Raw genomic sequence first — 72089 nt, 5'->3', positions numbered from 1 at the left:
ATATCTCTCTAAAAGTCCTTCAGTAGATGTTTTATAATTGATATCGTTTGTTTTGTTATATTTGTTACATTACAAAACATGTAATTATAATCTATATGTCAAGCTCTAACGTTTCTCATATCTACAAAGTTCAAAGCAACCATTGAATGTATACATTTGTGTACCACCAGTAATATACTTGGCCCAGTAAGGAGCATTTGAGACCCTACCCCCTCGATGTTGTATGTGATTTGTGTTGCTCAGTATTCTATGTTGTGTTTTGTCTTCTGAATTTGTTCATAATTCGGTTTTGCCATGGCATGGTCATGGCCATTTGCCATCGGCTTTATGAGTTTGAATATGCTTTCGGTATCTCCCGCCTCTATTGTACTATGAAGAATAAATAAAATGTTATAACACACTGATATGAACATAAATACAGCATTTGTAATAATATGCCATTCCTGAACAATCGTATAATCGAGGTATCATTACAAGTATATGAGACTTTTGGAATATTAATGAAACAAATAAATAATGGAAAGATTTTCTTTCTTGAAAATACAAAAAACATCTGCATTGCATAGATTTGTATATTCATGCTGCCTTGAAGTATGCATAGGATTCAAAATCGACTTATACCTAATAACAAATTTTAATATTTACATCACTAAAACTATAATACAAAGTTTGACAGTAATCTGGCTGTTTTATACCTGTAGAACACTCATTTTCAAAATAAACGTATTCAATTTTTTTTAATTACAATTATAATATACATGTATCACAAAAAAAACTCTCGGTTGTATCGTCTTTGCCATTTTACCACGTACACACACTTAAAATATATATAAAATGAATCCATGTTCGCAAACTTTAAGTAGACAAGATTTAATGTAAGCAAGCAAAATTCCATACTTTAACGTGCTTATCTCTTTCATTGTGTACTTATTATCTATGATATTTTTCACACATACTCAAACTATGTATCAAAACATACATTGAGTTGTTAAATTTCACATTAAATCCATATAAACAGGTAAATATTATTATCATTTACTTGTGCGGAGTTAATAATAACATGGCTATTTCTAGTAACATTACCAGTCAAATTTGTTAAGAAAGTCGACAATTTGTTTATTTAAAAGTAACTATAATTTAAAACTTTACTAAATTCTGACTTAATCCTTCATAAATATTTTTTATGTTTTTCTCAACAAATTCCTGAAAATTTCTCAAAATTTAAAATTTTTAAAACTTGTTGCTTTAAAACAATGTGACTCATCAGTTGGATGTCCATATTTGATGAGTAAAAATTTGAAAAAAAATAAATCCACACCATACGTATCTAATTCGTGACATTTTAGATAAAACGCTACAAATAGTATCTGTTTGAGTTGACTCAATTCTCTCTAAAACTTATTTTTTTACAAATTCGTTATGAAAAGAATACCCTCGCCGTATCCGATTTATAAACAATTAAGGAATGACTGTAATATTTTTTTCTGTCTATGAAGAAATAACATAAAAAATTTGGTGCACACTGAATAATTTTATGTTATTTCGAATAGACTAAAATTATGTTATTTCGAATAGACTAAATTATGTTATTTCACATGACTAAATTATGTCTATGGGCTCATAACAAAATAACGTCAGCCAATCAGAAGACGCTTTACATCCAAAATTAAATTATTGGATAATATCTTTATCAATCTCCCAAGCAACTCTACATGGGAGATTGTATCTTCATTGGTATTGTGTCTTTCTAATCAATACCTGGGTCTGTGTGTGTTAATATCGCAAGCAACACATGTCAGAGACACAGCTTTGCAAACTATATATACAGATATAGTCATATTTGGTGGAAGACTATGTGGTTGTCTTACACTACAACATGACAATAACAAGTTTGTTGTGGCTTCCTTTATTATTTAGCACTTTCGGTTTATCGATTTTTGCGTATATCTTTGTGCCGTTCTGTAATTGTCGATATTTGATTATTTGGAAGGGAATGTTCATTATTGGAGTGTGCGTAATTGGTCTACATTCTTCAGTTATCTCTCCTTCATTTGTCTCAAACACCAGACAAACAAAACCCCGGATGTATTTTTCATTCTTATTTGCAGAAAATGTATCCGTCGTCAAAGAAACTGTTATGACGTACGTACCATCATGCGTCAGTGTTAAGTGTCCGTTATCCGATTCATGCAAAATGAATGAATTATTTATACTGCAGGATGGATTCCAGCTAATAAACGCTGCAAAAAGTAAAACTATGAATTGTTTTATTATATCAGAACTTGGTTGGTTATTCAAAAGTCTTAAGGATTGATATATTACTTATTTTCATATGAAAAGGGACAATGAAACATGTAATAAAAATAAACGTTAACTGTGAAAAAAAAATTAAAAAAAAGAAGAAATTAAATGATTTTATATTATGTTTAATATTTCCTTGTCACTTTTTCCCAGACCTCAGACATATTTGCATCATCTTTCAAACATAGTATTTGTATACATTTTTGTTTTCATTTGAATACTTATTTTTGCTATTATGACAATGGGTGCACTGATACATAAATAAAGTTAAAAAAACAAAATTGCCACCACAATTCAGCTTATACATGGCAGTGTGAAAGACTACGCTTGGAGATATATGGAGGAAGTTGAAAACATTTATCATGTCACCCTTTAGTTAAATATGTCGTTTGCAATTATTACTTCATTTTTTATTTAGAGACTTACTGTTTACTTGGTTTATCCAAGTTCTTGACTGAAAATCTGCTTCAAATTCTAAAATTCTTGAACCATTATATGACTGTTTACCTATAAAACACATTATTTATTATAAGAATATTACTAGTTTTAGAAGTCATTGCAATGAAATATCAACATTCTAATACATTTTATCATTTTCATTGTAAACAATAAAAAAATCTCATTTCTTTGTGTAAAACAATTTAAATTTTTTGAAATTTTGAAATAAAATGGCTGTTCTACCTCAGGAATAGATTACCGTAGCTGTATTTGGCAAAACTTTTAGAAATTTAGTCCTCAATGCTATTCAACTTCGCACTTTTTTTAGCCTTTTAATTTTTTTTTATTCGAGCGTCACTGATGAGTCTTTTTGTAGATGAAACGCGCGTCTAGCGAAAATACAAAATTTAATCCTGGTATTTATGATGAGTTTATTTAAATGAATGGTTATTACCTATGATATCATGTTAACTTAATAGCAAAATGGTAAATAAAATAATAAATATGTATCACAAGCATTCGGCTTAGTGACAATATTAGTGTTACGAAATCTAGTCCACCGATTTGTATACTACTTCTTATGTTTGCATTTGCGTTTTTCCCCCTTTTTATCATCTTTTTCTAGAACACTAGTGCTCCCTATTTGTCTCTTATTGTTTTGGGTTGATACATGTAACCCGAGATCACTGTCTGTACTAGTTCAAATAATGATGAAGTCTTGGTATGCTTTGTTTACCCTGACGTCTACGGACTTTTAAAAATCAAAACCAGAACAAATGTCATGATTATCTAAAATCTGCTGGTGCAAGTTGTTGTATTGTATATCTGTACACAAGTGTTCAATGTTAGTGTATGCCTGTCTTTCTCTGTACATAATTGTTTTATTGGTGTGTTAATATTCCGGCTTGTATCTATATTTGTACCAACTGTTTCCTTTCTGTGTACTAGTATCTTGTCTGAATTCTTGTGTGCACATACTGTGGATTCATTTATTTTCGTGGTTACCAATTTTCGTGGATCAAGGAAAACTTACATGTCCGTGGAAATTTTTGCTCAAATCGTCATACAAGCATATGTAAAATATGTTATTCGTTGACCATTTAATTTCATGGTTCACCTGTATCCACGAAATCCACGAAAATTAGTACCAAACGAATAATTATGAATTCACAGTATATGTGTTCACTTTTAGTATAAGACATTTCTGTATATCTGTACGGGTGTCTTCACTGTGACTGATAGTCTTTCTGTGACTTCTGTATGTCTTCACTGTGACTGATAGTCTTTCTGTGACTTCTGTATGTCTTCACTGTGACTGATAGTCTTTCTGTGACTTCTGTATGTCTTCACTGTGACTGATAGTCTTTCTGTGACTTCTGTATGTCTTCACTGTGACTGATAGTCTTTCTGTGACTTCTGTATGTCTTCACTGTGACTGATAGTCTTTCTGTGACTTCTGTATGTCTTCACTGTGACTGATAGTCTTTCTGTGACTTCTGTATTTCTCCACACACGAGTGTTCACTGTTAAGGAGCAACCATTTAGCTTCAAGAGATTATGGTTGGTTTTTTTAGTCAGAATATTTGTTTTTGCCTTCAAATTGGGGACCAGAATATGTTTTAGGAACAAACCCATACCCCTTGAAGTTAAATGGTCGTTCTCTTGGTGTATGTTCTCTATTGCTTGTATGTACATTAAATTTATCTGCTATAACTCATCGCCTATGATCGTCATGTTCGTGTACAGTGAACAGTCTTTCTTTTGATAGAAGTCATTGGCACCTTTTCGACCTGTTATTTTTTTAATGTCTGTATATGAAAAACAGTCATTCTCTTATAGAAGTTTTGCAGCAATACATATATTTAAATACTTTACCTTGTGAACCTAATCCATCCCCAACAGAGGTCTGATACTGAAATAAGTATATTGGAATGATTAAAGAATAGATTGTTAAATTTATATATTTTCAAATATTCAAAATGTTTAAAAAAATGGCCACAGTACACAAAACGAGTTCCAAGATGTCTACATGTTATGAAAATAACTCGAAAATAATATCACCAAAACATTAAAATGAATCCATAAACTATGCATCTGATGCGCTTCTTTGGATTTACGTTAATCAGAAACATATCCTGCACATAAGGCTAGATTTTGAATTTGAAAGCCATGATGTGTGGGTATCAAAACCTAATACATTCCATTTTAACAAAATAGTCTCGATCATGTAAAACATGACGGATAAAGATTCGAGAATGATTGATGTACAATATATTGTGTCGTCATCATCATAATTTACAACTGTTCATATCCTATATCGTAATATACTCGTAATGTAATTGATAATTGCATAATATTAGTCAGTCACAAGAAAATATATATTTTACTATCTACATGTACACGATCATACGACACGTGTTGTCTATATTAATATCAGTACACTCTCTCTCTCTCTCTCTTTCTCTCCGTCTCTCTCTCTGTCATTAAAACTCATTCCACATCTGCCAATATATAATTATTCTATACCTTATTGACATAACAAACGTTAGTGTTTTTATTATGAATGGTTATGTCAGATTAACTATCGCTATATAATTAGAATTAGTTGGCGATATATTTTCGGAGCATTGCCGTGAAAAGCAAATTCATCGTAAAAGTAATATCTTAATACAGCATAATGTATTTCAGATTTAAACTAATCTAATATGTAAAATGACAATTATAATTTGACCGATTTAACAGCTATCACTTTTACACATAGGAAGTATTCAATATTTTTTTTTTATCAAATTGACATGCACAGCCAACAAATACTTAACCACGACCCCACTGTGAGTTAAGATCTATTTTTTTTTTCATCTTGATTCATTCATGTAAATTATTTCATATTGAAACACATTTCGATTGGTGTATTCAACCTCATGCAAGTCCTAAAATGATCTTAAGATGCATCACCGAGAACTATTAAAAAAAGAATCAATCATATTTTTTTTTCTAGAAAAATTTACACCATTTTTATCGGTGAAATAATGCTGTCATATATTGGTTTGGTTATTGCACTTTATTATCTTTGATTCATTTCACACTACTCCTTTTTGTAAACACATATTATTATAACTATATACTTTTTACTTCCTCGTCAAACAGTACCATTCCACGTGAACAAAAGCAACATGTATACGTTTTTAAGTGATTTTAAAAGTCAGGGTCAAGTATATCTTAGGTGAAATCCAGGGGAAAATCCAGGGGGAAAACCAATCGACATACGTACATTGTGGTTTAACTTAGTAAAATTTAAAGTGAAACTCTCGCCGCACGCCTACACTTTAACTTTCATTTATGTTGATACATCTACATGTTTTTAAATCTATTTAAAGATGAACATAATTTTAAAAAATAACTGTACATATTTCACAAAACTCCTCGATTAGAAAAAGCATTATGTAAAAATTATTTAATGTGTGGCAATAGACCGCGATAATAGAATTCAGCAGTAGTCTGCTAAGTGGGACAATTATAAAAGCCAAACTAATTTGTGCTGAATTTTTACTGTGTCAACACTTCGGCCAATATGAGATTGTGTTTGTGTTTTAATATAACCTCATCAGTTGTGTCCAAAGACAAAAACTACCATGGGTGTTAATGAAGTCTAGAAATTTGTATGAGAAGGGACAATAAATAGAAATCTTATGAAGTGCATATTGATTTCGTATAAAAAATAATTTCGGTCTCACCTTGAAATTTTTTATTGGTTCTTTAATGCAGCACATATTATCCTTCTTGTATTTCTCCTTTATATTGGTTGTTGATCTGCATGAATAACAGTACAAGTATTTGTTACCTGTGTCATCATTGTCAATATTGTTCTTAACAAAGCTCCATACTCCTACTAAAAGTGCGACGGCACAGGCTAATGCTAAGGCAATGTTTACATATGTCTGGGGCTTGAAACATGAACATTTAGATGCAGATTTCTTCTTAGGAAATTGTGGACCGTCAACATGGTCAAACGATACCGGTGTTACCAAACCTCTCTCATTTTGGTATTTCATATTTTCTGTACATGGTTCGTCTTTTGGAGGCATATAAATGACCAAGTTTCCATTAACTTTTAACTCTCTTGTTTTATTCAACTCGTTGTCCTTTTCATTTTCTTTTAACTCTGTTGAATTTCGACATTGTTTCGGTGATGTTGCCTTTAGGAAAGGTTCGTGTTCTTCGTCTGGATGAATCGCTCGAACTCTGCTCTCTTGACGAATAAAAATTATTTCATGTTTAGAATCATTGCAATTAGGGATGCTGGCATTAGACGTCATTTTAAAAAAAAATATTTGTCCTTATAATAGAAACTAATACTTGTCACGTCTGTTTATAAATAATGCAACCCAGTGTTGAAGACGTTGCTTTTATCGATGTAAAATGTGTGGTTATACGGACGTATTTTGAAAAGGGAAATACCTAATATATTTCCGTAGTGTATTGCTTGCACTTGACCTGAGATTGAGAAAGTTAATTAAAACCACACGAATAATTGCCAAGTAGGTCAGACTAAATGAAGGATTGTCATATATTTGTACATTTTGATAAATTAAAAGTATAGATAGATATATATTTATGTTATATGGCGAAGGAGTGGACGAAATCTGTTAACATCCTATTGTGCCACCACAACTCAACCGCACGAATAATAGTATCAATACATTTGCACCACTATAGTTTACAAAATACCTAGTTCCATTTGAGCAAAGGTCAAAAATCCGATTGCGCCAATTTTTATATTCCATTTCAATAAAACACACAATAGAGTAATGACATTAAGTGACTCAAATTCATATTTTGCATGAAGCGCTGATGCTCCTTTTAAAGTTTATAAAAATTAAAATAAAGTATATCAAGATAAAAATTTCATTCAAGTACTCTATATTCTACTAAGTGGACCATTAGCAAATTATTAGATAAAACGATTAATTTTGAATATTGTTATAATGTATGAGTTTTCCTCTTATAAAATGTATCTAGTTTAATTTAAACATATGTATCTGCATAAACACAAATTATAATAGATTCAAGTCAAACAGACTTTTGGAGATAATTTAGTTGGTTGCTGCTCACAAGGAAGCTATTAAACCAAGAGTTCCAAATGGTGAAGTTGAAATGATCCCTTCGTAAATTTTACGGACGCCATCACGAGTTGGTTGACCGTTATGGAATAACCGTTTCACAAATGATATCGGATATGTTCCTTACGTCGTAACTACAATCCCCTTCCCTTTCATGAATGTGAACTACCGAATTAGGCTATTTACCGGATTTGTTATCACATAAGCAACACGACGGGTGCCACATGTGGAGCAGGATCTGCTTACCCTTCCGGAGCACCTGAGATCGGCCCTAGATTTTTGGTGGGGTTCGTGTTGTTTATTCTTTAGTTTTCTATGTTGTGTCGTGTGTGCTGTTGTTTGTTTGTCTTTTTTCATTTTTAGCCATGGCGTTGTCAGTTTGTTTGAGATTTATAAGTTTGACTGTCCCTTTGGTATCTTTCGTCCCTCTTTTAATATACTTAGCACTATAATATATATGATCATGCTTACATTACATTTGTACAACATTTGTATAACAGCACAGATCATTTAAATGGCACAAAAGAAGAAGGAACGGTTAAAAAACAATGAACTTAATATTGTCCAAGACATGCAGAGGACCAAATTCCATATGTCCCGACACAAATCTAATTCTTCAGTGTTATTTTTATCTAAACATAATCGTTATTTTTAAATAGTATGTCAATACAACGAAATTGCAAAACCAAAACACAATTTGGAATGCATCAATCAGTGTACATATAGAGATAACAATTATTTCATGTTTAAACCATTGCAAGTAGGCATGCTGGCATACACGGTTGTATTGTTAAAAGGATGTGTATAAAAAATTAAAAAGATGGACCTGTCCTAATTATTCGTGATTATGCAAAATAAAAGAGATGTTTTGTGCAAGAAAACATTATATTAAAAACAGTTTTACTTTAAGGCTAATGGTTGGAAACAAACACATAGTTATCAAAAGTATCAGGATTATAATTTAGTACGCCACATGTGCGTTTCGTCTCATCAGACTCATCAGTGACGCTATTATAAAAATATTTATAAAGCCAAACAAGTACAATGTTGAAGAGTATTGAGGATGCAAATTCCAAAAAGTTGTGCCAAATACGGTTAAGGTAATCTATGCCTGGGATAAGTTTTGTAAACAGCAAATTTATAAAAATGACCACTGTTCACTTAAAATACACGGTGTTCTTAAAGTATAGATTTTAGGCACTGACGTGTGTATCATCTTAAGTACGTGTTATAGTGTTCTTGGATTTGTCTTTGTAAACTATTACTTTTACTGTTTGTTTTATTTTTGTTCTATTCATTTGACTGTTTCGATACTTATACATCCTTTCATTGTTTTATTGTACTATAATAATTTTTAGTATTATCGCCTTCCGTTTGTGCGTTTGTGCTTTGTCGTTATGCCCTTTTGTTTTTCTTTGTTTACATATTGGTTTCTTTTTATACTGGTTAAGATTATAACACAATGTTGACTTTTGTATCCCTATTTTGACATTTTTACCTTTTATGTCTGTTTGTTTTGTTCACACTATGTTGTAAATATAATGGAATTGTATGCAACTGTCAAACAAGTTAGTGGTTTAGCTAACTATATAACCAGGTTTAATCCACCATTTTTTGTATACGAATATAGCTGTATCAAGTTGGGAATTTGACAGTTGTTATCCATTCGTTTGGTGTGTTTTAGCTTTTGGTTTTATCATTTGATTAGGAATTTACCGTTTTGAATTTTCCTCTGAGTTCGGTATTTTTATTATTATACATTTTGATGACCTTTAAGGAACATAAATACAAGATTTTTCAAAGATGCCAGGCTAGTAATGCTGTACGCAATACTATTGTGAGTTTCGTCTACAGGTCTCTCGGTCATAAAACTTTACTCAGTACTCGGAGTACAAAATTTGTGCTCGAAACACCAAATCCAGGTTTTTGTTTGGTTAATTTCTGAGTCAGAGTACAAAAATCATGCTCGAAATGTTTATGACCACAAGGCTAGAACTCTTTATAGTGAAGCCCGAATAGGAACAAGTAAGAACTTGATGAGCATTGAGGACCATAAATTCCAAATGTTTTTGCATAATACAGCTAAATTATGTAATATATTTCTGAGGTAGAAAATACTCAGTATTGCAAACAATTTAAAGTTTTGAATTCAGTTAAAATAAAACATCATAAAACCAATGATAGTTCACGGCAACACAGAAATTCACATGCTTTTTTTTCCATTGATAGACTTTACAAACTACCATTTATTATATATGTAAAACTTGAATATGCATACTAATTCTTATATACACGATAACCACATGAATAGAAAAAAATAACTTACCATGAGAGGGAGCATTCACACTACAAATATTCAAATCCTTCACCCATATAACATCAAATACCTTCTAAAGTTTATTCATAATTCTTTCAAAACAAAACATGATGCCTTTGTAATCATTTTCTTAACTGAGATAGTGTTATACATTGTTAAGCATTACCTTTACAATCTAAAGATTGCCATTAAATGGAACCTGGTTTGAGGTAACCGCAAAATGTTGATATCAACGGATACTCAAAATTTGGTGATGACTAAGTCAATGAATCACGTTATTTTAAATTTCGAAAAAGAAATCTTTTAATTTTTCTTTTCAAATTAACCACAAATTAGCTGTTTTAAATACGAGGCTTTTAATTCTTATTTTGTTATTATGCTGTCTGAAATCATCAGAAGAAGTCAGATTGACTGAATAAAAACATACATAAAGGACACATTCACAGACGCAACAATTGTTTTGCTGGATTTTTTTTTTTTGTTGGTTTTTTTTTTTAATAAATACTATTAATATGTGACAGTGTATAATGTGTTGTTCACATAACTTTGGAATTATTTGACGGATGGTGTCTGTGTATGGTTCAACTAAGTCCCTCTCCATCTGATATTCATGCAATCTAAACTGTTTCCACATATTTTTGCGACGTGACGTAGTATCATTTTGTTGATTTAGAATATTGAAATTTTATAGATGACGGCAGATATAATTCCACGCTTGATGATCAAACACTTCTGAACGCCTTTTATTTACCTCTAGATTTATATTTCATCAGTTGTCATACCTTTTGAAATTGAGTTTAAAATTACAGATTTTAGTTTTCACTGCATGAATGTCGAGAAACTGGGTTTCTTTTCTGAAACCCTCATTATAATAACCTCATTGCTTGATTCATAAACAAAACTAACGTGTTCAATTACTATAATAAGATAAAACTTTACTAACTCTTGTAATAAAGGGTATGTAAATAATTGATTTAATTACTATTATTTTTGTAGCATAAAAAAACGTGTTGATGTTCTAGATGAATTGCGGTGTCTGTTGATCCTTTCAATATTTTCTTCAGTTGGAACTGTGATGAAGAAAAACGTAAAATAGCATAAATACCAAACTATATTCGTAAAGTCCTTTATGAAATGGCAAAATCAAAAGCTAACAAATGGAAAACAACTATCATATTTCTGACTTAGTACAGGCATTTCCTCATGTACAAAATGGTGGATCAAACCAGGTTTTATAGCTAGCTAAACCTCCCACCTGAATCACATACTAGTACGCATGGAATTCCATTATGTTGACAACAATATGTGAGCAAAACAAAGAAACAAAGTAGGTAAAAACGGCAACTTTTGGGATACAGCAGTCAACATTGTAATATAATCTTAATCCTTATAAAAACAACAAAGAAACACAATGTGGCAAATAAACATAAGTACATAAGCAAAACGAAAGAAGAAATCAGTTGATAAAACCTATATTTTTTTCCTTAACAATACCAATTTTCGTCTAGACAGTACCGTTATTCGAAGGGTATTAAGTATTTCTATGGACACCAATTGTGCTCCTTTATTAGCAGACTTGTTCCTGTATTGTTATGAATTCCTGCTTTTGACCAAACTTAATATATATCCTTCTAAATTACACTTAGTTTATAAATCTTAGATCGGTACATTGTGTCTTTGTGTTAGTTTTTTGTGCTTCGTGTCAATCTAATAAATCGTGATATTTTCAACTGATTTTTTATAGTTTATTCATCTGTTGCGCTTTTAAACCATTGCCATGTTAATGGGTATGTTTGAGCGTTCAGGAACATGTTTAACTTCGAATTCGTGCCATTTAGGTATGTGACTTTTCTTGCACGGTGTCTGTTCATGATATATTTTCTTTTGATTGATCTGTACACATATAAAGGCTGTTTGGTTTTTCGTTTGAGCTGTTTCACATTTTGACATGTCGGGCCTTCAATAGCTGACTATACAGTTGGCGTTTTGCTCGTTGTTGAAGTGACCTGTGATTGCTTAAATCCGCTTCCTATGGACTTAATTGTGTGGTTGTCATTTTGGCAATCAAATCATATATCAATATTTCATATTAAACAGCAATATTATATGTTTGACCTTGTCCACAGTCCAGGGCCTGTCACTGGTCGATGTCTGTGATTTTTTTTCCATTTGTGATTTATCAAAACATTAGGTCTTTGATTTTTTTGTTTGAAATAATTCTCATTTATCATTTCGGGGATCTCTATACGTGACTATAGAGTATGGATATTGCCCTTTGTAAAGTTCGATTCCCTATACATGCTTACATCGATATATTTCGGTGATCAATGGTGGTCATACTAAATATTTTTTATTTTTATTTACAGGAGATATGGTACCCAGTATTTCTGATTCTATCTGCTAGATGCGATCAACATTGTAACCACATACTTAAAAATATTCAATAACCTCCGAGGACTCATTGACATAATACATGTACTTATAGTTCTACATCCGTCTCTTGATATAATTTCATTTCTATATTGTCATCATAAGTAATAGGTTAAGATATTGCGTAAGTAATGGAAAATTGTAGATTAGACATTTTGGAAAACCTTGCTCTTTTCATGAAATGACTTAAATTTATATTGTTTTCATTTCAATATATATTTGGAATTTTGGGTCATCGAGGCTTTTCAACTTTGTACTTGTTTGGCATTATAACTATTTAGATCTGAGCGTCACTGGTGGGTCTTATGTACACGAAACGCGCATCTAGCGTATTAAATTATAATCCTGGTACCTTTGATAACTGGTTAAACTGTGTTTTTTCTATATTTGAATTTAGATTTTCGGTATAATTTCTTTTTACTCCTTCTAAGATTTTGTTGAAAATGTATCGCTTGTATGATTGGTTTTTTTTTCCAGTACTTGAATAAACGATCAAACACGTGAACACTGTGTTGGCATAATATGCAAATCAGCACATTGTTCCAAATTAAAAGAAACAAAAGATAAGTTAATGTCACCAAACTTGTGTTTAACAGTTCTCTACATTACCAATCAATAAAACTTACTCGATTTCATAAACATATTCTGTGGAGAGGGGGGTCAAAGAACCTCCATCTTAGAATAAATGACAATTTATTCGATTTATAAGAATCCCCTTTTCACAGAATGATCACAACTTCACCTGCGTATGGGGAATGCCTCTCTTAACGATATCTTCTAGTCTCGATACTCAGAGGACGAAGGTAGATTCAAGAAGGGGTAGTATTAACCTTGTAATTCCAAATAGATAATATATATGAAAATAAACTAAGAAGATGTGGTATAATTGCAAATGGGACAACTCTCCAACAGAGACCCAATGGCATAGTAGGTAATAGCTATAGGTCACGACAGATGACCAATAGGAGGAAAATATATAGTCGAACAAATAAAGAATAGAAAATTGTGAGATGTTAAAATATAAAGAATAAAATATATATAGGCAAAAAAACAAGGAATACAGAATAGAGACCCATTTACATGATATCTATAAAAAGATAAAATTAGTATTTATCAAACGAAACAAGATCCATATAAGGCTTTTAATCACTTTTGGCACAATTTCAAAATATTAGATAATATGTCACATAATCTGCTGGGATGACTGAAGACAAGTCAGAACAGAGAAAGTATTTCTCATAAAAATTTGCAATCTGATTAAAATATTGATGTCTGATTTCGTTATAGTCATATCTATAATACTAAAATTACGAGGTCCAATTTGTCAGCCGTCATCACGTAAAAACGACGAATCACAGAATTCAACTTTATATATAACTAATATAGTACAAAGGTGTAGATTAAAAATTACACCACTCCAGGCCCTTTTGTTTTCCACGTAATTAATATTGCCAATAATTAAGAAGTTCCGGGTCGAGTCCGCTACCGATACCAATAGTATATTCACCTGTTACCTATTACCTTATCTGTACGTTCCGCATCTGACAGGCGCACCACCAAACGTTGTATTCAGGACTAATATGCTATATACACGGGTCATAACCACAGGGTTAATTTGACACTACTAAATTGTAAAATTGTTACCTATTGTAGTATTTTAATCAGTAAGACTTTCTAAGATAACAATACGAATACTAAAAATCTGGACTAAAAATAAGGCGTATAGGTTCAGTTTTCAATTTGTTAGTGGGCATGACGTAAAACAGCAAAGCAAAGAATTCAACTTTATTTATAACTTATATAGGACAATGCTCACGGTTGATTAAAAAATACTCCATTCCAGGACCTTTTGTTTTCCAAATAATTAATATTACCAATAACTGATAAGTTCCAGTTCAACGGGTTCAAACAGAAAGACTTGAAAGCAGAGAAAAAATGTGTATCTTATAATCGACATATGACTTTATCCGATGACAATACTAATACTAAAATAAGGCTTGCGCATAGTTATTTACTTTAATTCAGTCACGGACATGTGATATCACGGGTGTGTTCTAGTGTAGTATAACGAAATCAGAGATCAATATTTTGATTAGATTGAAAGATTTGAAACCCAAAGCCAAAGCCATAATAATAACCAGAATCCGAGGGACTATGGGTAATCTAATTGATCGTACACCAAAATGTAAAATTAATAACGCTATGTCATTAGTTGTAAAAAAAAATACACCAATCACAACGAATTGGTGTACGATTCTGTACAATTTGCCAAGAATGTATTACATTCTGAAACGGCGAATTACGCCAGCAGTCTATTGTAAATCAACAGATTATTATAATTTATATTTTATCACAAATATTACATGATATTTGCAAGGAAACATTTTTTTTTGTTTGTTATGGTAATAATATATAAACTGATTAACTGACTCATTGTTGTTGCTTAAGTCCAGTGGCGAATATTAGGTCAAATAAGACACCATACCAAGCAAGTTCAATAGAGGTACTAGAAGAGTGATCTTTATTTATGGTACCTGCATCATGATACATCAATGTAACTTGCAATATCATACTAGTTTGGACATCCGAATTATTTTTTAAAAGTAAAATAAAAGAATTCGGTTACATTTTTGAACTCGGTCAACTTTATAAATTTCTAGGTTGCCAAGGACATAGTGATGATAGGAACAACGCAGTACGGATAGTAAAATTGTATCGTATCAAATGATTCACACGTAAAATCCCAAGTTATAAATGTATCTTTACTTATATCAATGTCATATAGTTTATGTTAAATGTAGTTTAACACTATATATAGTAAGCCTATAAAGTGTATACGTAAAACTGGTATACCGGGCAGTTTGTGTTATATTACATTACATAAGATAACACGCAATCGTTATGCTTGATTGATTGAATAATGGATGCTTATGTTCAGTGGCAAATATGTCCTGCATATTCAAGCAAAAGAAGGAAAAGAAGAAAAAAGAATAATCAAAACAATATGTATATGGTCTTTAAGGTAGATCGATCGAGATGGGGAGATAAGGTGTGCTTTTTGAAAAAGAGAGTGACTTTGATAGTCAGAGATGTTGCGTTGCAACAGTCTACCTAGGAGTTGTTCTAAAGGGTTTTTTTTCCCATTTCGATTGGACTTGGCTGCGTATCTATACCTCTCCGCATCGCTAATAAAACACCCATGTTCACTTTAAAGAGGTTTACAGACGGGTGGGAGGCGTCCAGTGGGTCCATATTTCTATACACGAGTCAACCCTTTGAATATCTAAGGTGATTCATTTAAAACGTTTGTTCATCCCTTTGTATTGCAATTACTCCACAATTTTTGGTCCAATAACACATTAACAAATTTATTTTATGGTACCCAAAAATCTATGATCTTATACTATTTTTATATACATTTTTGCAATTTCTCCGCATTTTTTTATGTCTTCGTCTTATTATATTTTTTGTCAAATAACACGTTTAAAAAACCGAATCGGTCTCAAAAGATATTAATCTCAATTGTTTTTGTTTTTTTCTCAGTACAAATTTTACACAGTGATGATATTTTGGTCCAATAATGTAAACAAATTCATTTTCTGGTCCAGAAGAATATAAATGTGATATATCTAGTTGTGGTTAAAATCAAGGACAAAGTACAAAAACGTGTAAATGTAATACTGAATGATCTTGATAACAATCTGTCAACAAAACAGTGAATCATCTACAAACCGGAAGTAATTTCCGTTATCTTTTGTGAACAGTTCCTACCCCTGGGGTTACAATGTATGTGTTTTCGATTAATATATGACAAGGTGTTTCCCCATTAACCTAATAGGCGTAATACAACAAAAGGACTTAACAGTGATACAAACTGGACTACTTCCAATTGGTATCTCTATTTATGTTAAGTCCTTTTTCGGTAATTATTTTCATTCAAATTTCTAAGCGGAAATATTTCAACGAGTATCCTAAGTTAATAATAATGATTTCCTTACATTATTGTTTATACAAAAGAATCTGTCTAGAACTTTTACACAATGAAAAGTTGTGACTAACTTAAGTATAACAATGCTGGGACTGGATAGAAGCATTAGTTTCGTATGAATCATGCGTTGTTTGACTTAATAAATTACCCAGAACACTTAGCTGCAGTCAGTACAGGGAAAGTACCGCAAATTTAAAGAAAAAATATCGTGCTTCCACTGAGGAACAATATACAAATATATCTTGATCAGAATCCAAATATACTACTTTAGAAAAAGTAATAATATACCAATTATTAAAATGGGCGATAAAAGAAATCTGGACCGCAATTACAAGATCATGAGAAAAACATCCGTTTACAAAATTACAATGTATAAAGGAATTGTATAAAAAAAGAACAAGCGCACAAACCTTACTTTTTTAAGTAAGAAAATTCCAAGGTACTAGAAAAGAAATCTGGACCGCAACAAGATCATGAGAAAGTTATTAGTCTACAAAAACAACAACGTAAAAATGGAAATATATATATAGAACTAGCACAGAAACCCTACTATTTAACTACATTATAACCTTAAAAGTCAAAAGATTACAAGGGACGATAAAAGGAATCTGGACTGCAACATAATCATGAGAAAAACATAAGTCTGAAAAAAAAACCGACTATCTAAAATTGCTATTTCCAGAGAGCTACAGCGGTTACTTCTAACTTTATAGAAAAAAGTAGTAATAAGATTCCAAGTGACGATAAAAGAAATCTGGACAGCAACATGATCGTGAGAAAAAACCCAAGTCTACAAAAACAGCAATCAAAAAAAAACAAATTACAAAATACTACAGACTGAGCAATACGAAGCCAATTTGGGATGAACTTAAAATGATCCGGAAGTAAGAAGATCCTGTTCTACTAGAGGTATCCGTCGATTACCTCACTATAAATGATTAAAAATACGGCAAAGGAAGATTGCTGTTACGATAACTATCCGTAGTCATCTTTCCCACAGGTATATTGTAACGAGTCCCTCGAGTTCTCATAGTTTCCATAAAACTTATGAAGAGACGACTTAAACTTACCAAGACTAAAATCCACGGTTTAGAAACTTCCTTCATTGGTAAAACTTTCAATCAAATCTCACGTTGCTGTACTTATAAAATTAAACTTTAAAAATAAACTTTTTTCTTTTATTGTTCGTGCAAAAATCAGACTGTTAGTTTTCTCATTCTGATATATGTTTTACAGTTGTTATATCAGGACCTTTTATATATTTTACTATACGGTATGGGTTTTTCTCATTGTTGAAAGTCGTACTGTGACTTATATAGTTGTCAACTTCTACGTTATTTTGTACTACAATAGTTCTTACTGGACTGGTATTAAAATTGATTTCGTTATCAGTAAATTAAAATCAAACTTAATATCATTGTTACATATAAATGCACATGTACGGATGGATCTACAATCTGTCGATGACTCTGCCTTGACTTTCCTCCATTGATGTTTGATGTGTACTGATTGAAAAATTCACTCTTATAGATGTATGTTTTTTTTATTAGTTTTTATTGGCTTTGAACTAGCTGTCAGTAACCACGAGTACTATTCTCAGATCTGTACTTAGTGTATTTTTGTTGTTGGGATGTATAAGTACCCGGCCACGTTTACTCTGTAGTTTTGCTGGATGTATTTCTATTTGTATTCATCTAATAGTAATAAGTTAAGCCTTTCCCAACTGAGGTTAATATAGTATGTTCTTATGTTGTACTTTTACACCACTGTACCATGTTTTGGGAACGTTAGTGCCTTCAAACTAGTTTAGCCCCACCCATTCTGTATGTGCCTGTACCAAATAAGGAACCTGTTATTGAGTGGTTGTTCTGTTTTGACGCTTCTAAAATTTGTTTATTGTTTATATTTTTGCACAGTTTGTTCGTGTGTTGTTTCGTTGCACCATTGTCCCAGGTCAAAAAGGGGGGGTAGCGCTAACTAACCTGTTATTTAGTGGATGCCGTTTGTTGTAGCATTTCATTTATGTTTTTTCGTTATTTTGAACATAAAGTAGGACGTTAGTTTTCTCGTTTGAATTGTTTTACATTTGTCATTTCGAAGTCTTTCGTGTCTGATTATGTGGTATTGACTTCACTCATTGTTGAAGGCCGTACGGTGACCTATAGTTGTTAATGTCTAAGTTATTTTGGTCTCTTGTGGACAGTTGTCTCATTGGCAATCATACCACGGTCAGGAGCCTGTAATTCAGTGGTTGTAGTTTGTTTATGTGTTATACATTTGTTTTTTGTTCATTTTGTTTATATAAATAAAGCCGATAGTTTTCTCGTTTGAATTGTTTTACATTGTCATATCGGAGCTTTTTATAGCTGACTATGCGGTATGGGCTTTGTTCATTGTTGAAGGCCGTACGGTGACCTATAGTTGTTAATGTCTGTTATGTTGGTCTCTTGTGGACAGTTGTCTCATTGGTAATCATACCACATCTTCTTTTTTATATTTGCTCATTGTTGAAGTCTTGATCGGTTACCTATATAGCTGTTAATTGTTCTGTCATTTGGTCTTTTGGTCCTTTGTGGAGAGTTGTCTCATTGGCAATCATACCACATCTTTTACTTTTGTACATCTGCATTTAAGGTATGAATATACACCTGGTGTTCAGTGGTTTTAGTTTGTTGATGTGGTCCATAAGTGATTCTCGTTTTTTTTAATATAGATTAGATCGTTGGTTTTCCCGTTTGAATGGTTTTACACTAGTCATTTGTGGTGCCATTTAAAGCTAGCTGTTCGGTGTGAACCAAGGATCCGTGCCAAAGACCAGACTTTGACCTATAATGCTTTACTTTTACAATTTTGACTCGGATGGAGGGTTGTCTCATTGCCACTCATACCACATCTTCTTATATTTATGGACATTCACAACAATAAATCAATAGACTTGCTTAAAATTATGTTTTTTTTTATTTCATATATCAATAAAATATAAAACAAATTCAATAAACGATTTTCAAAAACTATGACATTTATCCTTTATATTATGTCAACTGGCTTTGTATGATATAATTCAAAAGCTCACATCTGAATGTTTAACGAACGTATGCACTTGTGAATTAAAGCTCTATTCTTTGAAATAATAAAAAGGCTCTTTTTATGGTTACAAAATTATGATGTATCTCTGGGCTACATATCATTATCATACAACCCTTTTAATGTAATGAGTATGATAAACTAATAAAATTAACCTTGTAATATTATACATGATATTAAGGTTGGTTTATTAATTGTTTGTTTAACGTCCAGTGACAAATATTTCATGCATATTCTGGACGAGATAGTATTAAGTTGATGTAATATATACGATTGCATGTTTTAACATCATAATCAATATTTAACTTTGTCAAATAAACCAACAATTGTAAACGCTTTAAAATGTTTTCTTTATATTTTTTTTTTTTGTTACAATTTGCATAGATAAAAAGTGATCTCAATCTTGAAACACATGACGATAACTCATTTAACATTGTATCTTTAAGGGGTTTTAAGAATAAAACGATATAGCATTTTCTGATGTTTACGTAACTTATAAAACAATGCAGTCCAAATATAGCAATGAACTCATATTATAGCTTAAGCAAAATTCAATGAAATAGAATACATGTAAAGAAATTTATTTTTATTTTTTTAAGAAAAGAAAAGGCAGGAAATTATTGAAACAATTTTGATAGTTGTCATTAAGATAAACAGAAAAAAAAAGGAAATAACCGAGGACGTTTACTCTTCACAAAACGAATTACGTAAAATTTCAGGATAATATATCGTAAAAACTTTTCTAAGATAATTTCCTTATTATGTCAATAAATAAATGAAAATCAGGGGCGGATCCAGGCATTTTAAAAAGGGGGTTCCTAACCTAGGACAAAGGGGGGGTCCAACTATATGTCCCCATTCAAATGCATTGATCGGTCAAAATAAAAGGGGGTTCCAACACCCGGAACCCCCCCCCCCCCCCCCTGGATCCGCCAATGGAAAATGCATAGCATTTTTAACTCTGATAGAAAATTTCAATAAAAATCCATCAACTATTTGAGATCCAAGATGGCAACTACATGTGTACACCCCAGTTCATAATTATTTATAAATTAACAAGCAAATATAACAAAAATGAAACAAACTATTTACACATATATAAAAAAAAAACTTGGAGATAAAAATAATTCAAACAGACAATTTAATGAAGCAATAGTATGGTATTTTCAATGCTGGTTCATTTTTGGCGAGTATTAATGGAATCGTTGTCTATAAAAACACAATAATTATATCACAGATAATATCATGGAATTTACATGCTTAAAGAACATTTACACATTACACATATAAATACAAATATGAACTTATTTCAAAATGTTTCTTTGAGAAACGATGAACAAAACCATTCTGTCCAGAATGCAGTTTTTAAATATCAAAGTACCACTAGCATGAACTGACTATGCGGTATGGGCTTTGTTCATTGTTGAAGGCCGTACGGTGACCTATAGTTGTTAATGTCTTTGTTATTTTGGTCTCTTGTGGACAGTTGTCTCATTGGTAATCATACCACATCTTCTTTTTTATATTTGCTCACTGTTGAAGTCTGGATCGGTTACCTATATAGCTGTTAATTGTTCTGTCATTTGGTCTTTTGGTCCTTTGTGGAGAGTTGTCTCATTGGCAATCATAAAACATCTTTTACTTTTGTACATCTGCATTTAAGGTATGAATATACACCTGGTGTTCAGTGGTTTTAGTTTGTTGATGTGGTCCATACATGTAAGTGATTCTCGTTTTTAATATAGATTAGATCGTTGGTTTTCCCGTTTGAATGGTTTTACACTAGTCATTTGTGGTGCCATTTAAAGCTAGCTGTTCGGTGTGAACGAAGGATCCGTGCCGAAGAACAAACTTTGACCTATAATGCTTTACTTTTACAATTGTGACTTGGATGGAGGGTTGTCTCATTGGCACTCATACCACATCTTCTTATATTTATGGACATTCACAACAATAAATCAATAGACTCGCATAAAATTACTATCTTTTTATTTCATATATCAATAAAATATAAAACAAATTCAATAAACGATTTTCAAAAACTATGACATTTTCTACAAATGCATAATCTTTATATTATGTCAACTGGCTTTGTATGATATAATTCAAAAGCTCACATCTGAATGTTTAACGAACGTATGCACTTGTGAATTAAAGCTCTATTCTTTGAAATAATAAAAAGGCTCTTTTTATGGTTACAAAATTATGGTGTATCTTTGGGCTACATATCATTATCATACAACCCTTTTAATGTAATGAGTATGATAAACTAATAAAATTAACCTTGTAATATTATACATGATATTAAGGTTGGTTTATTAATTGTTTATATTAAGGTTGATTTATTAATTGTTTGTTTAACGTCCAGTGACAAATATTTCATGCATATTCTGGACGAGATGGTATTAAGTTGATGTAATATATACGATTGAATTTTTTAACATCATAATCAATATCTAACTTTATCAAATAAACCAACAATTGTAAACGCTTTAAAATGATTTCTTTATAATATTTTTGTTACAATTTGCATAGATAAAAAGTGATCTCAATCTTGACACACATGACGATTAAGGTGCAAATATTTTGCAGTCAGTATAAATAATAACTCATTTAACATTGTATCTTTAAGGAAAACGATATAACATTTTCTGATGTTTACGTAAATTATAAAACAATGCAGTCCAAATATAGCAATGAACTCATATTATAGGTTAAGCAAAATTCAATGAAATAGAATATACATATAAGGAAATTTATTTTTATTTTTTTAAGAAAAGAAAAGGCAGGAAATTGTTGAATCGATTTTGATAGTTGTCATTGAAATAAATAGAAAAAAGGAAATAACCGAGCACGTTTACTCTTAACAAAACGAATTACGTAAAATTTCAGGATAATATATCGTAAAAACTTAAATTTCTGAGATAACTTCCTTAATTATATGTCAATTAATAAATGAAAATGCATGCAAATGAATAGCATTTTTGTTTAACTCTGATAGAAAATTTTAATAAAAATCTTTCAACAATTTGAGATCCGAGATGGCAACTACATTTGTACACCTCTGTTCATAATTATAAAGAAACAAGCAAATATAACAAAAATGAAACAAACTATTTACACAAAGATATAAAAAAAAAAAAAAAAAAAAAAACATAAACGGAGATTAAAATAATGAAGCAATAGTACATGTAGTATGGTATGTTCAATGCTGATTCATATTTGGCGAGTATTAATGGAATCGTTGTTCATAACAACACAATAATTATATCACAGATAATATCATGGCATTTTATAAATATACATAAACATATAAATACAAATATAAAATTATTACAATATTTCTGTGAGAAACGATGAACAAAAAACATTCTGTCCAGAATGCAGTTTTTAAATATCAAAATACCACTAGTATGTTGTAAAATTTAAAAAAAAAATGTTTCTTGAAACAAAATGACCAATCCTTTACTGGAAGACTTCTTAATCATTCATTTATTTCTGCATAGTTTTTAAGATCATGATTGTCAAGCAAAAACCTACATTTCGTAACACAATAAGCCTAAATGCTTTAGATGACGTGTTTTAAATGCAGAGATTATAAATATTCATAAAACTTGTTTAAAATGAGTATTTAAGTAGTTTCATATGTGTAATCATTTCAATGATCAGTTAGAAATGTGGTGTATTATAATCATGACATAAGTTATCTCTGTGTATATTACATTTTGTATGATAGATGCATAGACTTTTAATAAATAAAAGTTTAAATTACGGGCGTACCTATATTGCTTTGAAAATATTCAAATAAGAGGAAATTAAATTTTATTACAAAAATACAACTAGTCACACAGAAAAACAAACAAAAACAAGCTATTTCTATTGATTTAAACAGAACACAAGTATGAATTATCGAATTTGCAACATTACAAACCTGTATAAATCATACAAAAGTCATCCTGCCAGATTAATATTTAAAAAAAAAATGTTTTCATGTTTCGTTCGTTTTCTTCTATATTTTCTATGCCTCAACATGTTCATCATATGACATTTATTTACATACTTTATTTTGGTGGAGACCATGATAAACACATTGCCACATATTATTTTCATTTGCCCTATTGTCTGATTGGTCATGATAGGACTTGCCAACTTTATGTGTACCAGTTAAAAACAAATATCAAACATCGAGGATAAATGTCGATAAGTTGCAAGGCTATGTTTACCATGTCATTGAGTTGGTATTGAAAACTCAAACAAAATACTAAATACTATAGTAATACAGTAATATGTTCTATGATTTGTGCAACTGAACAATTTGCATTTTGTTTAAAATAACATTGCGTTCCAATAAGTTTAAGTTTGTGGATGTTGCGCGTATGATTGTTCCTTTATTCAGGTTTATAGTTTTGTGAATTTCAAATGGGTCTCCAACGTTGGGCAGCAGAGTAATTTTACGACATTCGTCATCTTGGAAGTTGCCATTTTGGAATTTAAGACAAGCCATAAACCGGTAATAACTACCTTTTGTTTCAGATCTTGGCGCACGTGTTGTCAACGTCATTGTCATCATGTACAGACCAGATTCGTGTATTACGATCTCCGTATTTGCAGTTTTCGCCAAATGCAAAAATGATGGATTGTTTGAAGATTCTGCAGACAACATTCTAAAACCAAGGGATTCTGAAGAAAAAAAATAATAATGATTAGTCCAAACAATTACTAGCTTGTTTCAGTTTTGTCCAGTGGCAAACAAAAGTCATCCTGTATTGATATTCTTCCATTGATTTTTTTCTTAGCTGTCAATTTGAATGTAACACATCTTGGTCGTGCAAAAATAGCTAACAACCTATCATTACATACTGCGACTAGCTTTTAACTATACTGTTCACTTTCGCTTTTTTAGTTTAGTGTATTGTTTCCTAATACCGTCCCTGGTTTTACTACAACTCGACAAACTGAGAATTTAATTTTAAGTATCATCTTCCTAATTTTATCTTGAAAGTTAAACAATAAATTTAAGTGTGTTCGTTGGTTTTTATTTTTTTTGGTGCGAAGGAAAGAAGGTTGTCAAAAACAGCAATTTGTTATTTTTTTCCTAGCCTGTATGATAGTTTCCGACCAATATGTATTTTTACTTTCTCGCATTTAAATATATCGTCACGTATATATATATATATATATATATATATATATCATATATGTTGTGATACCATGGTAATAAAGATGTAAAGAGATTCCAAATGTTCAAAGATCATCATATGTAAAGTGATTTCAAATTGTAGAAGATTTAATGAGATTCCAAAGGTACTCCTAAAGGGTAAAAGATGGATAGAGATTCCAAATAATACAAAATAATTTTGATTTTTTACAATCAAAATTGTACATTGACAATACAACATTTTTTTGTTATGTATACATATACAGTAAATAATTTATAGATGTACACTCACGTTTCTAAGAAAACTGACAATGTGTAGTATTAAAAGTTTTAAAATTGTCTCAGTCGATGATTTTGGTTGGTAAAATTTAAATGAACTTTTTGTAATTTGATGTTTTCATCTTTTTAGAACTTTTTTTTTAAAGATTCACTGACATGCACATAATATATCATACTATCAATTACATAAGAGTTATTTAATATGTAAATATCGCGATAACAAACAACTGACCTCCTTCTGATCGGTCTACATCGATACTAATTTCTTGGAACTGCACTCGGTGGCTCTCTTTTTCTAAAACAAAAAATAAGGAATTGAGTACAACAGATGAAAGTGTATAATAGATAAAAGGGAACCTTTTCTGAGTACAGCAGATGAAAGGAATCTTTTCTGAGTACAACAGACGAAAGGAATCTTTTCTGGGTACAACAGACGATAGGAATCTTTTCTGAGTACAACAGACGAAAGGAATCTTTTCTGAGTACAACAGACGAAAGGAATCTTTTATGAGTACAACAGACGAAAGGAATCTTTTCTGAGTACAGCAGACGAAATGAATTCTTTTCTGAGTACAACAGACGAAAGGAATCTTTTATGAGTACAACAGACGAAAGGAATCTTTTCTGGGTACAACAGACGGAAGGAATCTTATGAGTACAACAGACGGAAGGAATCTTATGAGTACAACAGACGGAAGGAATCTTATGAGTACAACAGACGAAGAGAATATTTTATGAGTACAACAGACGAAAGGAATCTTTTATGAGTACAACAGACGAAAGGAATCTTATGAGTACAACAGACGAAGAGAATATTTTATGAGTACAACAGATGAAGGGGTATAAGAGATAAAGGGAATCTCATCTGAGTACATCAGATGAAAGAAATATTTACTGTTTACAACATATAAAGGGAATCTTTCCATATACATTTGCATATTCTTGAGACTTCATATGTGCTTGAAGGGTAAAGTTTAAAAGGTTGTTTAGTTTTTGCAGAATAAAATATATAATGACAAATATATTCTCAGTATTGCCTAGACAAATTTACCTGGAAGACAATTGTTTCAATTTTGAGATAAACAATTCTACGAAATGTCATTGTTTATAATCTATATTTTTAAAGACAATAGTAATTATAATGTCCGTAGTTGAGTTATATAATGTCCGTATGGGGTTCAGTATCGGGAGACACGCAATGAACGAAAATATATTAACCAAACTAAATATATAAGTGAATCCATAACTAGGGTGGGGGTAATGTATTTATTGAAATTACCTGTTCCTTCTTCTATCTCTGCAGTAACTGGTGATGCCTGTTAAAAAATATAACAATTTTTAGTATTGCCATTTTTTTTTCATGCAAATAATATGTATGAGAAGAATGTTTTTTCATTTTCTGATTAAAAATATATTTGAGCTAAATAAATATATGATATACAGAGATATAGTCATGAAGAAACAACTTATCAAATAAAACGAAGATTAATCAATTGCTCCCTAGTGCATGTAGTGTTAGAAGACTTTTTCTTCAAAACAAGCGATAAAAGATTTAAAATAATTGCTCCCTATAAACAACTGTTAGAAGACTTTGACCGATTTCTTCATAACAATTAAAGTGATAGAAGATTTAAAATAATTGCTTCCTATAAACAAGTGTTAAATATGTCACTGACATTAAAATAACGACAAGGTAATAAAATAACTTGTATGGTGACTTTTAACAACTGACAAGGTTGTTTTGACTGCGAAATAATTCACCATGAATGAAATGTTTGTTAACAAATTATTATCTGTTGTTGTTCAATAAATCAGTGCATGTATTACATGTTCTTTGCTGTTTTTTTTTTTTTTTGTATTTTGCGTTTATTTGTATAGTTAACTTATCATTTGTTAATTTAAGAGAACATAAGAAAATTCTAGACACGAGGATATCTTTTGGTTGTTTGTGTCTCATACTCTTTTGCATTTCTATAAAACTGTACAATACATAACTAAAGTTGATATAACATTACTATGTACATCTCATATACCTATAATAAACAGCTTACAACAAATGTCAAAAAAATAAGATTCATTCGAACCTTAATCTTCAATTCTATCATTTGACTTTGATACCTTGTTTTATGTGAATATTTTTGTATCAATATTTAATCTTTATACTCGTGATTGTGCCGATTAAAAAGAAAAACATACCTTTGATTCAGTGCTTTTCAGTTTGGCATCTTTTCCAACACAACACATTTTGTAGTCTTCTTTATATGTAATGATGTCTTCGGCTTTGACAATATCACAGGAATAACAAAACAACACACCGTGATTGTGGTTTGGACTCTGTTTTTGTTGGACATGACTATACACAGCAAAAGACAATGCTCCAGCAGCTAATAAGAAAATAAAGAAACCACAACTACAGATTGCTATCCAATGCTGTCGCCTTTGTTTTTTCTTTTTAAGTCTTTGTCTTATTTTGATTTGTTTATCGTCTGTGAGTGAAGTTTCTTCGTCGTCTGGTGTTTCTGGTGGTCGAAGGTCAATTCCATCATTGGAACCACAGCCACAGGCACCATTTTTGGCAAAATGTACACTTTTTGTTCCAGTTTCTGAACGTCCGTTTATCGTTTCTGGTCTCAGTGGTTTATGTGGCTTTGTACCATCGACATCATCTGACAAATCTTCACAGTCCTCGACTTTCTGAACATTACTTCTCTGTCGAACAAACGAAGGTCTTGCAGTTGTCGGTTGGATATTTTCGCGACCCATTGACTCATTTACTGGTTTCACTGTTTCGTCTTGATGGTAACCATTAATCGGCGATGGCATTTTTGAATTATCAATCATGAAAAATACATTTTTCGTCAAAATATTGCCGTGATAACTTTTAAACTGCTGACATGTTGTGAAATGTATGTCCTATATAAATGTGGGAATTCCGTTAAATTTCCTGTGACGCATAAATAAATAAATATAGACGAAACCGGATATAAGTATGACCTTTTACCTGTACATTTTATATATCCAGTAAGTGTATTACTGTTGTGTTGTAGACTGAGGCGCCCAAGAGGTAATAATTAATAAACTAAATTAATCGCGAGATCGTACATTCAATTGCATAAGGTTATAAAATGATTAATGAGATGAAATAATTTACATAGTGTGGATTTTTTCTTATTCCCTTTTAATATGTGTTTCATATAAGTATCATTAAATTGTATTTATTCAATAAATTTTGCATGAAATCATTGATTCAAGTAATTACACGTATTATCTCTGAGCGTATTATATACTTGCTAAATATTAACCGTATGTACGCCCGGTTCACTGTCAAGTTGTCGTATCTACAGTCATGGGACAAAAGTGAGTTCTCACTCAAAAAAAGTCCTATCATTTCAACTAAAATCGATATTTTTCAAAAAAATATTACCAAGTTACTGTATGAGCAATTTCTAAAATAGATACCAAAAAATGTAAAAATGTCTGAAGTTTTATTGTTTATTTAGTCATAATTTTCTGGAGTTTCGTTTTCATCATCTGATGAGTTAAACACAAATGCAAATTCTTACGATTTTAATTTGGTTAGAAAAATAGCAAACTTTTCAAGAAACATTTTTCTTTGTGTTCATCTCGTCAGAAAATTAAAATGAGCATGAATAATATTATAACCAAATAAACAATAAAACTTCAGACATTCTACATCTTTTGGTATCTATATTATGAAAATCGCTCATACAGTTACTTCGTAATGATTTTTTGAAAAATATCGATTTTATTTGAAATGATAGGACTTTTTTAGACTGGGAACTCACTTTTGTCCAATGACTGCTGAACACATGTACATATTATTTTTTCTTTATTTAATTCGTCTCATTACAGGTTAAAAAAAAAAAACAAGAATCAAGATTAAAACAGATCAATTCATTTTAACATAAATTATACTAGTATATGATGTGATGTATCACTTCTACATAAGACAAGTATTATTCAGATACATTCATAACTTAACCCGATTGGATGTATCTAATTAACATTAAGATATTATTATCGATGCAGAATTATAGTTTACCAAAATTAAACGGGGGTGTTTCAGAAATTTGACCATATGTACCATACATTTTTGTACCTGAAAAGCTTATCAATGCAGGGTATCTAATTTCATTTAACAACATCTAAAGACTGTATATAAATATTTTAAAACTATTCAAATGTTACCAAGACTCGTCATCTTTTTAGTTCTGGATTATCAGCCTTTTATCCCTATCGATTGTCCATATATTGGTAACTATTTTTGTTTATTGATGTTCGTACTTTGAACACCTTAACAGCAGAAGAACATAAAAACAGTACACCAAAACAGTTTGGTATACTGAGATATAGTGAGACCAGTGGCAAACATTTGACTATAGAAAGCTTTTCCTCAGTAATATGACATAGTTATTAAATAGAAAAGGTACCAACAATATGAATTTAGTTTTAGATCATACAACACGTGACACATGCATAGATCAGCATTACTCGAAGTAAAATACCAATTTTTGATAAAATAAAATTATCATAATGTATACTTTCGTTTTGCAGTGATTCAGTGTAGACATTCTTACACTGGCATAGTTTTTATATGTATTGGAATGAGACAGCTGGGAACTCATTTCGATACCAAATTGATCCAATACGATATTCCACAGCATGAGTTTCCTATATAGTTACGTCTTTAATAAAAGGTTGATGTTTTAACGAAGTATAGAATCTTAGCTTCTTATTTGTGAAGTTGAATTAAGTCATCTATCATTCTAAAGTTTTACAGACGCCATCATTAGTTGATTGACCGTTATGGAATATATGTGTCACAGATGACCACGGGTATATTTCAATTGTCGTAACTACAATCCAGTCCTCTTTTCCTCTACTGTGGCTTCAACAAATGCGACGTACGTGTATCACCGGATGAATGTTTGTACGATGAATACGACGAATGCCATATATGGAGCAGGAACTACATGAGCACACAAGTGCAACCCCGGTTGGCGGGGTTCGTGGTGCCTTTCGTCAGATTTACTTAGACTTAGGAGTTTTAAATGCCCCTTAGTATCTCTGATCATAATGGTATTCCGAAAAATCAAAATGCACAGTCAATATACCGATCTTGGAAACGGAAATAACTGTTAGGAGTAATATGAACGCTATTGAGACCTTGGAGTCAACATTTCTGTGAACCTGGTGAACTAACATACAAAGCACCCAGTACAACAACTCATTCAATAACAAAAACATGGTACAGAAGATTTTATATTTTCCTATTAATTGAGGTAACAAGGAGTATATTACAATATTAGACATTATTTTCGACAAAAATTACGCACTTTTTAATGACATTTATCATCTTAAGATAAGATATGATATGTGTTATTGTTGAGCAGACATCATGACATCAATCAGTCGAAACAGAAAACAATACTAATATAACTCTTGTCATCATGTTAACTTATAAATAAGAGAGATAACCCAATTTTAATACGTGACATGATACACAATAAAATATATGAAAAGAGTACAAAATACTTGTATCTATTAAAAGAATATTTATTTTTTTCCAAATTACAGGTTCACTAAAGAGTATTTGAATTGGATAAAATTATTGAATTAATTGTTAAAAAAAATAAGACATTACAATTTAACGTAAATATCACCATAAGGCTCGGATAGAAACAGAGCAAAAAAAATATAAAAAATAAACCAAAGAAACTGTGATCGTATATGTAACTATAAAATGTTGGAACATTATATATACCTTCTGATAAACGATCATTTGATTCGATTTTTCTTATGCATCTGTTAACCAATTAAGGGAGTTCGCTTCTCAGTTTCAAAGTAATTAACTTTTCAAAACACTAGTTTATATTGATAAGGAATTAATACAGGAATCCAAAGATCAAAAAAAATATATAGGTCACCATGCTTGTTTTCGAGATATGAGTCATTGAAATTTTGGCGGGAAAATATTCTCTCTTGACTTTTCATAACTTGATCATTGACAAGTTAAAGTTCTCAAAAACTGTTAAAAAGTAATTAAAATTTTATAAGACTTTTACAGATGGCTTATCATTATACATGTTAAAGAATTTCAAAAAGAAAAATGGGGGTCACCGGGCAAATTTTTTCAAGGCATTCAAATGGATGAAACCAGAGGATTCCGAAAATCTGACAAAAAATCCAAAACATGACAAGCCAGTTTCCTTAATTGCTATTGGCCCCTCCTCCTTTTCCCCTTCAAAAAAGAAACAAACAAAAACAATAACAAAACAAACAAAAAATAGTGGTGGTGCAATTAAATATTGTAACGTTAAGTGGCAAACATTTCATTCATGTTCAGGACATGAACAAATTAACAATTAATTCTATAGTTATAGGAACTGTAACTGATGTCGGTCGGGATAATTAGACTGCCACTGGAAAATGAGGATATGACGGATATGGACAGAAACTTGCCTTTGCAAAAGGCCACCTATACAGACCCCTAAAAAACATAACCATTGGGTGTTCAGCAGACATCATGACATAATTCGCGGAGGCGGATTTAGGGGGCCAGGTGGCCCGCCCCCCCCCCTTTTTTTCAGAAAAATTTTGGTTGGTTATATAGGGAATCACTGAAGCGTGACGGAATCGGGCCCCCTTAGGCAGTCAGTAGGCCCCCCTCTTTTCTAGATCCGCCACTGATTCGGTCGTAACAGAGAAACATGAATTCGTTCAACTTAAAAAGAGCGATAACCAACTTTAAATTTTAATACCTGCCATGATACACAATGATAAAATATAACTTACGAAAAGAAGAGAAGAATAGCATCTAGTTATAGAATATTTTATGTTTCAAAATTACAGGAAAAATTAATTTAGTAAAAAATGAGACAATCCAATTCAATATTAATATCACCAAAAGTCTGTCAGAAACAGACGCAGCCATACATACAAGAACAACAAAATTGAAGAAAAAAACAGAGATCGAGACTGTAATCGTAACTCAATAGACCCTCAATATAATGCCTTGTAATAAATAAACGATCATTTGATTATTCGCTTTTTCTTATGCACCTGTTTACCAATTGCTGTTGAAGACCCTACCCCCCCCCCCCCCCCCCCCCCCCCCCCCCCATTTGGTTCCCTTTCCAAAATAACAAAAACATAACAAACAAACAAAAATGGTGTGCAATTAAATGTTGCTCGTGGAATTCTGGTCACGAAATATATTGCAAATTCTGAGTAAGAAAAGGATAAATAATGTGTCTTTACATTTAGAATTACTAAGAAATTCTTCTTGAAATCGTGTGTTTCCTTCAGGGAATTTCCCGAAAATCGTTGTCCGTTTTTTCAGTCCTTTGAGGTAAGTGCCGAAATTTTGTCTTATAGTTTAAAAATAATCATATTTGTTATAAAAATATAATTTACCGGCACATTTCTTCCATTTCCGAGCCATTCTTCGAAGTTTTTACACCTCAAAATCATAAAACGGCGAAATTGTGTCCCCAGCGAATATGTGCGCCCCACTCGAGATCTAACCTTTAATGGTTGGGTTTCGTCGGGTGTGTTGAAAAAATGAAATTTCTGTGTGTAAATGTTTGCCTAGTATGAGACTTTCGACTGTGAAAAGTGACAGGGCTTTTCGTATACTAGACCAGAGACATAATGTATTATATATGTCTCTCAGTGACTAGACTGCATGCATGATCCATTCATATATATCTCCATATTTTTTTTTGTATAATTTGACATTGTATATATATTTAAAAATTGAAAACAACACGTATAAAAATGTCTTGCGTCCGAAGCGCTTTTCTGGATTTACCTTCATCAGGAACGCTCGATCTTGTTGAAGGCTAGTCCAAATAATTATGACTTCTTGAAAGGCTATTATATTTTTTTTCTTTGGCGCCTTACTTCGCTAGTCCAAATAATTATGACGTCTTGAAAGGCTATTATATTTTTTTTCTTTGACGCCTTACTTCGCTAGTCCAAATAATTATGACGTCTTGAAAGGCGTCATAATTATCGACGTAAGGCGTCAAAGAAAAAAAATATAATAGCCTTTCAAGACGTCATAATTATTTGGAAGTAGGGGAGATCGGGGTTGAATGAGACACTTTTTATGTTCTTGTCTATACATACAAATCAATTATACGCAGCTTTCTCACTAGACCTAGCAAACTAGACAAACATCTCGTGTACATTTTTAAAAGGATTTGAATCCACTAAAGTTATTTCTTAAGTCACATCTGACGATTTAATGGGGGTTGTCGAATGTCACTACCTACCCCGTGTGCGGGGTACGTTGAGACAGGGGTTGGGGTAAGTTGTGACATACATACAGTACTGGTAGTCCTGTTCACATGTTCAGATGTACATGCTTTGTCATAATTTCAGAAGGTGGAAGACCTACTAGATGGGTCATACCTTGTATTGCGCGTGAAATATGCTATGTTAAGAGCTTTTGCGTCAGTCATGTATTCTTTGTCCTTGACCTCATTTTTATGGTCAAGGAACTGTTTTGTCATATGAAATACCGCACTTATATTTAGTTACTAGTATGATAACTTTTATGTTTGGTATTATGTATATTGGATTCTTGCAAGGTGTACATGCCATTCAGACAGTGTTAACCGACAACCTAATTTCATGGATCAGTTATCATGTCCGTATCACAGATGTCCATAGAAATATATGCAATAGTCTACTGTATTCGGTGTATGAATGAAGCACTCACACCACATCTTCCTTTTATCTAAATATGAATGAAATTCAATTATAATAAAAGCAGGCGAGACATTTCAGACATGGTAATGCCATATAGTGAATGTCTAAGCAGTGGCTATCTTTTACGATGCTCGAAAAAAATACTATTAATATTAATAATACGTTGTAAAATAATCAAGATATATGAAAGAATATAAAACAAAAGAAAAGGAACCGTTTGTGCTGTCATATAAAACTCCATTACATAATTGTAAAAGTATAAAAACAAGCAGATGCTGCTAAAATACAACCATACTTCTGTGTAATGTTGGACTGAAAGGGCCCTTTAAAAATTATTTTGTTTAAGATGAATGAAAAAGCTTTGTTTTATAAGACATATAAATGCTGACTTTTAAGTAATATATATAATGCCATTTATACATAATGCAGTTAAATGATATACTGATGCGTTGGTATGTGATTGAGTGTGGTTTGCATTGCCATTTGTGGATAAGGTTTTATATAGCAGATGCTGCTCAAATGAAAATATCATTTTGTGTTGCATTGTATTTATGTTGCATTATTTCATAACTTTTCCTCACTGCCCAATTGTACGTCTTTTTGACTGAACAATCTAGTTTTCTCCTACTTTGAAACAAAAACAACGGAAACAAAAGTGTTTTATTTCAGATGTTGTTTGTGTATATTCCTTATTTGGATTGAAAATAATTCTTATTGGAATTAATGGGCGAAAAGACTCACAATATACTTGTCTGAGGTTGTCACAACCTGTCCCGTTTGTGCTGTATCAACCTGCCCCTATGAAGTGTTGGTCACGTGGCGATCAGGCGTGGAGAAACTTATTGTACTTGGATTTTATATGATATCACACATTGAGCCCCGGATTTTTATCTTCATTTATATATCTTGACTATTTACAAGGTATCATTAATATCAATAGCATAAAAAATATTTCGTACATCGTAAAAAATACTTACGGCTTAGATTTTCAGTTTTTACTTCATAAAATCTTCAAAAACGCTTCTATGGCATAACCATTTCTATCTCGATGCAATTTGAAAAAGACTTCACGAAAACTGTCTAAATATGCCATAATTTCTTCTCTAAAGGAAGATTTGCAGTCCCTGTCTCATTCAACCCGTGTCACATTCAACCCCAGTCTCCCCTAAGGCGTCAAAGAAAAAAAATATAATAGCCTTTCAAGACGTCATAATTATTTGGACTAGTTAACGTTGAAGGCAAACATTCTAATGCAATTATTTTGTAACAATTGTTCTGATTGGATAACAGCAAGCGTAAAATTCTCTATCTCCTTGTCTGTAAGGAAGCCGACATTTTGAATTTCGGAATGTATTAACATGTTATTTCTACAATAACAAACAAAAAACTCACTTGTTGCGCCTAAACATCTTCTTTTTATCAAATTTTATTACATTCTGAAGCGGCACAGAAGCCAGAAAACGGCCGGTGTTTATGTTTGACGCCGGAAGCATACCTATGACGTCACCTAGTGTAGGAACCAACGAACATAACATCTTTTCGCGGAATTTTCTTTAATGAACATTTTACACTGAAATAATGATTGAAATTTAATTATAAACTTGTTTTGCATTAGAATAGAGATAACTGTATTGTATTTGAAGCTTTACGGACGTCAATCGGTAGTTTTACTGTCGCAAATACCCGTTTACCTGAGTGTCTCCGCTCCGCGTCGCCAGGTAAACTAAATTTGCGACAGTAAAACTACCGATGGACGTCCTTAAAGCTTCAAATACAATACAGTTATCTCTTAAGTACCGGCGAAACCGTTGAAGAGCTATATCAAAAATACCTAAAATAATAGTTAAATTCATCTAAAGCCAACTTTGCCTGAGGGAGTTGAAACCTTAAGTTTCTAAATAATTTCAAAATTTATAAACGGACAATTAAATGAATCATAAATTGATATAAAATTGTCTTCACTTTATCCATCCCTTCATTATGAAATATCATGAAATCTTTTAAAATAAGCAAAACACCCTTTGCAGACTGTGGAATATAATTTTTCATGTACCACTACCCAACCCCCAACCTCAGGCTGGTAAAGTGAATGTTTCCTATAGTAAAGACAAAATGCTAAATATAGGTTATTTCCGTCTATAAATAAAGTTGTGAACTTTGACTTTGAACTGAACCGAAGGCAATCAAAATTTTCTCGAAACGACTGGATTCTTCGGGAGTTTGAAATACAGTCTTATTTGCGTTTGATTTTATGACGTACATAAGTAATAATTCAATGCTGCAATTTGAATTCGATCATTTATTTAGATAAAACCGAAACGAGAATTTTCTCGATAAGAGTTGGGTAAATCTTTATATGAAAGTGAAGCTTCTGTTGCAACATCATTTAATAAGGTCAGTATTATTCAGTATAAAGCACATACTATTTGTACTTGCGTGCCGACATGTCAGGTAGGCAAACTTACATTATATTTTCTTTATCTTGTCTAGATAAATTATCATGACGTCTGCTGAGGGCCGTTCGAACTATACCGAATTTCGTTTCATATTTTCTTTTTATTATTTTGCTATTCATTTATTTTATTTTTGTGTGTGTGTCCACTCTACACTTCGTGCACGTGTGGAAAGAAAAATAAATACATAGATATATATCAAAATATTAAAAAGAAAATATGAACCACACAAGTAGACAGGTAACTCATGTTATTTACTTATTAACACTTGTTGTTGACTAGTTGGATATATTGATATATTTATCGGTGAGTGCGAAATCTGTTGGGTCAGCAATATTTTTTTCACTTATTTTGTTTGATTTTTCATATAATATACATGTATTTTAGTTTATTATTATATGACTATAAATTTTCTGTTTTCTCATTGGCTAAAAGCATAGGAAATCCTCTTTGATAAAACATTATATTCACCGCATCAAAAATCACGAGAGGTTAATATAAGATTTGGAACAGCGTCCGTGTACCTAAATATAGAAACGGGGAATTCTTGTTAGCTATTTAAGGGATGTATAAATAAAATGGTTTTTAATTGGACGACCAAATAAATATCAACCAATCAGCGCTCTCGACATAAAATCGTTTCGATCTAACAGACGACAGTTACATGTTTCCGGCAACAAAGTATGGCTGGAGCAGCAGAAGTAGCTACTGAAAAACGCTTTCCATCGTTAAATAATGAGGAAATTAAGAAGATTTTGATAGAAAAAGATTCTAAAAATACTCGCCGATCAACAGATTCTAGCGTGAGGACATTTAAATCTTATTTAAGAGAGAAAAATCTACCTGAAGATTTCGAGAATTTGCCAAAAAATATGAAAATGACACTGAGAACTAAAGAGTCATATAATAAAGCAATTGTTGACTTTTGATATCAGTTGATACAATGATTTATCAACCCCAGATGTGATATTCACCTCGGCCGTTGGCCTTGGTGAATATCACATCTCTGGGGTTGATAAATCATTGTATCAACCTCATCAAAAGTCAATAATTGTATAATATCTCAAAGGTCTACAAATATTAACCCTCTTGCTGCCGGAGGGAATGGCGCATCCTTCAAAAATAAAGATCACAGCCTGTTTATTTTAAAATTAATTAGCTGAAATGTTTAGTCTTGCAAAATGTATTATTACTTTCTGGAAACGTCGTACAAGTCAGATAAAAAACAACAGTAACAAAAGAAACAGGCTATCGCCTTGGACCTTGACCTGACTACTCGTGCAGAAAAACTATCCGGCAACGGTTGTTACCAGCCTGTTTCTTTGTTACCTTTGTATTTTATCTAATACGAGTTGACCTCTTAGTGTTAATTTTATGTCTAACAGTAGAAATGTGTTCATTGAGGCATAACTGAGTGGAATTTACCTAATCACAGCTTTCAATTATAATGAACAATTGATTGTACATGTAGTCAGATCAGAAGTAAACTAGAGATTAAGTACATCAGTTGATGCATCAAATGATGAAAGATACTGTCATACATGTAAGAAGTAGAAAATGCACAAGTTGCTGTATTCCGCTTTAAATCCAGTATCATATTCTGCTTTAAATCCAGTATCGATAAATATTTCCCTCTTTAAGAGTTAATTTATCCCTCTATAGAAGTGTGATTTCTCTATACACACAACAGGGGGTACCGGGGTTTGTTCCTAACCTGTTGAATATGCCACCACCTTTTTTGCAGCCATGTAATATTGACATTGGGGCTGGGACACAGTATAATAGTCCTAGATTAGGGGCATTTTTTTTTTGAATATGTGGAGGTGTAAAATATGAGAGGTCCTATGCATGTTTGAAAGCAACTGTTCTGTTTCAATATTTTCTCATATTTTTCATATCATTTTCCTCCATTATGAAATCTACCCCTATTCAATATGGCTGCTTTAATGGTGAAAAAGGTCTATGGAAACCATGACCACATCTGATCCATGTTTAGTGATTTGCCTCAGCATTGCTAAGATGCAGGTAAAATTAATTGACAATAAAAATGATAAACTTTATAAAACATTTTTTTATTAAATTATAATATAATATTTTGTGGAAAATTTTGTCACCATAAGAATTCAATCTTTATTTTTTTTCCATTTACTAAGTCACTTTCTGATGAAGAGTCTGACAGACATGGCAGGACAGACAATGACAGACAAATTCCAAAATCTCAGAGTGAGAGGGTTTATCCGATCAAAGTTTAAGTCTAGAGCATTATACATTGTAGTATTTGGATATTATCAAAATCTTGTGTACCATTATTTTCTAAGAACTAGCAAAAACTCAAGATGAATCTGAGAACAGATAGTTATCGTTTCCAAAATTATTTTTTTTATCTTGTTACAATGTATTCTGCTATAGTCAGATAATCATGATAGTGACAGAAAAGGTTACTACAGCTGTAGTAAGGCAAACATGGATTTTTTTTATGTCAAAGTTTGAAACAAATGGAAGTTTTTAACGACCTTGACTGGCTATACAGTCCTTGCACGGTCCTCACTGTAACAATGATTTTATACAGCCCAAGTTATACTTTACTAACTGAAGATTTCAGATTATAGATATACATGTATATACAGCTGGTTACTATATAGAAAAAAAACAGCACATTCTTATGTACAGACATTACTACACGTACAGTGTATATATAATATAATGTTAAAAAATATACTTGTGTGTCCACACTCGATTTAGATATTTAGTACACTCACTTCAGCTATCCCTTTTAGACATTTTGTTAATCGCCTAATTGGTCATATTATGCTTCAATAGATTAACGCCTTTTAGTGCGGTGACTGAAGGCAGATTTTTTTTAATTTAATCTCCCCACCGAACACACACCTATGTAATATATCATTGGAAAGAGGAAATCGTGTACTATAATAATATGCCTGTCGTCAAGACTTGATATGGTCACATTTTTTTAAAATTGAGGTCAAAGGTCATATGTAAAAATCTGTGAAAATTTGGGAGGGTTTCAATTTTGACATTTTTTTTATATTTCTAAACTCTATCTAAATACAAATGATACTGTTTTGGCTTTAGTAATGTTTGTTATTATACATAAACCTTAATCATTGAGATTTTTTTATCAAAAAAATTCATAAAACGAAGTTTTATAAACAAAACTTCAAAAATCAAATTTTCAACCTATAAAATGTTTAGAGCACCTTAACCTTATGACAAATTTCAAATTCAGGTAAACATCAAGTGTCATGCAGGACAATACTTTAAAATTATTTTTTAAACCATCATATTGGGTGAGGTATGAAACCAAAGCAATAGAACACTACAGTCAAATATGACCTCAAATTGAATTTGCGGATACTTTATTTTTTTTTAAAGACTACTCGTTGCTTTTGGTTTTTTTCACAATTATTACTGCTTCCATAGTATTATCTGTTGTTATGTATTTTACTCTGGTTAAAATCTATTACATTATAGGTTTTGTACCTATATATCCCCCCTTTTTTCTTGCAACGTACCACAAACTTCAAAAGTATTCCATATAAAAAAAAGAAGATGTGATATGATTGCAAATGAGACATAAATTAACTTACAATTATAGATCCCATACGGGCTTCAACAATGAGTAAAAAATTAAATAATAAATTCATACTGCATAGTCTTCAATTCCCGAAACAAATAATGTAAAACAAACGAAAAATCTAACGGCCCGATTAATGTACAAAATGAATAAGAAACAAATAGAAACAAACGACAAACACTGCATTACCATCTCGTGACTTGAAACTGACACATACAGAATGTGGCCGGGTTAAACTTTTTTAAGGGCGCACCAACACTCCCCTAACCTGGGTATACCAGTGCAACAAGCTTTATACCAAATCAACCGTTATCTTCATCATCTTCATTTTCATCAACCGTCACAAGACATGTTTTAATATTTCTACTCATTTCACTCATGTCCACATGTCTGCACATGAAAGGTTCTGCTCACAGCAAACACGTTATTTTGAGTTTTTCTTTACAAGTATAGACAAGGTATTGTAGGAAGTCCGAAGACATTTGTTCCTAAAAAAAAATACCAGCTTCAAACCATCCCTATCAATTCATCCAAGATTTAACAGAGATCTAAAAAGGGGTTTAGGAAGGTGTGATGACATCCATATGCGTGTCTGTAAAGATGCTGAGGAAACATTATACGAGATGAACACACTATCTTGAATTCGCTCAATTTCATGGTTTGCAATACATTAGATAGCGTCGCACTTAACTTTAAGAAGCATAACGTCCATTGGCATTCAATGTTTTAACAAGGTGTTTTGAACTAAACTCATGGTACATTTGTAAAGCCAATCGTAAATAAAAAAGAGTAAAACAAAATTGGCCACACACACGATTGACTTAACAATTTCTTAGCATTTACGCAATTTCTCTGGTGCCATTTCCTGAGAATAGTCTTGGCTGTATGCAGTTTCATCGAGTAACTATAAAATGAATTGCAATAAATACGAAGGCATTGACTGAATTGAAAAAGGAAGAGACAATTCATCCGAAGTTGGGTATTTTTCTTTAGAGTTTCGATGTCTTTTCTAAGTATACTTGCAGCGGAATGAAATATCTGTCCGTTATGTGTGTCTATTACCGTTGACATTTAGATTTTGAGGTCAGTTTTCAATTGCCTAGCAGCTGATATTGCATCTCAAATAGTTATTTTGCTACTATATATTATGTTATATTTGCCTTGAACTTGTTGTTTGACAACTGAATTTCTATAGAAATCAATAAGTTTAGACCGCATGTTAAAAGTAGAATATTTTAAATTAGAGTAGATCTGTATTTATCAAGAAACGGTGTCACGAGGAATGACCATTAAATCGTTGTCAATAGCCAAAATAAAATTAGTAAAAGCAGTATCGTGATCTGAGATATCTGCTTCCACGGGTTTGGATTTTTTTGGGTCTTTTCTCGTTTTTAGCAAATGATTTGTAATGCAACCAAAATGACAGAGTGCTTGAAGTTTAAAAGATGGACGGAAAAACTATTTCAATTTTAACTTTGTCTGACACGGATAAAACATTCTTCATACGCTCATCTGATTCAAACTTGCGTAGTTTTTTTGATATTTCTAAAATGTTTTGTTGCAACAAAATGTACAAGCGCTCCAGTTGAACGACTGCATTCTAGAACGCATACAAATACTCGAAACTGGGGGACAACAGTCCGATAATTGTATGTCGTCATTAAATATCAAATAAGAAGCTTCCTCGCTCTAAAAGGGGGCACAAATATGTTAACTTGTGTAACTTTTGTAGCATGAACGATGGTAAACTGCCTGCACGGAGTTCTTCGAATTAACAGCTATCGCATGAAATCATAGGCACTTGTTTCTGTCAATATGGGGTTTTCTATCCATACCCGTACGGGTGATTTTTCGTACGGGTATGGATAGTAAACCCATATTGACAGAAACAAGTGCCTTTTCATGAAACATGTTCACCTCATCCAATCTTTTATTCGATGCAGATACAAAAATCGACTTCCCTATATGGTGAAATTGACTCAAAATTCCAGTCGAGTTTCTTTTTTTTGCATATTAAGCACTGCATAAAATTGAACGACTTTATTCTTTTCTTTTGGACTTATTGGAGCAAGTTGCAACGGACTTCACATATCACGGAATATTTACTGAAACTATCCGTCAATTATTTTGATTTTCAATAAGACTTTTCTGACAAAGTATATTTGATGTTTTGTAACAAAAAACATAGAATATAAACATATACAAACAAATTATGTGGCATATATGTACACTTTAATTGAAAATATGTGTATATAATAGCGAAAAAGGTAGTAATTCCATCTATCAGTTGAGAGCAAATTATTGACTAATACACAAAATGTGACGGAAGGCAAGTGATTAAGTTCCGTGTTGAAATTGAAGTTTTTAGTCCATTCTTTTTCCATTGATTTCTTAAGGTTTTATTTCATATTTTGGTTCCGAAAATTTTATCACTTATTAGTTTTATGAAATACTATATGCTTAAAATATCATGGGATAATTTTTATTACTGCTATGAAGAAGAAACCAAAGTTTGTGTCTGAATTTGCAATTAAAATTACCTCAATTTTAAACAGTCCAAACTTCGCAAATTTTATAGATTAGAAGAAAATAAAATACTAAATAGAATATTTTGACATATAAAAATGGCTTCAGGAAAAACTATTTCAATTAAATGTGAGAAAACATACACATTTTTTCAATTTGAAAAAGGGGGGTTAAAGACATATTTGTCTTTAAGTTAAGACCATTTTTAGCCGTGTGTTATTTGGGGAGATTAAACTCGCGATCTAGACGACTTTTTACACTTCTGTCACCGCACTATTTAGCTATGCTACCGTCATTGACCATAACTATGTTAATTAAACTTATTTATAATGTAAATTTTTCAGGTTCTGGCCAGCTCTGACAACTTCGAAATGTATGAAGTGATAGTGTTAAAGGAAGGATATTGTGTTTCTGATGGACCAGGTAATTCTTTATTTATAATGTTTCAAAAATCATGTTTTTATTACCACAAATTACATAAGGCAGATTTTACAGTATTGTGTTCTGTCTCCTACTTTCATGTTGCTAACGTGACGGAGACAAAAATGAGTAACGTTAGCGACATTTGGACATGTCACATGAGCAACAACATCTTTAAAAGTTAAAATGTATGCACACAGTGATGTTTAATATATGCCTGGAGTAATAAAATTGTACAGTCTGGTTTAGAATTTCTAAATATACAGAATGTCATTTGCAGGTGTACTTTATATCAAATGAATACACAAGAAACCAAAAAAATAGTAACGTTAGCGACATTTGGACATGTCACATGAGCAACAACATCTTTAAAAGTTAAAATGTATGCACACAGTGATGTTTAATATATGCCTGGAGTAATAAAATTGTACAGTTTGGTTTAGAATTTCTAAATATACAGAATGTCATTTGCAGGTGTACTTTATATCAAATGAATACACAAGAAACCAATTCGTAATAGTAACATTAGCAACATCTACTATCATGACATTACCTTTTGTTGCGAACGTCTTTTTGATGGACGGAATACATTTAAGGTCCTCTTGTAACGATATTACATACAACTTACCTTCTTTGGTTCCCCATCATGTGAAGGAACTGACTCCGAATCTATTTCTGCAAAGGGCGATATCGTAACTCCTATACAGGAGAGTTACAGATCTAAATATATGTTGCACACGTGACCCTGATTTGGACGGAAACCTCGAGCAGTAACGTTCGCAAAAAATAAAACAGCCAATGATATTGATTCCTCAAGTCCTTTGACCCCCTTACGTCATCCAAATTTAATATGATTGCTATTTCAATTATTTATAAAACCCGGGATAAAAATAACTACAATGGGCTGTCTGAGAACCAACAAGAAAATTGCGATCGTGACATACCACAATGGACGGAAAAGATGTGACGTTAGCAACAATATTATTAAATTACCTTTTTCAGCCTTTACCAATAAAAATCTGCCTTAAAGTTATGATTAAAACACAAAAGAAGACTTTTTATTAAAATATAAGTCCATGTTATTAGGCTCCACTTATAAATAATACTTCAAAATTCCACTCCAAATAAGCTGGATGTCAGTAAAGTAGGTCATGATGTCTATTCCATGTCCAATATTTTGAAATTAAAAACCCTCTAATTCTAACAAAAAACACAAACACAGAGTAATTTTTATTTTTATTTACTCAGAAAGACACATTTTATTCAATAACATAATGCATTACTCCATTACACAGTCTGTTTCACAGTTTCAGCAATTGCTTTTTTGATGGATACAAAAAAACAACAATTCCTTCTTATTGTAAAATCTGCCATAATGAATTTTAATAAATTGGTGTCACTTTTATTTTTCTAATGCCCCTTTTACATGCTTTACAACTGAAGTTTGCCTTAACAAAAACAGAACATTTTTGAAATTATCATGATTATACACAATGTTTATCATGCTTATAACCACAAAACTTGGATCAAGTAGGAATTTGGGAATCATCACTTTTACCGTTCTTGAGTTATGTCCCTTTATAGTTTATAATTGTTATATGCATCATCTGTGTCCCATTAACATGATTAACATATTTCTCGTTTAATTGTTATGTGACTGTCATACTGTGTTTGGTATTAATAAAATGTACATGTTCATGTTTAAATAAAACTCTATCTGAAAAGAACTTGAAGAAAAACAAATAACAATACTTTTTACTGCAACCAATTATCACATCATGCATACGTATTCACCATTTTGTTCATGTACATAAATTGATGATGTAGTTTATTTCTGGTTTTACAAAATAAAAACAATGCATTTAACATCATGAACATGTTTAATGCTGTATTTGCAGGTTTGATGAAAGCTGCAGGCACAATAACCTTGCTGAAAGGTCCACAGAATATAATGGTAGATACAGGAAATCCATGGGACAAACAGTTAATACTTGATGGTAATATTTGATTTCATCATTTGTTCATAAATAACTATTTCAGCAGATTTTGAAGTCTACCACAACTGAATCAGATGGAAGAAACCTAAATAAGTTTTTCATACCAGTCTTAATATATTATAAATTTATAGATTTTTAATGCCCCATTTATTGGCATTATGTTTTCTGGTCTGTTTGTCTGTCTGTCCCACTTCAGGTTAAAGTTTTTGGTCAAGTTAGTTTTTGATAAAGTTGAAGTCCAATCAACTTGAAACTTAGAATACATGTTCCCAATGATATGATCTTTCTATTCTAATTTTAATGCCATTTTACAGTTTTGACCACAATTTCACAATCCACTGAACATAGAAAATGATAGTGCCTGTTGGGCATCCTTATCATATGGACATGATGGACACATTCTTGTTCTGTGTGAGGCATCCTAATGGGAACATTTTACACCATGACCCTTTGATTCCTACCAGTGCCTAGTTTATTTCTTAGTGTTACATCATTTTCTTGTCCAACACATGCAACTTATGTTGTTGACCCCTGAAAAGAAAACCTATCTTAGTACCTACCTACACAACCCTATAAGGTATGCAACATTAAACAAAGAATTTTTTAAGGATTGTCCAAACTATTTTTAACCGGGTTTTTGTGACAAAAATGTCGGTTATTGATTTGGGGATGTACGGCGGGGCGGTCGGGCGGCCGGGCGGGCGGCAATTAAATGTTGTCCGTGCATTAACTCATGAACCGTTTAACCAAAGCTTTTAAAATTTTAATATGTTGTTACTAACAACTAAATGAAGGTCAAGTTCAATAATGGCGATTTTGACTTTTACCGTTCAGGAGTTATGGTTCTTGAAAGATTGAAAAATGGAGTTTCCAGTCGTGTCCGTGCATTTACGCATGAACTGTTCTACAAAAGCTTCCCAAATTTTAATATGTTGTTACTGATGACAAAATAGAGGTCAAGTTAAATAATGATGATTTTGACTTTTACCGTTCAGGAGTTATGGTTCTTGAAAGATTGAAAAAAGGTGTTTCCAGTCGTGTCCGTGCATTTTCTCATAAACCATTCAACCAAAGCTTTTGAAATTTTTATATGTTGTTACTGTGTAATACTGATGACAAAATAGAGGTCAAGTTCAATAATGACGATTTTGACTTTTACTGTTTAGGCGTTATGGTTCTTGAAAGATTGTAAAATGGCGTTTCCATTCACGTTGTTGCATTTACTCATGAACCATTCAATCTAAGCTTTTCAAATTTTAATATGTTGATACTGATGACAAAATGGAGGTCAAATTTGATATTGACGATTTTCACTTTCACCATTCATCAGTAATGGTTCTTGTGATATTGCCAGGACACAAATAAATATTAATAAATTCCGGTTTGCTGTCGTTGTGACAGCCTCTTGTTCATAGATCAGTTGTTAGAACTTTTTCTGGTAGCAATATATTTATGTTAAAAGGTAAAGAAGCAAATACATGGAACTATATACTGTAATAAAAAGATCATATATGATACTTGAATTTTAGAATTGCCTAAATCTGAGATGTTTTTTTCAGGATTAGAAAAGCATGGTCTGAAACCAGAACAGATTAGTTTTGTAGTGTGTAGTCATGGCCATGTAGACCATGTTGGTAACAATAATCTTTTTACTAATGCAGTACACATAGTGTGTTATGATGTATGTGTTGGAGAACAGTACATGTTACATCAATTTGACAAGGTAACAATAGAGTTTGATCTGAAGTATAAGTCTAACAGTACATGTTACATCAATTTGACAAGGTAACAATAGAGTTTGATCTGAAGTATAAGTCTAACAGTACATGTTACATCAATTTGACAAGGTAACAATAGAGTTTGATCTGAAGTATAAGTCTAACAGTATATGTTACATCAATTTGACAAGGTAACAATAGAGTTTGATCTGAAGTATAAGTCTAACAGTAAAGACTTAGTATACAATTATTATATTTAAAAAATAACTAATTTAAAAGTAGATTTAGAATTATACCTCTATGATACAGCAACCAAAAGAAAACGAAGAACTAAAAATAACTATTGAGGCATTCATTTAGACTGTTGGTGCATATTATATTTCTTCAGAATCATATTATCATGATTAGGGAATACCAGAATTGTCTCATTAACTACTATTAATGTTTCACATGCTATACAGTAAATGTTTCGATATACTTGAATATTGAACAATGTATGCAGTCAAGTTATCTTAATTTTTGCAGAACATTATTCATGATATATGGTGGATTTGTCATTAAACTCTTTAATTTACAAACATAATATAAGGAGATGTGGTATGATTGCCAATGAGACAACTAGCGTACATGGTCCATATGATGTGGATTTAAGCAGTTAAAGCTCACTGTACAGCATTAAGTTAAGATTTGTTTTTCATTGTACATAAGGTCAACTATATTTGGTGTATAAAATTATTTTATGGCTCAAATGTCTGGTAGGTTTGTCTGACCATAACTGCATTTTCATGGTCCAAAAGTCGGCTAACTATTGGATAACCAGTATGAGCAAAATTATCAAGTTAGTTCCCTTTCATAGATGAGTGTAAACATTTCTGTATTGATGGTGGTACATGACTTTTGTACACAGTTCATGTGTTATTTATCTCAAAGTTAATTAATCCTTTTCAGATTTTTAATTTGCTTTGATTGTTGGAGCTATTTACAGTTCTTGTGTAATACCTGTTTTTATTTAATATTAAATTTCAGGGTATTCCCTATGAGATAGATGACTTTGTAGAAGTAGTACCAACACCTGGACACACCGGAAAAGATGTCTCAGTTATCGTTAGGGAAACAGAAAAAGGCACTGTTGCTATAACAGGTAAGGTTTACTCAAGGAATGCAGTTTTGGATAAAGTTGATGTCCAATCAAATTGAAACTTAGTACACATATTCCCTGTGATGTACTTGAAATTCAGGCATTCTTAAGGGCATTTTAGACTAAAATGTGATTTTCTTTTTGCGATATTTAGAAAACTCCTGTTTGATTCATATAAAAAATTTCAAATGCATGTTTTAATTATTGCAATGATAATCCTGTTGCATTTTTCACAATAATAAAAACATTGCATTAGTTTCTGAATTTACAGTAATCTTTCTAGTTTAAATCTCAAATTAGAGTTTTGACTCCAATTTTATAGTTCACTGTAACATAGAAAACGAAAGTTAGAGTGGTCATCCATGTACTATGGACGCATTCTTGTTTAAAAATTGTGTATGTAATAACTTTTATTTTGATTTATAGGAGATTTATTTGAATGCTTTGAGGATCTACGAGAGCCAAGTATATGGCAAGACAATAGTGAAAACCCAGAAGATCAAGAGGCAAATCGTATCGGCATATTACAAATTGCAGACTATATCATACCTGGTCATGGACCAATGTTTAAGGTCCCAGAAAGTTACAAGACTCAGATGCAAGTGGTATTTTATGAAGAGTTTACTGCTATAACGCCTACTGGTATCATTTCTGAGACATCTGAATACATTGTGTGTGATGATGTGGTTTAACAGCAAGATGTGATAATGATGATCAATGGCATAATCATGATCAATGACATGATTAATCATGATCAATGACACGATTAATCATGATCTGTAGCATTATTATTCATTCATGTAAAGGTTATGGTACTTTTCATTATGGAACATGTACTTATTATGCCTACACCTAAATGAACAATGTTGTTTGACAATCTTCAGGGTTTGTGAGTGGATTTACGCTTTGCTGATAACACTATTAGATGGACCAGGCTGGCTAAATATGGTTTGCATGGCTTTGGCATTTGTTTTCAGCTGAAAGACACATATATATAATTTACTATATTGTGTTCATACTTTCTTTTCTGTTTTATTCAGGACATCTGCAATTTGTATAGATTCAATAGAGCTTTAAACAGGTCATGATTGACTATTAGGTCATGTACAAATATGATGATATTGCAAGTAACAAATTTCTTTATCCTTTATGATTTCTTTCAGAACAATTACAAAATTCTATCCACCTTAGTATCAGAACAGGGTAATAACACCATGAAAAAGCAACCAAAATTGATTCATATTCATACAAGCTTTGTGTCAGACCTATTTTCTAATGCATTAAACAGTCAGGGATACTACTTATACACGTAATTTTTATTTACTTGAAGAAGTCAAAATAAATATAAGATGTATTTCAAATCTCTAGAAAGGGGAAATAACTCACTGACTTCTACTGAGGATGTTTTCTTTGTTATTTGCTTGGCTAGTTAACAAGGCAGATCACAATGACAGATTTACCTTTATTGTAATTTAAAACAATGCAATATCATGACCATGAAATAGCATAATTTTTCTAAGACTCTTCATGCTCTTGTACACACAACATTTTGTGTACCAATTAATTTTGAACTTATTTAAATTACCTTTTTGTTATTCATGTCACTTATAATGAAAAATATTTAAGATAAACACAATTTTGTTTAGTATTTTACATCTCTGACTATAAGTTGATTGTTTACATACATATATTTCCCACATTTGCAACATATTGAAGGCTAAGCAAATATTTAGTCATTATACCACACAATTTTCTTATTTGCTAATATTCTACAGATTACAGACCTATCAAAATATTTCACTATCCATATTTAAAAAAGAAATGCAGGCTCCCTACAATGTCTGTAAAGATGTAACCTTTCTTTTTTGGCTAACAGAACTTTTGAAAGTTAATGAAACTGGTGTCCTGAAAAATAACTCTGATTGCTCTTTTTGTTTTAATAAGACATTTATAGCAGCACACTTTCAGCATTATACACAGCATATTTATTTAAACTGAGAAGCAGTATTCATGAATAAAATGTTCAGTTGTTTAGGATGGGCATAGATGTCATTTTAGTTATGATTGTTTGTACATAATATGATGGTGTTACAGTTTATATTGTAAAGAATTAATTCAACTGTTTTATGTTTATGCTTTTTTTTCACTTTTAATAACATACATTATTTTCTTAAGGAAACTTAAAAAGCTTGACAGCCTTCTTGGTGCTCAAAATGTTGGTATAGAGTTAACAGAAATGTTTTGGTGAGCCTAAATTCTAATCAAATGCTAGTATTCATTGAAATATATGTTTGATAGAGTTCTTAATTATCATCTGAATATTATTTTCATAGAAAATAACTTGGTAGAAATTTCAATCAATTTGTATTATTTATATCATGGTGCATGTAGTGTGGATTCATTTATTTTAGTGGGTACCAATTTTTGTAGATTGAGAAAAAAATGTATTTTGGTGGTTTTGTCAAACTTGTCATACAGCTTATAGAAAATTTATACTTAGGCCAAGTAAAAAAGTATGTGTGGTTCCAGTTACCTGAAAAACTGAAAAAAAGTTAGGGTAGGTAGGTAGGGATTTTTTTTTATTTTATGTTTTTTTTTTTACATTGAGTCTATGGGAGCAACATTCTGACTTTAACAGTGCTTAATGAAAAATGACAATAAAATCTTTAGGGTAGGCTATTTTTAAGACGAAAAAGTAGGGACGGTAGGGTTACTGGAACCACACATATATTTTTATTTGGCCTTAGTTGAACAGAAATTGGTTACCACATATAATAATGAATCCACAGTAATTCCTGTATAATTCATCATTCCACTTCTGTATTCCAAACATGACCATAACTAGTTTTCTAGTCTATTCCCTTTTGAATTTGGTCATGTATTTTCAGACAGATTGTTTAATTATTGATATATCTTAGAAGTGTGATCACTTTTTTAAATACATGTACCTACATTGGAAACATTTTCTACAGTTACACACTGCTTTTTTTATTTTATTACGTTCAGATGTTTTGTAACTTGTTTCTTTTATTTATTCCAAAAAAATACTTTTTTGTCTAAGAAACAGATGCATTATATTATTACATTGTGTTTATTATTGTCATTTATTATATTTGCAAAGCAAAAACTCATTAATTTTGAAATGTATATATATTAATTATACCAACCCATAATCGAAAGAAAATGGCTTAAAGCCGGAATATTTGAACCTTTATTTAAATATCTGAAGTTGTAGTAGAAGTGCTTGTTTGAAAGACATAGCAAGTAACAATTTCAAAGACAGAAGTGATGAAAGAGGACAAACACCATAAATATTAACTGAATAAAAGAAGACACTTGAGTTAAAAAAATTTGAGACAGAAACCTAACAGCATAATAAATCAATATTTTTAACAAAATCTTAGGTATTTTTTTGTTATTATATATCATGCTGCACCTAGTGTAGCCATCATTCATTGTTTTATTCTTGACTGTGCCATTTATTGAAAATTATTGAGACCTTTTAGATATTCTTAAGTCTACAAAGTTAACAATTTCACCTTTTCTCTGCATTGTACATGGATGTTTGATATGGGTTATTTTACATCTAATGTATTGCATATCTTCATTTATACTAATCGCCAAAGAGTGAGGACTATTATTATTAAAATGGTTGTGGTTTAGGGGAGGATTGTAAGAAACTTACTAAATTACACCACAGACCAGGGCTTCCAAAATGGTCCTATTGTCTGGACTTTACCGATAAATAATCATGATAATATTCAAGACTTGTGCTGAACCTGAAAATGACATTTAAAATGGGTTTGACATTTTAAAACAAAATCCAGACAAAAATGCAGTTTTTGCGGTCTTTTTGAACTGACCCTACTTTATTACCCTCGCATTAAAATCAAGGTAAATTAGCTGTCAGAAAGTTGAATAATACATGGAAAAGACCAACATGCTTTGAGCAATTTTCATGGAATAGACAACAAACCTACACTGGGTCAAAACAATTAGACTTCTTGTCCTACCTTCCCACATTCATCTTTCTGGGATAGTCCTGAATATTACTTCCATGCATATATTTATTTTGAGCTTAATAATATACTGATGCAATATTTATTTTTTCAATCATGTATTTGTTTTGGAGTGCTAATGTTTATGAGTGATTAAAAGTTCATTTTGTTTTTAATCTACATTTTTTTATACATGGCCATGCCACAAAGTGGTGGTCCTTATTGTTTTACCCTTGTCGTCATTCCAATACTCTGTCACATATTGAGCTAAATTTAAGTGTGTCTTTACTGTGATGAGTTTTCGATTGAGTTAATGTTTGGTTTCTCTGCTGATTTTTGAAAAAACTTAAAGGGTTTGGACAGTTGAATGTACCTTTTCTTCGCATATTTAGCTGATTATTTTTTTGCAATGTTAACCCCTTCAAATTCCATTCTAAAAAATATGGGCTAATTGTGTTGTTTTGAAAAAAAAAAAGTTTATCTCTTAATTCAAGGTAAGTATGCACAAGTTGTGACCCAAATTCTGATCGTTTATAAATCCTTTTTAATAATGATTACCAGTAGCATAAAGTACAATAATGTAACAGCAGAGACATATAAAACATGTCTCTGGTGAAATACTGTGAACCAAAACAGAAGGTTGGTGATTATCTCTGGGCACTCTGGCTTCCTTCACTTATAAAAAACTTACCCCTCAATCGAACAATAGTGTTGAAAGTGGCATTAAACATCAACCAATCAATCAATAATTTGTTCGTGATGATTTTTTAATGAGTTTAGTCCGTGTTTATGACAGGTCATCTACACTTATTTCGTTTATTTGTTTAAGTGTATTTCAGTATGACAAAAACTATAATTGGCTTCAAAGTCACAATTGGGCAGTAAGGTAACGTTTTATTGATTTGGTCAGTGATTCATTAACTGAAGACTGCATACTCAAATATATGAGACTATAAAAGAAAAAAAATGCGAAACTTGATTGTTTTTGTTTTGGCTACCCAATTGATAGGCTGATTGACTGTGATGTTTGTCTCCCTTCAATGTCGAATATTTTATGTTGACATGAATATCAATAATGTGGTCATTTTTATAAATTTCCTGTTTACAAAACTTTGAATTTTACGAAAAACTAAGGATTTTCTTATCCCAGGCATAGATTACCTTAGCCGTATTTGGCACCACTTTTTGGAATTTTGGATCCTCAATGCTCTTCAACTTTTTACTTGTTTGGCTTTATAAATATTTGGATATGAGCGTCACTGATGAGTCTTATGTAGACGAAACGCGCGTCTGGCGTACAAAATTATAATCCTGGTACCTTTGATAACTATTATGTGCAATCTGGACGAGAATAAACCAACAATGAGACCATAACCATCCTTTACAAAGTCGTTCGATTGTGAGCGAATTGCATAAACATTTAGACTACTTGAAAATAGAGGCAGGTATTTTCATTGCAACAGTCCACCTACGAAACATAAAAAAATTGTTGCGAAGAAAGTGTTACGTGTATTATAGATATGATAATGCTATCCTTACACGAGGCACCGTATTATTCCACTCCATTCTGACGAGGCGAGGATGCGTTTTTTCACCATTGTGCAGAGTTTTTGAAATTATTAAAACAAATTAATGATACATGTACCATCATACTCTTTGACTGCTAGTGGACTGGGTGTTCAGACAAAAGAAATCACATGTAACAGATTGTCAACTGTTTTATCGAAAGGTATAAGAGCAATTCAGAAGAAACTGTTTTAAATAACGAAAGATTTGAAGTACAAGTTTTAAAGATGTTATAGAAGTTTCAATTCTAGATTCTCATTCCTTGTATTTTGAACGTGTATAGCTTTGTCATTTTGTTTAACCGTGAAGATGTCCCACTTTGCACATCAGAATTTGTTTTGACACAAATAGAAAGTTAAAGAAAAGACAGGAATAGCTCGATCAGCCGATATATTTATTCAGAACAACAATAAAATTTGACGTCATTTAGCGCTGTATCGTCTCCGGAACCTTGTGGAGATTCTACTCTAGTTTGAATACCACAAATAGCTGAACTAAGAGGACAACTCTGACTCCATGCCCCATAGGATCCCCATTCGCCATGTCCTGGGGGATGTGCAAGGTCATACTCAGGCTCTACATCTAAATCTCGGCATTTGAATTTTGCGAAATTTGCTGCTGTGTCATCGCTACCTCCCTGAAATTAAAGGAATTGCTTTAATAATCATCACGTTGGATTTTTTATATCCTCGATTTAAAGAAAATAGGTGAAATATAAGTTTAAAAAAAAAAAAACAAATCAGACTCAAATTAACGGACTATTTAGGAGAATCATGTCAGTGGCGAATCACTGACATCTGTATTGATATACCATACAGAACTAGAAGTTACCAATAGCAATTGTCCCCTTTCTCCTTCTCCCTTCTTGCAGCACATGATACATAAATATTATTACACTTTTCCTGAACATTTATGAAATATTGCCACTGGACGTTAAGCAAACAACAATCAAATGGTTACAATGTACTCTTTTCAATCTTAACATTGATAACGAGCGAAATTGTTAAATCACTTAATGGCATACTGCCTACGAACTATACTGGTATCATATGATCAAAACATGTCCATCAATTTTGTTATATTTCAGGACCTATATCTTCTTTATTAATAAAAGTATAGTGGCCTCCTCATTTAGAAAAGTTGTTTAAAATACTGAATATTTTTCCCTTTTAAGTTAAAAAAAATCTGTTGTTTTAAAGTAAAATTTAATGTTTAGTGTTTATTCATTAAAATGTAGACTTTAAAATAAGTTTGGGAGAATAAACATAGACACAATGGGGCAAAATCAGGGGGGGGGGGGGGGGGGTATAGACAAAAAGGTAAATTTAAAACGAAAAATATATGTATGTTACTTGGCGAAAAAAATAATAAAGTGGCGAAAAATATATTGTTTTGGCGAAAGAGGTCGCGAAAAAAATAATTGACCCAGGGGAAACCCTGCATACTGGTATTTATATGTTCAAATGGTCACTTAGATCACACAGAATAATTGATGAAACATCATACTAAAACATTAACTAAGGACCTGTGGTTTGTATAACTGAAATAATTTGATATAATATTTCCTAGACAGTTAGTTTGAATATGGTAGCTAAATTTCATCCTATGTTTCTTTTTAAATAGTTGTGATCTTTTAAATATACAATTTCAGGTCAACATCGTCGGTGTGCGTAGCTATCTGAGTCATATACATACAAAATGCAAACTGGATGATTACCTGTCTATTTTCTACTTGTAGAGCAAATGATGTCAAGAACTTTTGAGTTTCTGTGTTTTCACATAATGTTTCTCCTACCCATCCTCCCCATGTACCTTGACCGGAAACGATATATCCACCATATTGACCAGCTGCTGATCCACATTTAAGCAGAATGCTGTTGAGTGCAGTATCGTCGCCGCTACCTTGAGGAACTTCAATCTGATTCACAAAATGAAGTTAAATTAAGCAAACGTTGTAACAATGATAAGTCAACTGTCTATATTAAAGCTGCAAAATTATTAATTCGACAAAAGCTAGTATAAGGTACCGACAAGTCATTCTAAAATATGAACTATTCCAATCCGGGACTTGGTGATGTTAGTTTCATAAAATGACCACAGTCAAAATGTTTATTAAGAAACTGAAATTCTATATCATATTGGTGATTAGAATTAGAGGTTTAGCGCTATAAAACCAGGTTCAATCCACCATTTTCTACATTTGAAAATGACTGTACCAAGTCAGGAATATGACAGTTGTTGTCCATTAGTTTGATGTGTTTGATTATTTGATTTTGCCATTTGATTAGGGACTTGTTGGTCAAACAATCTTTTTTCAGCTGCGATGGGGAATCTAGATAGGTTTTGTTGTCTCATGCTTTTAACACACTATTTTGACCTTCAATAATTGTTTCCTGATTTTAAGGTCATTTGCAGCCACAATATATTTTTTTAGTAATATTTCAAATTTTAATTACATAAAGTCGTATAAGTTAATATTCATTATATATAAATAAAGTTCCTATACCATGAAAAATAGAAACAAAATAATTAAAAACAAACATTCTTCAGTACATTACCTTCATATTGTATCCCATTGCAAAATGCCCGTCAGCACAATATTGAGGAGGGTTCCAAGTACCCCAGTCATCACCGTTGTCAATTTGTAAAACTTTCACCACATTGCGAGGAGAATCATGTGTAATCAAAAGAAATTCACAATGAACTACTAAGCTTAAAATAAGGAAATACTTTGTAACTGTCATTGTCTCTCTATATTCACCTTTTACTTTGAGAGATAAGCATACAACACCATTCAATTATTATCTTAGAGTGTACTTGTTATACCAATAACCACCCGGAAGTCCGATATCATTTGCTTAGAGCTACGTATCAAGTTGGAGTGATTTTGATAAGACGTTAGCACTGTTACATATCAAGGTAAGAATATGACAAATGTTGTCCATTCGTTTGTTGTGTTTGAGCTTTTGACTTTGCCATTTGATAAGGGAATTTTCCGTTTTGAGTCTTCCTAAGAGATCAGTATGTTTTATACATGTTCAAAAACTTAAACTTAAACATGTTGTAGTTTGCTCCACAGACATGTTTAAATTATGTTCATGGCATATCTCTGGTGGTCACATTTATCATTTAAATTCCGTTCTGTATAAAGCGTGACATATAGTCTAGCTACTAGTTTGTAAAGACAAATGTTTACTCGCTGTTGTGCCTCTGTTGTGTCGTAATTCTCTTATATTTGATAAGTTTCCCTCAGTTTTAGTTTGTAACCCGGATTTGTTTTTTCTCCATCGATTTATGAATTTTGAACAGCGGTATACTACTGTTGCCTTTGTCTATTCTAGCTGCTGATATAGTGTTATTGTTATTCCTTTCCGTATCGCCATGCTGCTGTCGCATTACTGTACAGTCATACATCTACAATCATATTACTTGACTATGTTATCATGATACAAGAGGTACACTTGTGATTTCTATATTTTGACATTTTCCATTAACAAAACACATCATCGTAAGAAATTGGTTTCATATCATATATTTTTTTTTCATATGAAATGAACGTTGCTGCAAATCCTTTGCAGTCTGTTTGGTTCAAACTGAACTATATTTCGCAATATGAAATCTTTCCTGTTTTCCAATATAGCTATTTCAAGAAAACATGTGCGAAATAATTGCACATTTGAAGAACTTTAAGAACACGGGTTTCCTTAATTTTAGATATGCATTTACATCAAATCGGAAATATGAAACCATATACATGTATAAAGAAAATTTCGTGAAAAAAAGTATGTTAGGAATCACTCAATAATATCTGATTATTGGATTTATGATGTTACCAAAGTAACACCAAAAGTCTAAGATCCGCGGATACACCAGACTGATTGGTAAATCATGATGATAAGGTCAAATTTAAGTCAATGTCAAGATTATGACCCAGTTGATAAGATTCTGTCAACCTTCAATCTTTTTACTGACCAAATTCAGGCATGGATATATTATATTCATTCATTCTATGCTATGTTTTTCATAGCAGCTACGCCTTTCTTAATTTACCAGATGTTCCTCGAAAGCATATTAAAACCATTGGAGTTTCAAATGGTGGATGGTGGGGTGACTGGCATCCTCCTCATTTTTGCGCTGATGGATTTTTCGCAACTGGATACAATATGAAGGTGAATTTTGAGCTATCACAATTCAACTTTTATTATTCTATTTTTTCTTGGAAAGCCAACGCCAGAGGTTTTCCAACACTGAAAATTAGGAAGCATTATCAATAGCAAAAATCTATCGTTTCTAGAATTAAACTTTTTTTCTTAACTTGATTTTTTGGTTGATAAGACTGTAACATAATAATTAGTGAAGAAAACATCATATAGTGGTGCACTTCTTTTTTTTGCTACGGCCCGTCGAAAATGCCCAATTTTGATGATTTTCTCATTTTTCACCGATTTTTACCTATTTGTGGGCTATTATCGTGAAAAAAATCACAGTTCCACAATTAAACTTTTTTGTAAAGATGAAGTGGACCAATCTGATCAAATTTTACTTAAAAAAACTATAAGTAGGTGTTAATATTAGAAAGTTTTATATCATATTTTGACGCTTTTTTGTGTAAAATTTACCATGCTGTCAATTTTGTATTTTTGTGATTTTTCTCAGTTTTAAGAACAAAAATGCATATTATTACAACTTTTTTGTTTTAAATGATTGAAAAAAATACATATCTAAGAAATTTGAAAAGACCAAAATGATATTGGATGTACTTGATTCTTGTTAAATCGTTTTTTGTATTCCTAACCCATTTTCTCAAAATTTTGGCTAAAAGATTGACTTGATTGGTCGTAAAATATGAAAACTGGATTACTTAAATACCATTCATTGTAAATACACAATTTGTTCACAGAGTTATGTTTGATTATAACATTTTTAAAATTCATTGATATTTTCCACTTATGTTTTGGAAATAATTCAAGAACGAGATTTCAACGAGACTGAACGAGACTGAAAAGTCAGAAGAATACATCCTTAAGTTACAAAATAAGGAACTTTGGTATGGTTGTCTATCACAACAAAAATCACATATAAATTGCTCTTAGCATGACAACCGAATACTAGTACATGTAGTATATAAGTAAATAAAAATCAATAATTCGATCAAATTGTTTTCAATTTGGTACTAGGCTTATAATTTGATAAACCTTAGCTGTATTTGGCAAAACTTTTAGAAATATTTGGTGCTCAATGCTCTTAAACTTCGTACTTCATTTGGCTATTTTAACGGGTTTTTTTTATTCGAGCGTCACTGGTGAGTCTTTTGTAGACGAAATGCACGTCTGGCGCAAATACAAATATTCAACCTAGTATAATGAGTTTAATTATTACTGGAGTTAATCAAATCCGTAATTAAATTATTTCTCGTTATTGAGGATAAAGACATTAGGACACTACTGGGTCGATGCCACTGCTGGTGGACGTTTCATCCCAGTGGTCATCTCCAGCCCAGTAGTCTGTAATTCGGTGTAGATAAGAAAACCAATTATATGTTCATTTTGATAAATTAACTGTTTGCAAAAAAAATATTCAAAACTCTAAGTATTTTGTTATCCCAGTCATAGATTACCTTAGACGTATTTGGCACAACTTTTATGAATTTTGGGTCCTCAGTGCTCATCAACTGTATAGGTGTTGGGCTTTCTAACTATTCTAACTTTCTAACTTTTTTATCTGAGAGTGACTGAAGACACAACGCGCGTCTGGCGTATCAATAAACTCATCATAGATACCAGGATTGAAATTTTATGTTTATAGTTATGACCATATCAATGATAGTTCATGTCAATATAGAAGTGCTGACGACTGGGCTAAAGGTTCAGTATTAAAACTTATTCAGACACATATACGCTGAAATCAATAATTCTATCAAATTCGAAACTTGTAATCTTTATTTGGCCTTTTTTTTTTTAGACGAAACACGCGTCTGGTGTTAATACAAAATTTCAATCCTGGTATTTAAGATAATTTTATTTACAACCATTGGGTCGATGCAACTGCTGGTGGAGTTTTCATTCCCCGAGGGTATCACCAGTCCAGTAGCCAGCACTTCTGTACTTTATTTGCTTTTTTCACTGTTTTGTATTCGATCGCCACTGATGAGTCTTTTGTAGACGAAACGTGCGTCTGTCGTACATACCTAATTTTAATCCTGGTATCTATAACATGTAAGAGTATATTTACAGCCAATGGGTCGATGATATTCCTGGTGAAGTTTTTATTCCCCATAGGATTTCACCAGCCTAGTAGTCAACACCTCTGTATTGACATGAATTATCATTGATATGGTAAAAATTATAAATTATCTAAAAATTTAAAAACTTAAAAACTTTAAAAAAAAAAAAAAAAGGGACGAAAGATACCAGAGGGACAGTCAAACTCATAAATCGAAAATAAACTGACAACGCCATGTCTAAAAATGACTAAAAATGGCTAAAAATGAAATGACAAACAGACAAACAATAGTACACATGGCAAAACATAGAAAACTGAAGAATAAACAACACGAACCCCACCAAAAACTGGGGGTGATCTCAGGTGTTCCGGAAGGGTAAGCAGATCTTGCTCCACATGTGGCACCCGTCGTGTTGCTCATGTAATATCAATTACTGTAAATAGTCTAATTCGGTAGGTCACATTAATGAAAGGGAAGGGGATTGTAGTTACGACGTAAGGAACATGTCCGATATCATCTGTGAAACGGTTATTTAATAAAGGTCAACCAACGCGTGATGGCGTCCGTAAAATTTACGAAGGGATTATTTCAACTTCACCATTTGGATCTATTGGTTTAATAGCTTACTTGTGAGCAGTAACCCGCTATCAAGAAAATCATGGAAGGAAATACAAGCACGGGAATATCGTATCAATTGGGAGATATATACCCCGTATGCAGGTGCTGCTGGAATGTTGCTACTTTAAAGTACTACGGTTTTTCTACCTCAGAATAAGATTACCAAATTTAAATCCTAGTATCTATGATATCTTTTACACGTCAAGTAATGCTCCCTCTGTAACTACGATCTTTCACAGTTTTAGCTGTTTTATTTATATTGTGTTGGTGTTAAATTGTCCCCTTTTAAAATTGATAAACGATGATGACTGATGTACCCATATTTTGACTATTATATTTATTGTGTCTGTCTATTTAACGCATCAATGTAAAAATATCGGAAATTGATGAGAATGTCATTAAAGTGAGAGGGTTAGCGCTATAGAACCAGGTTTAATCCACCATTTTCTACATTTGAAAATGCCTGTACCAAGTCAGGAATATGACAGTTTTTGTCCATTCGTTTTTGATGCGTTTTGTTATTTGATTTTGCCATGTGATTATGGACTCTCCCAATTGATCTTCCTCTAAGTTCAGTATTTTTGTGATTTTACTTTTGTTGGCAATCCCAGTAGTTCCGTTAACTTTCCATACCTTTTTATTTGATATGAAATATTTCATAAAAACTATAAAGTAACTTTTTCTATTGCAGATTGAAGGTAATCAACATGGTCATGATGACACATCTTTAAATGCCATACTGTTGAGGTGTATCAGTTTCGATAATCACTATGGAGGAACTATTGAATCTGGTGAAGGTAGTTACGGGGATTGGATAGGATGGACAGATTGTGGTGTGCATAAAAATCAGACATATTTGACATCATTTTCACTTCAAGTCGAAGGAGATCAGGTGACTATATCTATAATATTCTTGATAGACGCAACTCCCTCCTTTTTTTCTATAATGTACTTTTACTTTTGTTCTGCAGTTGAAGTAAACTTGTCATCTGCATTTAACGTACACTGGTATTTTACATTTGACATATACTTGAATACCCTAGTTAGTCTATACTCGTGCACTTAAGTTGGTGGATACTTGTATACTCTTAGTTGAGCAATACTTGTATATTTTAGTTGGTGGATATTGGTATACTTTAGTTGGTAGCTACTCGTCATCTCCAGTTGGTGTGATAAATTCTTTCCCGCGAAAATTATCCTTGGTTCTTTTTGGTTTGAGCAGCTTTTCAACGTTTGTATTTGAATTAAAAAAAACTTGTAATATTAATTTTGCAAACCGGGTTGGTACAAATGGTTAATTTTAAGTCTCTTAGGATGAAAGCCGCCTAGTTGCTAGTACTACTATTGCTAGGCCAAAAATATTTGGTAAACAGTTGTATTAGCACTCGCACATCTTGTCAAGAAAATTATTTGGCTAGCCCAATTTAGTCATGGTCTATTGACTTTGAAAGGGTTGCTTAGTTTACAAGTCTAAGTTTCTGATTAGGTCAGTTCATAGGGAACCACTTATGACAAGTGAATGATATTTAATTGCTTCTTTCAAAACATTCGCTAGATAATTTCTTTAAAGACTATAAAGCTGACGTTTTATATAATTGTAAGTTAACAGAGCTATTTGTTATCACTAAACTGATTCGAATTTATTATTTAAGGGCGGTGGAGATGACACGGCAGCGAACTATATCAAGTTTAAATGTCGTGACTTCGACGATGACAGAGATGAGTCTGAAATAGCTCATCCACCTGGACACGGCTTGTTTGGAGGATATGGTGGATGGAGTGAAAGCTGTCCAACACATTCTGCAATATGTGGGTTACAAACAAGGATTGAGGGACCACAAGGCGGTGGTATACATGGTGATGATACTTCTTTGAATAATGTCAAATTCTTTTGTTGTGAAAAATAAAACAGCTATGAAATATTGAAATATTGTGAGTAGTTTCTTGCATAAGTTATATTTGGACGGCTGGTATTTGAATAAAACTGCAGTATTTTATAGTTACTCAGTCGCGATATACCGAATGTTCAAAGGAAGTCGTTAACTCTATTTTAATAACTCCACCAGTTCTAGTCCTATGTTATACGGATTTTTACAAAGAAGATAACTCTGTTCCATGATATGTACAGAACCATAGATACAATAAGTCAAACAAATATATTTCGAGGATACCTGTAATATGAAGACGTCAACAATTGACATCTTTGAAAGGATATACCATGCAAAGTCTAGACATGTTCATCTACAAAAAAAGCAAATATATGATGAACATTTTTAAACTTTGTCACTAAATGTTTTAAATATAATTTCACCGTGATTATTTCAAAGTAGCGAAAACTCGAAAACATACAACTAACGTGTTTAAATACAAAAAAGAAGAATTACACCTTAAGAGCTTTAACAAGCCTCAAGTCCAAGTCTAACCTACAACATCTGTATTCGTCAGCGTTATAAATGTACCTTTTATATTGGCATTTAGCAAATAATTCTGCATGTGAGATGTCAGATGCTGATTCTTGCTGAAAGACTAGGTGTGACCTTCAGATGAGGATCAACAATACAGGGATGGAGATTTTATTCTTTGCGTCAGAAAATATTACAGAACACCCCTTATTAGAAAAAAATGTTACCATTAAGACAAAATGGAAAAGACAAACATATGTACAAAAGACTGAATATAAACATATAGAATAAACACTAAAACCACATCAAATATAAAAAAAAAATATGTGGTATGATTGCTAATGAGACAAATTTCCACAAAAGACCAAAATGACACAGAAATTAACAACTGTAGATCACCGTACGGCCTTCAACAATGAATAAAGCCCATTCCGCATTTTGTAAAATATATAAAAAAAAGCTCCCTAGATTTTAATTGTCTCAATGTAATTATCCATTTCCTCTAACTGTTCAACCAAGATTCTCGTTTTATATAGATAAGACCGTTGGTTTTCCTGTTTAAATGGTTTTACATTAGTAATTTATTTGGGCCCTTTATAGCGTGCTGGTCGGTGTGAGCTAAGGCTCCGCGTTGAAGGCCGTACCTTGGCTATAATGGTTTACTTTTATTAATTGTTACTTGGATGGAGAGTTGCCTCATTGGCACTCATACCACATCTTCCTATATCTATTACACATCTGAGGCATCTCTGCAATCGTTCACTAAACTATCGTCATGTGAGCTTTATGGACCAGCAATAGGTTGTAATTTACGTTGGATTGGTCGGTCCGACATCTGTGCTTTATCAGGATTCGTTACTTTGCTCCCTCTGCCTCTACATTAACCCTTACCACCACGCCTAAGTGTTCTAGTATATTTTGGTGGCATGACTGTATTGTTTCCGAGAAATCTACGTATCAATCAGAAATAGAAGGAATGGAACTGTATTGATATGGAACACGATGCTGAGAAAGTAGTAAGATCGCGGTATTAACGTATTATAATCGTGGTAAGAACGTGCTATATTCGTAGTAAGATCGTGTTGCAATGGGATAACTCTTGTTATGGACGTAGTTAGAACGTGAAGAGCGTAGAAAGATCTTGATAAGCGTAGTGTGGTCGCAGAATGAGTGCGGTGAGAACGTGGTATATCGTAGCGGGATCGTTGTAGAAGCGTAATGAGGACGTAGTAGCATCGTGAAAGCAGCGAAAATTTACATTTTCTTGCCGCTCATACCGCGACCTCACCACGATCTAAATTTATTTTAGATCGCGGTAAGCGTGGTTCGATCGTGGTCTAGACTAGTGGGACTGGGGCTTTAAGCTGGGGTCACACATTCACGAGTTTAACTGCCGTCCTTGACAGGACCATTCCCGATTAAAATTTGTCGAAAGTCTGATCAAGATCCTGTGAGTCGTGGATGGAAATTCAAACTTTAATAAAAATTTGTAAAAATATATTAAATCACGACAACAATCAGATATTGTTTAGGAAGCGTCGATATTCAACCGTTTTAAAGCGAATGTGTCCCAATAATCCCGTTCTCAATCCAATTCTAATCCGATTGGTATCTTTTGCATGGTAAAATTCGACCGAGTCTGTCACGACTGCGTCCCGATTTTACCGAATGTAATCCGATAGAGATCAGATAGTAACCAGATAGTGAACCGAAGCTGACGGAAGTTATCCGTTTGAAAGCTGTCGGCATATTCGGGATGATCAGGTACTATCGGAACGCAATCCTATCACGGTCCGCCCTATCGCATTGCAAACGGCTTTGTCTGGTCTCAGTCGTATTGTATTCTGTAATGGTCGGAACTCTGACGTGGGTATCATTGATGAATTTCGTATAAATAACGGGACTGTTCCGGAACGGTTACGGCAAAACGGTTCGCAATCGACAAAATCTGAATGCAATCTGGACTCATTCGGCAGGTAAACAACAATGAAAAAATTCTCCAGATCATTCCCGTTCCACAGGACACCGTCCAGAATATACATGCAGAACATTGTTAGGATTTTGATTCGATACAGCAAAATCTGTCCCGACATAGTCATGCTTGTAATCCGACTAGACAAAATCGGCTGAGTTTCCCCGAATGTTACGGGACGCACCTAACTGTCGGGGTGTTTGCCGAACTATCCAGACCATTCCCGACCCTTATGGAACTGTCAAGAACTTAAACGACTGCTTTCAGACAATGATAGGACATTACAGATAATTGAGGATAGTAATCCGACTTTTTCACTTTTCGTGTCTTATCGCTGTCTTATCTCAAACGGGAGCAATAATCGGCAATGTGTGAACCCCGCATAACACGGTGGGTATGGTTGTCCTGCGAGAGAACGTACTGTGCTGGTGATTTGGTCCTGACGGGTGCTGGTGGGTCCTGATTCTGTGCTGGTGGGTTTGTTTACATTGTATCAGAACGGCAATAAAACGACTGTTTTGTTGGTTAATTTTTCTCTGATGCGTCATAAGTACCATGCAAAGTATATTACAACAATATAAAATTGCAAAAGTCGTGCAAGTTCGTTAAACGGAATTGTCCTGACGATGTGCTGGTGATAAGAAAAACGGTCCTGGTTCTGTGCTCCTATGTCCTGGTTCTGTGCCTTTATATTTTAGTTAAAAGTGGCAAATATTCAGTCAAGATCATTGATGCTGTACTGTTATTGACTACTAGTAATTAACTGTTGTCTGCTTTCTTGAAATTGACATTGAGAATTTGTTATGAATCTGTTTACTGTTATTATGAGAGAAAAAAAACCCTATTTTTTATTCTTTTTATAATTAACTGTGATTTTATTTATTGGCCTGTTAATGGAACCCTTCTTGTCCCCTTTTAAGATAAGAAAATATGTTTACGATTTTCGGGATTACGATCATTTTGCAAGATCGCCAAAATACGTTGTAATTTATACAATACTTATATAAAGTAGATGATGTTGTATGTTTGTTGTCAATGGACAAATTTCCATACGAAACCAAAGAAAGTATGTGTTAACAACCATACGTCATTGTACGACCTTCAACAATAACCCATAAAATAAAAATGTAAAAGGTTTTGTATAAAAATGGAGAGCAAAAATATAGAAGAAAGGACTTTCTGAGCGTTTGAATCATATGTCTTTAACAGCTTAAAACACATTTGTTTGTGAAAAATTGAGTGCTGACTATAAGAATGACAATAGTATTGCGGGTTTGTTTGTTTGGTTTTTTTAGGGGGATGGGGGATAAGTTAGAGCGAGGTTACAGTGAAAGTGTTAAGCTTGGAATAGTTTCCCGTAAGATTTAAAAGTTGTATTTTAAAAGAAAAATGTATCTTACAGCTATTAAGAATCACTTGCTGTATCTGTAAGATTTTTTCAACATATTTTTTTTGTCTGAACGGTTATCAGGTATTATGTCAGAGAATATGTCAGAGAATGAAGACGAGATAACCTAGAGAACATTAACAAAACTAAGATTTCTTAGCTTTTTCATTTCAAAATTACAAAATAAATAAATATTTTTGATAAAGAATGACAGGGGAGGAAGTGAACAATGTGTCCTACTTTTCTATATTTAAATATTTTTATGAATAAAAAATCAAATGTGCCTTAACTATGATTGAAAATGAGTAAATGGAAAAACTACCAAACTAAAATACATTTTTATTTTAATATTGGTAATATCACTAAGCTTTTAAGTTTTGTGTGTCAAACACACCATCTCTGTAGTAATGACTCCTTATTAAGATATTTCACATCTCCATTTTTTTTCTGCATTTTTTTATATTGTGAATTCTTAGTATTATTATATTAAAATGTAGACTTAATTTATATTTAAAAAAAACTGAATCTAAAGCCAGATAAATCAAACATTTTTGTTTCTATCTATCCGTTTTCAGGACTTTAACAATCAACGTAAACACGCCTTGAAAGTAAAATGTGTACTCGGCTGTCTGTAATCGACCATTTTTAGACACCCTCCTAAAAAACAAGCCGGGGTGGGGGTTCAGAGATGCAAATTAAGTACTTAGATCAATATTTTATATTTTCGTGTATGGTTTATCAACCCCTCCTGTGGCCTGTCAATTACGAAAATGTGCAAACTGCAATAGTATCAAAACAGCACAGACAATGAATAATAGAGATATAATTTTGTACATATACATGTATCAAGGGGAAACTTCTTGCAAAGCATTATTATTTATAGTTCATTATTGTATTTAGTAGAAAAAGAGAATTTGGTGAAAATAAAATCACTATTTTTGTAGAAAATTCACAGACCTTTGTACAGAAATTTTTGTTATGTTTAGCATGGGATCAACACAAGGGTACATTATCCTTAAAAATTTATTTAAAAGTATTTGAAACTAACGTTTGCTTTGTTAATTGTGCCTTCAATTTCAAAAATTAAAATATCTCGTAACTTCATACTACCAATTGAGTATAAAACAAGTAAATAAGTTTAAAAAAGAAATTCTTAGATTAAACACCTAGATTTAACTTTAAAAAGTCATAACAGTTTAAAACAATACAAATCTACACACAAAAATAACTGGCTTAATTTCAACTGATTTTCAACCCGAATCGCTATAAGATCATATATAAGCTCAACTGTGTCGAGGGATCGTGTGAGGTTCATTTATTGTCTTGGCGTCCGTATTACAATGACCAAATGTTACCAAATGATTTTTTCAAGAGTGAATCTAGGAAAAACAATATTCATCAACAAACCAGACCACTGTCTGTTAAAATGTATTCGAGTTTTTAGTTACAGCCGATTCCATTGAGTATGTAGGCAAATGTTATATCTTTGGTTAGCTTGCTTGTTAGCTAAACCGTGAAGTCATTGTTAGGTAAGGTCTATACCCTCCTTTCGAATTAGCCTGGTCCTACAGACAGAAAGATGTGTCAGTTGTCGGACTAGTCTACTCTTAAAGTAGGGTAGTTCACATAACCTAACAATGACTTTTCTGTTCAGCAAGCAAGATAACCAAAGATATTCCCTTTGTCTACACACTCATTGAAATCGGCTTTAATATTGCAAATGTTCAAGCAATTAGGGCAAAACTTACCGAGTAAAAAAAATCAAAATGTCTATCACCTTGCACATTTCAGAAAATTCAGATCAGATAACGAAACTGGGTCCAGCAACATTTATAAGCAATTTAAGATTTTGACCCTCACAGTTTCCATTCACCACAAATATTCTCGTTACAACGAATCAAATACCAGTTGCAGCCTTTTGTTTATCTATAAATATATGTATACGGATAAAGTTATGAAAGGTGTTACGGCCAGAAATCGCCTTTAAATTGTAGCCAACAAAAGACACAAATCAATAGTAAAATTTAACAATATTTATTATACAAAAGTTTACCAAATGTATTACACAAAATTTACTGTTAACTTAACTGTCAAAATATGAGTCCAATCTGTTATCTTTATCTGTATCCGGAAATCTTTCGGAATCCAATCTGAATATTATGTTCACTACTAAGGTCACAATCCAGTATGATGTTGTTTGTAGAATAAAAGTGTCAATCCAAATGCTGTGAATACTAATGTCTATCAATGTCTATGTCCAAGTTTTGATTATGAGAGTTTAACTTTAGTGTCTGTATATATAGTGCTTTCATGGAAAATTCTAGAACACTCTATAATGGAACATTGTGGAAAATCCTGGAAAGTTACAACGGAAGTTTCTGGAATAATGTAGAAGTTTAAATTACGCATCTTTTATAAGGATCATTCTAGAAAGTTCTAATCATTCTGTGATTGTTCCAGTGATTCCTAAACTGCACAGTTACAAGATTATTTGGTAAACAACTATCAGGCCATACAACATAAATTAGGCCAACATAAATAAACATAATAATTACAATATCATAACACCTCCCCCCTTAAAAGAAGTTTTTGTGTAACAAAAACTTATCAGGAATAATATGAATAAAAATACATAATATATACAAAGTGATTTAATAAGCTCTAGATAAAGCATCAGCTATTACATTATCTTTACCCTTAATATGTTTTACAATTACATCATATTCCTGTAACAATAAACTCCACCTAGTCAACCTCTGATTCTTGTTTCTCATTTTATGCATGAAGGTGAGAGGATTATGATCAGTATAAACCAGAATAGGATATACAGTGGGATTCAAATATACATCAAAATGTTGAAGTGCTGACAACATTGCAAAACACTCTTTTTCAATAGTTGAATAATTTTTCTGATGTTTATCTAATTTCTTAGAAAAATATGATATAGGTTTTTCAACATTATCATCTGTCTCTTGATATAAAACAGCTCCTATTCCTACATCGCTTGCATCAACGGCAAGTTTAAATTGTTTTTCAAAGTCTGGAGTAATCAGAACTGGACTATTAATTAAAAGTGATTTGCTATTTTCAAAAGCTTTTTGACAATTTCCGCTCCAGATAAATTTAGAATCTTTCCGTAAAAGATGAGTCAATGGTTGAACAACAGTAGCAAAATTTGAACAAAATTTTCTGTAAAATCCAATCATGCCTAAATATCTCATAAGTTGTTTTCTATTTGTAGGAGGTGGGAATTTAGAAATAGCTTCCACTTTAGCCATAATAGGTTTTACTTGACCTTGGCCAACTGTATGCCCTAAATAATCAACAGTGGCCTGACAAAATTCACTTTTACCAAGATTAACAGTCAAATTTGATTTTGACAATCTATCAAAAGTATCATATAAATGTGTTAAATGCTGTTCCCAGCTATCACTACATACAATAAGATCATCAATATAAGCATAACAACAGTCTAAATCTTTTATAACATTATTGATCATTCTTTGAAATGTAGCTGGAGCACTTTTCATGCCAAATGGCATTACAGTATATTGAAATAAGCCATCTGGTGTAACAAAAGCTGATATTTCACGAGCTCTCTGTGTCAATGGAACTTGCCAATAACCTTTCAATAAATCAAATTTGCTCACAAATTTTGCTTGACCAATGTTATCAATACAATCGTCTATCCTTGGAATTGGATAGGAATCAGATTTTGAGACTGAATTTACTTTTCTGAAATCAGTCACGAAACGAAAGGTTTTATCTGGTTTTGGCACAAGGAGACAAGGAGAGCTCCATTCACTGTTACTCGGCTCAATAATATCATTGTCAAGCATATATTTAATTTCTTTTCTCATAGCTTCAAGTTTGAGTGGATTGAGCCGGTAAGGATGTTGCTTAATTGGAGAAGCATCTCCTACATCAACATCATGACAAACAGCAGTAGTTTTGTTTGGCACATCTGGAAAAAGATTTTTAAAAGAAAATACCAAAGTTTTTATTTCTTCTCTACGATCAAAAGACAGATGTGCAAGTTTTGAGTCTAAATTTGACAAAATTTCTGAATTTTTCAATCTAACTGTCTCTTCGATAGTTTTAGAACTAAAAGGTGGTTCAATTACATCTGGTTTGTCATGATTGTTCTCAAATTTAACCATGCCTAAAGTGGCAACTGGTTTACTCTCACATTCATTAGTACGCTCAAAATATGGTTTTAACATATTAATATGACACACTCTGTTTTGTTTACGCCGACCTGGAGTTTTTACAATATAATTCAAATCATTGATTTTACTCTCTATTGTATAAGGACCACAATATTTAGCCTGTAAAGGATGTCCAGGGACTGGCAAAAATACAAGTACCTTATCACCAGGCTCAAATACTCTATCCCTGGCATCTTTATCATACCAAATTTTCATCTTGCTCTGTACATTTTTTAAGTTTTTCTGAGCAATTTGACAAGCAGTATACAATTTTTCTTTAAATCTAGATACATAGTCTAAAAGATTCAAGTCAGTATGTTCAGTAAGCCACTTTTCCTTAATCAATTTTAACGGTCCCCTTACAGTATGACCAAATACCAACTCAAAGGGACTAAATCCAAGGGATTCTTGAACAGCCTCTCGAACCGCAAAAAGTAGAAAGTGAACTCCATCATCCCAGTCTCTGTCAAATTGAAGACAAAAAGTTCTAATCATGTTCTTCAATGTTTGATGAAAACGTTCTAAGGCACCTTGAGATTCTGGATGATAAGCACTTGATCTGTACTGAGCAATCCCTAACTGGTATACGACTTGCTGAAATAAACCTGACATGAAATTTGATCCCTGGTCGGACTGTATAGACTTAGGAAGTCCTACTAATGTGAAAAATTTGATAAGAGCTTTGACAATAGTAGGTGTCTTGATATTTCTTAGCGGAATAGCCTCAGGAAAGCGTGTGGATGTACACATGATTGTCAATAAATACGCATTTCCAGTTTTGGTCTTTGGTAAAGGTCCAACGCAGTCAATTAGAACTCTGCTGAAAGGTTCGTCAAAGGCTGGAATAGGCAGAAGTGGTGCTGGTGGTATTTTCTGGTTAGGCTTACCAACAACCTGGCATATATGGCATGATTTGCAGTATTCTGCGACATCATTTCGAAGTCTGGGCCAGTAGAAATGCTGCAAGATCTTAAGGCAAGTCTTCCTTATACCTAAGTGTCAAGCCAAGGGGGTGTCATGGGCAAGACCAATAATTTCTTGCCTATAAACTTTAGGCACCACCACTTGGTATACCACTCTCCATTCCTCCTCTGGGGTAGCATCAGGAGGCCTCCACTTTCTCATTAAAATGCCGTCCTGATGGTAATAGCATTCGGCCACTTTGTCTGCTTCCTCCTGTGGTTGAGCTCTCTGGCTGAGCTGAAGAACCTCAGGGTCTTTATGTTGTTCTTCAGATAAATTTTCTCGGTCTAATGAATGGCTGTTAACGTCTGGCCATGGCATAATAACATTCTTGTTAACACTAGGTGGTTTTGTAATGGCCTTTTCTGAGCTACCAGGACCTTCAATGTCAGCTATAAAAGTGTCAGAAAGGTCCATGTAATCAAATTTGTCTTCTTGCAAATTCTCATTTTGTTGTTTTCTAGCCATCGCCCTAGTAACAACACAAGCTGGATACAATTCAGCATCATCTTCAGGTGATTTGACATCCACCACCGGTTTACTGGTAACAATTGGTTCAGCAACCACTTTGTTCCTAGCTAGATCATTTCCTAGCAATAATGTAACACCCTCAACAGGGAGATTAGGACGAACACCTACAACAACTGGTCCAGTTACCAAATCTGACTTCAGATAAATTCGATGGAGAGGAACATCTATACAACCTAACTCTACACCTTGTAACAAAACGGAGGCACCAACAGAAGTCTTCTCAGACAAAGGCAACACACCTTCTAACAATAAAGACTGAGAAGCTCCAGTGTCCCGTAAAATCTTAATAGGCTGAAGAGTGGTATCATCAACAATAGCAACAAACCCATCAGACATAAAGGGTTTGTATTCCTCCATATAATCACAAAAACTGGACTTAAAAGCCTGACTCGCAGGACATTCCAATGTACTGGTAATATAAGGTGTCGTACAAGCACTGGACTTCGGCTTATTATCTCGTTCATTCTTCTTCTGGAGTCTAAAACAATCAGCCATCAGGTGACCAATCTTCTTACAATAA

General features: G+C 32.4%; 3 protein-coding genes and 2 long non-coding RNA genes across 6 annotated transcripts; 2 read left to right on the top strand and 3 right to left on the bottom strand.

Annotated features, from left to right (window-relative positions):
• Nucleotides 1-1524: 1524 nt before the first annotated feature.
• LOC143068681 (uncharacterized) lies at nt 1525-7131 on the bottom strand. The gene is made up of 4 exons (XM_076242922.1): nt 6474-7131; nt 4615-4651; nt 2728-2808; nt 1525-2240 (listed from the first exon to the last, which is right to left on the bottom strand). Exons 1-4 carry the CDS (start codon nt 7053-7055, stop codon nt 1870-1872), a joined length of 1071 nt encoding a protein of 356 aa, XP_076099037.1. The 5' UTR covers nt 7056-7131; the 3' UTR covers nt 1525-1869.
• A 16522-nt stretch (nt 7132-23653) lies between these two features.
• Nucleotides 23654-28003, bottom strand: LOC143068682 (uncharacterized). Its single transcript, XR_012976231.1, has 4 exons — nt 27312-28003; nt 26395-26431; nt 25348-25410; nt 23654-24358 (listed from the first exon to the last, which is right to left on the bottom strand). It is a non-coding gene; the product is annotated as an uncharacterized LOC143068682 (long non-coding RNA).
• An 8106-nt stretch (nt 28004-36109) lies between these two features.
• LOC143068680 (metallo-beta-lactamase domain-containing protein 1-like) lies at nt 36110-48706 on the top strand. 2 transcript variants are annotated; one of them, XM_076242919.1, is made up of 6 exons: nt 36110-36248; nt 42773-42851; nt 44747-44845; nt 46405-46568; nt 47590-47704; nt 48128-48706. In XM_076242919.1, exons 2-6 carry the CDS (start codon nt 42800-42802, stop codon nt 48391-48393), a joined length of 696 nt encoding a protein of 231 aa, XP_076099034.1. In that variant the 5' UTR covers nt 36110-36248; nt 42773-42799; the 3' UTR covers nt 48394-48706. The 2 variants fall into 2 exon arrangements, with proteins under 2 accessions (XP_076099034.1, XP_076099036.1); XM_076242921.1 differs by having other exon boundaries at nt 36245-36305.
• A 4932-nt stretch (nt 48707-53638) lies between these two features.
• Nucleotides 53639-56075, bottom strand: LOC143068677 (vitelline membrane outer layer protein 1-like). Its single transcript, XM_076242917.1, has 3 exons — nt 55824-56075; nt 54983-55183; nt 53639-53902 (listed from the first exon to the last, which is right to left on the bottom strand). Exons 1-3 carry the CDS (start codon nt 56007-56009, stop codon nt 53660-53662), a joined length of 630 nt encoding a protein of 209 aa, XP_076099032.1. The 5' UTR covers nt 56010-56075; the 3' UTR covers nt 53639-53659.
• A 1141-nt stretch (nt 56076-57216) lies between these two features.
• LOC143068679 (uncharacterized) lies at nt 57217-62034 on the top strand. The gene is made up of 3 exons (XR_012976230.1): nt 57217-57434; nt 60798-60998; nt 61759-62034. It is a non-coding gene; the product is annotated as an uncharacterized LOC143068679 (long non-coding RNA).
• Nucleotides 62035-72089: the final 10055 nt, after the last annotated feature.

Source organism: Mytilus galloprovincialis, chromosome 3 (assembly GCF_965363235.1).
Source record: "Mytilus galloprovincialis chromosome 3, xbMytGall1.hap1.1, whole genome shotgun sequence".
In the NCBI taxonomy this organism is placed as follows: Eukaryota; Metazoa; Mollusca; class Bivalvia; order Mytilida; family Mytilidae; genus Mytilus; species Mytilus galloprovincialis.
This window is presented reverse-complemented; position numbering and strand designations above follow the sequence as displayed.

Bases quoted from the DNA above. Each gene is read 5' to 3' on its own strand.
- LOC143068681 (XM_076242922.1), bottom strand. From the start codon at position 7,055: ATGACGTCTAATGCCAGCATCCCTAATTGCAATGATTCTAAACATGAA. The intron at 4,652-6,473 runs GTGAGACCGAAA...TACTTATTTCAG, and splicing joins AACCAATAAAAAATTTCAAG to TATCAGACCTCTGTTGGGGA. The intron at 2,809-4,614 runs GTAAAGTATTTA...TGTGTTTTATAG, and splicing joins GGATGGATTAGGTTCACAAG to GTAAACAGTCATATAATGGT.
- LOC143068680 (XM_076242919.1), top strand. From the start codon at position 42,800: ATGTATGAAGTGATAGTGTTAAAGGAAGGATATTGTGTTTCTGATGGA. The intron at 42,852-44,746 runs GTAATTCTTTAT...CTGTATTTGCAG, and splicing joins TTGTGTTTCTGATGGACCAG to GTTTGATGAAAGCTGCAGGC. The intron at 47,705-48,127 runs GTAAGGTTTACT...TTTGATTTATAG, and splicing joins AGGCACTGTTGCTATAACAG to GAGATTTATTTGAATGCTTT.
- LOC143068677 (XM_076242917.1), bottom strand. From the start codon at position 56,009: ATGACAGTTACAAAGTATTTCCTTATTTTAAGCTTAGTAGTTCATTGT. The intron at 55,184-55,823 runs GTAATGTACTGA...TTTGTGAATCAG, and splicing joins CAATGGGATACAATATGAAG to ATTGAAGTTCCTCAAGGTAG. The intron at 53,903-54,982 runs GTAATCATCCAG...CTTTAATTTCAG, and splicing joins TACAAGTAGAAAATAGACAG to GGAGGTAGCGATGACACAGC.